This window comes from Mustela nigripes, chromosome 1, assembly GCF_022355385.1.
Source record: "Mustela nigripes isolate SB6536 chromosome 1, MUSNIG.SB6536, whole genome shotgun sequence".
Classification (NCBI taxonomy): Eukaryota; Metazoa; Chordata; class Mammalia; order Carnivora; family Mustelidae; genus Mustela; species Mustela nigripes.
This window is the reverse complement of record NC_081557.1, coordinates 46,895,404-46,967,492: the sequence shown is the minus strand read 5'-3', so window position 1 is coordinate 46,967,492 and position 72,089 is coordinate 46,895,404. Positions and strand designations below refer to the sequence as shown.

The 72,089-nt window shown below is 37.9% G+C and overlaps 6 protein-coding genes across 6 annotated transcripts; 4 read left to right on the top strand and 2 right to left on the bottom strand.

Moving 5' to 3' along the window:
• The first annotated feature begins 12,258 nt into the window (after nt 1–12,258).
• Nucleotides 12,259–13,209, top strand: LOC132011744 (olfactory receptor 51F2). The gene has a single exon (XM_059390830.1). It carries the CDS (start codon nt 12,259–12,261, stop codon nt 13,207–13,209), a length of 951 nt encoding a protein of 316 aa, XP_059246813.1.
• A 7,086-nt stretch (nt 13,210–20,295) lies between these two features.
• On the top strand, nt 20,296–21,237 carry LOC132011741 (olfactory receptor 51A7-like). The gene has a single exon (XM_059390815.1). It carries the CDS (start codon nt 20,296–20,298, stop codon nt 21,235–21,237), a length of 942 nt encoding a protein of 313 aa, XP_059246798.1.
• Nucleotides 21,238–25,420: 4,183 nt separating this feature from the next.
• LOC132011735 (olfactory receptor 51S1) lies at nt 25,421–26,389 on the bottom strand. The gene has a single exon (XM_059390802.1). The coding sequence runs from the start codon at nt 26,387–26,389 to the stop codon at nt 25,421–25,423; it is 969 nt and encodes a 322-aa protein (XP_059246785.1).
• A 21,156-nt stretch (nt 26,390–47,545) lies between these two features.
• On the top strand, nt 47,546–48,502 carry LOC132011729 (olfactory receptor 51H1-like). The gene has a single exon (XM_059390787.1). It carries the CDS (start codon nt 47,546–47,548, stop codon nt 48,500–48,502), a length of 957 nt encoding a protein of 318 aa, XP_059246770.1.
• Nucleotides 48,503–53,807: 5,305 nt separating this feature from the next.
• Nucleotides 53,808–54,761, bottom strand: LOC132011719 (olfactory receptor 51H1-like). Its single transcript, XM_059390775.1, has one exon. It carries the CDS (start codon nt 54,759–54,761, stop codon nt 53,808–53,810), a length of 954 nt encoding a protein of 317 aa, XP_059246758.1.
• A 12,964-nt stretch (nt 54,762–67,725) lies between these two features.
• Nucleotides 67,726–68,676, top strand: LOC132011714 (olfactory receptor 51H1-like). Its single transcript, XM_059390763.1, has one exon. The coding sequence runs from the start codon at nt 67,726–67,728 to the stop codon at nt 68,674–68,676; it is 951 nt and encodes a 316-aa protein (XP_059246746.1).
• The last annotated feature ends 3,413 nt before the right edge of the window (nt 68,677–72,089 follow it).

The window sequence follows — 72,089 nt, the reverse complement described above, 5'->3', positions numbered from 1 at the left end:
GCCTATTCTCACCACTCTTATTCAACATAGTATTAGAATTCCTAGCAACAGACAGACAACAAAGAGAAATAAAAGGTATCCAAATTGGCAATGAAGAAGTCCAACTCTCTCTCTTCGCAGATGACATGATTCTTTATATGGAAAACCCCAAAGACTCCACTCCCAAACTACTATAACAATTCAGCAACATGGCAGGATACAAAGTCAATGTACAGAAATCAGTTGCTTTCTTATATACTAACAATGAAAATACAGAATGGTAAATTAGAGAATCAATTCCATTTACTATGGAACCAAGAACCATAAGATACCTGGGAATAAACCTAACCAAAGAGGTAAAGGAACTGTACTCAAGGAACTACAAAACACTCATGAAAGAAATTGAAGAAGACACAAAAAGATGGAAGATCATTCCATGCTCTTGGATTGGAAGAATAAACATTGTTAAAATGTCCATACTGCCTAGAGCAATTTATACTTTTAATGTCATTCTGATCAAAATTCCACCAGTATTTTTCAAAGAGCTGGAGCAAATAATCCTAAAATTTGTATGGAATCAGAAGAAGCCTCGAATCACTAAGGAAATGTTGAAAAACAAAACTAAAACTGGGGGCATCATGTTACCTGATTTCAAGCTTTACTACAAAGCTGTGATCACCAAGACAGCATGGTACTGGCATAAAAACAGACACATAGACCAGTGGAACAGAGTAGAGAGCCCAGATATGGACCCTCAACTCTATGGTCAAAACAGGTCATCTTCGACCAAACAGGAAAAAATATAGTGGAAAAAAGACAGTCTCTTCAATAAATGTTGCTGGGAAAACTGGAGAGCTATATGTAAAAGAATGAAATTCGACCATTCTCTTACACCATACACAAAGATAAACTCAAAATGGATAAAAGACCTCAACATGAGACAGGAATCCATCAGAATCCTAGAGGAGAACATAGGCAATAATCTCTTTGATATCAGCCACAGCAACTTCTTTCAAGATATGTCTCCAAAGGCAAAGGAAACAAAAGCGAAGATGAACTTTTGGGACTTCATCAAGATCAAAAGCTTCTGCACAACAAAGGAAACAGTCAACAAAACAAAGAGGCAACCCAGGGAATGTAATTTTGGATTTATGTCTGGTTTCTTTTTCTTTTTCTTTTTCTTTGCTTCTTTTAGCTCTGGTAAGTTGAGCATTTGGTATTAAGAAAGTAGAAAAAAGTACCAAGCTCTTTTCCTCTCCCTTTTCTTTATCTGTTTCCTCCTTCTCCCCCTTCCCTCATTGTCTCCATCCTCCCTTTCTTTCTTGCCTCCCCCTTGCCTTCCTCTTCTTTCTTGTCCTCCCCCTCTCTACCTCCTCTTCCTTCTAGTCATCATCACAGTCATTTCTGTTGTCTTCTTCTTTCTCTTCTCCTTTCTTTTTCTCCTTTCCTTCTTCTTCTCTCTCCTTTATTTATCTCCTTGCTCTCGCTCTCCCTCTATTTCTCTCTCTTTCTCCTTCTTCTTCACTGGAGGGAATTTTCTTCCCAAATGTAACATTACATCTTGGGATAGGACCTGAGTTTCCTCTTCTCTTGCATCTTCCACAGTCCCAAATGCCATGGTGGCTCCAAACAGAAATGATATCCAAGCTCTTGTGAAAGTTACTTGTTAGGCCAACCACACTGTTTTTCAAGTTTAGGTGGGTATGGCTTGCTGAAATGAGTGTGTGGGAAGCAGATAAGTCCTTTCCTGATTTATCCTACTAAAATTCTCCTCATTTTTGTGTCTTCCAAAAGCTGGTCTCTCTGCTTGGAGAGCATTAAGGACTTGGGTACCCAGTTCACAGCTCTCTTCTGAACCCCAGGCTCCAGTAGCATGTTCACAGATTTGTGAGCTGTATTGAGAAGCTAGTTAAGGTTGGTTGCTATAGTCTTCTTGCTACACTAGTGTGATTTGTATTTTGTAGGTTTGTGAGGGGAGAGACAGAGAAAATGTTTGGAAAATTAGTTTTGATGGAAGAAGATGTTGTTGAGGATATTGACATGAGAATTGTGGGACACTTCAATGTAACTATGTCAAATGCTCATCCACATTCATAACCTCATAAATCCTATATACTCAACTGTTTTGGCCCTTATCTCCATTGTAGATACTCAATAAATCACACATGGACATGGCCTGAACCTTGTCACAACTCAGAGCTACTCAATCTCTGAATTCTTGAGAATCTCAATCTAACCATACCACCATATCTTTCTAGTTTTTTTTTAAATTCATTTTATGTTTTTTACATTATCAATTCCTTCAAACCCTATATAGATGTATTTTTCCAGTCCTTTCAGCCCTCTTTTCCTTTACAGTTCTTTTCTGTGAAACCTAGTCCTCATAGTTCGTTATTTCAACCATATACATGTGAATAACCTTAACAACTATCAATCCATCACAACCACTACTCTCAGTGTAATTGTCTCCTGCAAACCCCCCTTACCACTGACCAACCTCTAGAAGAGTAACACGAATGATCAGATTGGAGCCATTGGAAGTTCATGGTGACTGACTTTACCTGAGCTTTCAAAACAGCTCCAACTATTTTCACATTTCTCTGACTTTCATCATTGTGCTGAGACATGGTGTTAGGAAACTATAATAAGGACCTCCCTGACTAAGTATACTGTTCAGATGCTGTCCCCTAATTATAGTGAAAATCTTTTATTACTTTCTGCATTTCTTCAGGAAGCAGAACTTCCTGCTGTGATGCTGAAGAGGAAACTTCTTCTATTTGACTTTAGAAGGTGTAACACCAGATGGCTTTTTCCTGCCTCATTTCTTACTCACCTGAACAAGGTGCTCTCACTGCCAGTCCCTCCACCATGCAGGGTTCATTACCACATTCAAATAAGAAAATCAAATCTGTGTGAAGGGAAAATAATTAGGTCTATGCTGTGCTTCCTCAAACTTCAGGGAGAACCTTGCTGATATCAACATTGTAGTGAAGATCCTAGATACTCCAAAAAGCAAGACAATGTTTATGTGCACTGACTGGTCAATTGTTAAGAGTTGAATAGTTCTCCCCCCTCCAAAATCATATGTTGAAGTTGTAATCCTCAGTACCTCTGAATATGACCTTATTTGGAAATAGGGTCATTAAAGATGTAGTTAGTTAAGATGTAGTCATGGTGGAGTAGGGTCCTAGAGTGGATCTTACTCCAATATGACTGGTGTCTATATAAAAAGGGCAAATTTGGACATGGGGATATAAACAGAAATGGAGTACCATGAGGATATGAAGACAGAGCTCTAGATGATGTGCCTACAAGACACAGTTTCCAGTAAACCAGCAGAAGGCAGGAGAGAGGCACTGAGTAGATTCACCTTCATAGCCAAGAGAAGAAACCAACCTGGCTGATATTTCAATCCTGGCCTCCTAAGCTCCAGAACTATGATACAGTATATTTCTGTTGTTTAAGCTTTTCAGTTTGTGGTACTTTGTTATGGCAGCCTTAGCAACCTAATACAACAATAAATATATTTTTATCCCTTATTTTAAATGTTCATCTATAAATAATTGTATCCACATGAGCCATGGATTTTTAAGTATAATTTTAATAAGTTTTTTTTAATCTAGACAGGGATCCTACAGTGTCTTGCATATCTTAGGGGTGGTCTTGTATTTATGTAAGGATAGATCAATACATTATTCAAGAAATGATAATAAAGCAGAATAGCTCCAAGTACAGTAAATTTCCAATGGAGATCATTGCAGTTCAGCGACAGAAAAATGTCCTGGTGCTAAACTAATTATCTGTATAAAATAGAATGAATCTGAACTCTTACTTCCATGTGAAAAATCATTATTTTGAGCTATAATATTAGCCTAAATTTGAGCGCTGAAAGTATAAAGATTCTAAAAGAAGAAATAGAATAATATTGTCATGAACTTGAGGAATGCAAAGATTTCTTAGTCTACAAAAATCATAGGTATAAAAGAAGAAAATCAATGATGAACTTCATCAAAGTAAAAAAATCAATTTGAAAAGATAGCATTATAAATTTGAAAAGGTGAGTCAGAGGGGGAGAGAGCATTCATAATACATATAACTGAAAAATAAAGTTCCACAATCAATTAACTGAAAGACAAGTAACTCATTAAAATTTTATGCAAATGATTTAAACAAGCACTTCACAAAAGGCAGTAGATGAATGGTAATATAAACAGGAAAAGTGCTCTACATTTATTGCATGAGGAAATAAAAAATCAAATCAGAATGAGATACCAATACCAACTTATTAATATAACAAAAATCAAATACTTTAATAGCAGTAAGTAGTGTTGAAATTGGGGCACCTGGGTGACTCAGATGGTTAAACGTCTGCCTTTGGCTCAGGTCATGATCTCAGGGTCCTGGGATCAAGCCCTGTGTTGGCTTCCCTGCTCATCGGGGTCTGCTTCTCTCTCCCCACTCCTGTTCTCTCTCTCTTTCTCTCTCTCTCTCAAATACATAAATAAAGTCTTTTTTTAAAAAGTATTGGCAGAATTGTGGGTCAATTAGAACACTCAGACACTGAGTACAACCACTTCAGGAACCTTTGGCAATTTCTAAGAAAGGTGAGCATGAGCATCTCTTTGGCCGAGCAACCCCATTTCTACTTCATACCACAAATGTTTTGTTTTTATTTACACACCAAGAATGTCAGAGGGTGTAGTAGCTGTCTACATAATAGCTAAGATGTGAAAACAACTCAAATCTGTCAATTGGAGGTTAAACAAATTTGCTGCCTCTATCCATTTAAACACTACTGAGTGAAGAAGGAAAAAGAATGAACAACAAAAAGGTATATATAGACACAACATTGTAGAATTTCAAGGTACCAAGAATTAAAAAGTAGAGCTTAAAAGCATTAGAGTAGAGAAAAGATGACCTACAAAAAAGGCAAGAAAGTTCAGTTTTGGTTTACAGAGGCCTATCTGTGAATAGGTGAGATGGGTTTGTTTCTGTATGCTAAATTGTATTCTAATGGTTTTAAAACTACTGAATTACTGATTCTATACAACAACCCAATGAAATAGGTATCAACATTTTACAGGTAGAGAAAGCAAGACACTGTGGAGTTAAGTTTTTACAGTGTAGGCATACAGAACCAAAATCTTATCTCCAGTTTTATTCACTGTATTAAACTAAACCTTAAAAATGTTTAGAGAAAATTATTACAGCCTGACAATTTTACATACAACCAATCCATTAATAAAATGTAAAAGTAAAAAGTAATTTTTTTTAGAAAGGGAGGAGCAAAGAAAATTTATAATTTTCCCCTTCCTTTTTTTTTTCTTTTCTTCTTCAGAGATTTTATTTATTTGAGAGCAGCAGCAGCAGAGGGAGAGGGAAAAGCAGACTCCCCACTGAGCAGGGAGCCTAATGCAGAACTGGATCCCAGGGTCCTGGGATCATGACATGAGCAAAAGTCAGAAGCTTAACTGGCTGAGCCACCCAGGTGCCCCTGCATTCTTTTCTTTTCTTTTTTTCCTTCCTTTTTTTTTTTTTTTTTTTTAGTAAAACCAGAGTGTGTCCTTCAGCAAAATAAAGTAAATATCCAATTGCCAACCAAGTACAAGTGAAAATGATTCAGGGGTGCCGTGTAACTTAATCCAAGGAAAGCAGCAATCTGATATGCCTTTAAAAAGTGCAGAATGTATTAAAGCCTTGCAAAATGGAAGATGATTTGAATTTCAGAGAAACAGAAAGATGTCCTAGAAAACCGTGGTACAGTGTGAAGTCAAGGGAAATTTGACATAATTATGGGCAACTGAATCAGTGGAAAAGGAAAGAATTGATTTTAATGTTGATGAATATGTGCTGGTGACGTAAGATGCTACGTCATTCTTTTTTAGTCACACCCTGTAGTCTAGATTCTGTGTTGAATAATGTGTATTTAATCTTTTCAAACAGAATTTTTTTAAATTTTTTCAACTTATTTATTTTCAGAAAAACAGTATTCATTATTTTTGCACCACACCCAGTGCTCCATGCAATCCGTGCCCTCTATAATACCCACCACTGGTACCCTGACCTCCCATCCCCCGCCACTTCAAACCCCTCAGATTGTTTTTGAGAGTCCATAGTCGCTCATGATTCACCTCCCCAGAATTTATTTGTTTTAAGGTTCAAACAACTGAAATATATGTAATATTTATTCACAGCTCTAAGACTGTATAAATGTATAAATGTAAATTTATATAGCTTATCCAGGCAAGGATTATGCTGTAGGTGACTGAATTCAGGAATGGAGAAGGGATAGAAGGAGGAAGTGTGCGAGTGTATTTCTTGCCCTCAGCCTACATGGCGGTAAAAGGATCTGAAGTAATGCTTACGCTAAGTGAAATAAGTCAAGCAGAGAAAGACAAGTATCAGATGGCTTCACTCATATGTGGAAAATGAGGAATAGCGTAGAGAACCATAGGGAAGGGAGGGGAAACTGCACGGGAAGAAATCAGAGAGGGAGACAAACCGTGAGAGACTCTGGACTCTGGGAAAGGAACTGGGGGTAACAGAGGGAGGGGGTGGGGAATGGGGTCACTGGCTGATGGTGTAAGGAGGACACATGGTGTGATGAGCACTTGGTGTTATGAATTGTTGAACACTGCATCGAAAAAAGATGCCCTTCAACGGACGAATGGATAAGGAAGTTGTGGTCCACATACACTATGGAGTATTATGCCTCCATCAGAAAGGATGAATACCCAACTTCTGTAGCAACATGGACGGGACTGGAAGAGATTATGCTGAGTGAAATAAGTCAAGCAGAGAGAGTCAGTTATCATATGGTTTCACTCATTTGTGGAGCATAACAAATAGCATGGAGGACATGGGGAGTTAGAGAGGAGAAGGGAGTTGGGGTAAATTGGAAGGGGAGGTGAACCATGAGCGACTATGGGCTCTGAAAAACAGTCTGAGGGGTTTGAAGTGGGGGGGGGTGGGAGGTTGGGGTACCAGGTGGTGGGTATTATAGAGGGCACAGAATGCATGGAGCACTGGGTGTGGTGAAAAAATAATGAATACTGTTTTTCTGAAAATAAATAAATTAATTTAAAAAAAAAACTAATGATGTACTATATGTTGGCTAATTGAGCATAGTAACAAAAAATAAAATCAGGTAATGGAGAAAAAATGTTTATGTTTATTGAAAATATTATAAATATTTAGATAATTAAAAGTTAACTTAAGTAATTAAACATAACAAATAATTTTAAAAATAATTACAAGAGACAGTAAACATATTATTTCGACCTGCTTCAGTCTAGTGTGAGGAGCCTCCTAGGACAGCCTAGTCTGCACAGCTGGAATCATGCTGCTCATCTGATTACAGTATCTCAAAGCCCCAGGGGTCTCCTGGCAGCAGGGCTGGCTTACATGCTGAGCTCCTTATAGAAGCCCAGGTCCATGAGCAATCCACATGCATGCATGGCTGGGCAGTGAGGGAGAAGGGCAACTCTCCCTCTGCTGGGAGCCAGGTAAGATGCCAGGAGCAGAAAGAGCAGCCCAGAGAGAGGGAGGGACTGTTGAGAGCTAATCTGGAGAGTCACGAGGGAAAGGGGCAGTGGGAGGCATGGGCTAGGCAGGTACTGAGAAGGATAGGACTGCAAATCAGAGGCACAAGAGTACAGAAAATGGGAAGAGCAGTGTGGAGATGCAGCTGCAAGCTGAATGTTGAGGAAATTAAGTGAGATATCAGCAGCAAGTTTGCAAACAAATAGTTACTCCCTGGAGAAAAACACTCAGTTAGGTCAAGGAAATGGAGTGAATTGTGATTCTGTGTGTCCCCAATTTGACATTTATTATAAATTTTATTGTTTCAGTCAGCTTTTGCATTTGACTGATTTCTATATCCCCATTTGCTAGAAAATAAGCTTTTTGAGTTATTTTACTTAACATCATCTCCTCCCTTTTTAGGACCCTGGTAGTCTAAGGTTTCTAATGGCTGTCTTCACAGAAGCCATTTATTTTGAGAAAGAAGCACTTCAGATACAATTTGACCAATCATCACGGACAGATGGGAAATAGGCAGATCAGGGTTTAGCTTTAAATAAAGGTCAAGGTTTACAGATGAGGGATCTTAAATGGGAATGGGTCACCAAGGTCTTACCTCCCATCAATGCTGGAGTCAGGACACCTAGTTTCACATTTATGCTACTGCGCCAGAATAATACATCCTCATGTCCACCATGTCCTTCATGACCGAAACCTCTGGACACAGAAATCTACTTAATGTTATATTTGCTATTCCCAACTCTCTCACCATTGATCAAACCTGTCATCAGACAAACAACAGACACACAATCTAGTTTGATGAGCAGGCAGCAGCATTCTTTGGTTTTGGCTTTCTAATGCATGTATGATATGCCGTATTTTTCATTTTGTTCACGGGCATCTTTTGCAATCAATAGCATTAAAAACTAATGCAGTGTTCCTTGTCAATATTTTACTTAATGCTTTGATTTTTTTCTCTTATTTATTTTCATATTATTGTAAGGCTTTTGTCTTTCCTTGAAGTTCTTAATCCAAATGCAGAAATCTGTGTACAATCTTTAATATTTTTATAATTCATTAGCCAATTGACCAATCATCATGTATCACATACCAGTTCTTTTTTCCAGTGATGTAGGAGGCCCTTGTCATCATATTTTTTATCCTCATTGACACATTTTTTTTGAAATGCTATTTTTTTCTGGGGATATATATTTTTAAACCTTTGGCCATATTATGTTTTGCTATTATAATAACCTTGTAATACATTTTAGCATATCAAAGAACAAGTCATCTCTCCTTGTCATTTTCAATATTATACTGAATCTATTTGCTTATTTATTGTACCTAATACATTTAGGATGCATTTGTCACTACGTAGTAGAAACTCTTGTGTGTTACTGATTGAGAATGGTTTAATTCATGAGAATATTCATGGGAGAATTCATATCTTTTCACTACTGAACATTCCTATCTTCAAGAAAGAAACTAAGGACTTTCTGTATGTTCTTCAATAAATTTTTAGAGACCTCTTCTGTCCCTGCCAGACACAGACATTTGTTATACCAATATGGTTTATAGTTTTATGGCTATTGTAAATAAATTCTTATTTTAAAACCACTGAGCCACCCAGGCACCCCAACAAATCCTTATTTTTATAAAATTTCCTCAGTAGTAATTTTTATGAATAAGAAAAGCTATTAATTTCTGCTATTAATCTATGTAGTCACTTTGGTGAAACCTATTTTAAGAGTTTGCGGTCTGTTCTTGTAGATTTTTAAGGTAAAGAATCAATTAAAACTTAAATATAGTCTTTGAGAAATTTCTTTTCAACAATAACGCTCTACTTGTCTCACTTCATTTACTAAAACTTTTCTGTAGAATGTTGAATAGTGGTTGTGATAGTAGAAATGTTTATCTTTTACTGATTTTCATAGAAATATTTTTAATAGGTCACCAGTAAATATGTTTGCTCCAAATTTCTAGAAGGTGTCTTTTATTCAGGAATGCATTTCCTTTCTAAATATTAAGAATTTTATCTTGTATTGCCACTGAATTTTCTGGTGTGTTCCTCATTTCTTGATCAGGTTTTTCCCTGCATTAATCTTTTTTACAGCCATACCATTAATAGTTTTCTTAAGTTGAATAATTGTTTCATTCCTAAGACAAAGTCCACTGTTTCAAAGTGCAGTATTCTTTAAAAGCACAGTTACACCTGACCTGCTAAAAAGTTATTTATAATGTGTGCATGTGTCATCCTAAATAATTAGATGACTAGCTTGCCATCTGTTTATGTGTTCGAGAATAGGGCTTTTGAACCTCAGCCCTGTTAACATCCTGGGCTGGATAGTTCTTTGTCAACTTGTGTATTTTAGGATGTAAGCATCCCTGGCATCAATCCACTAGATGCCAGTGGCACTGGCTCCCCAGTGTGACAACCAAAACTGTCTGCCAGCATTGCCAAATACTCCTTGCCGGAGGACCAGAATTCCCTCTTGGGAACTGGGAAAGATGTAAATGTACAGGACAAGTCTCAGAGTTCTGATTTAGAAAATTGGTTAATTTTTATGAAAATTATAACTTTATCCAGAATAGGTAGGAGTAAGAACAGCTATAGGGGAAAATGATCAATTTGGTTTTAAAATACTGAATTTGATTTACTCATGAGAAACACGTATGGCAAAGTTTGGAAGGAAGTTCTAATCTTTAAGAACCTGGAAACCACAGCTGCCTTCAGCTATCTGTTTGAATTTTTTGATTAGATAGGTGAAAGATAAAACTGTGAAAATGGGCAAGATAAGTATTTAAATGACTCAAGAATGGGCAAAGGGCAGATGCCTGAAGGATTCCAAAGTTAAGGTTCTTTGGGTGCGGGGTGGGAAGCCAGAGAGAGAAATTGCTGAGTGGTGGGAGACGAGTAATAGAGACTAGTGCCAATACGTGAGGAGAGAAAGTTTCCAGGAAGAAGGTATCCTCAGCATAATATGTGAATGTGTCACAAAAATGAGTCAACCGAATCTGACAATTCTATTTTGCTGTTATTTTCCATAGTGGGTGTAGACTCGGCACCTGATTCTCTGGCCTTCAGCACACAGAGACGATCAGTGATAAAATTCCTTGCTCCAGAAGCCTAAGGAGATTTGTATTTACATAATTCATAAGGAATTACCCTGAAACTTAAGACTCTACTCCAGAGATGCCACACTGACCAAAATGTGTCTCTGGAAGGCACAAATCTGAAAAATGTTTGGCAGGGACATTTTGTCAGACTGATGTAGAAGTTCCTCCTATGTTTCTTCAGCATTACTGAATGAAGGCCTTGGAGTCATATATGCAGGTTCCAACTGCAGCTTTTCTGATTATTGAGGAAAATTACTTAATTCCTTTGACCATCAGTTTCCTCATAAAAATATTAGGGATAACAACGTTTTGTATTTCATTGGATGATTGTGATGATTTGATGAGGTTACTTACGCATATGAAGATGGTTGATTCTGGCACATGGCATGTGTTCAAGAAGTGATGGCTGTTAGGTATGGTTCTTTGTGTTTGAGGAACAACCTATACCATACATCAAAATGCAGTGCTTACTGCGCTACTTTAAAATAATGGTAATGTTTGCATTTCTATCTCTTTCTTCTTTCCTTTCCTCCTTCCCTCTCCTCACTGTCTCTCAACTTCTCCCCCCACCCTTCATACCTGCCTTCCTTCCTCTATCTTATCTTTCCCTCTCTCTTTTTTTTTCTTTCTGCACCTTTGTGTTATATATGGTTTCTCTCAACGATTAGGTAGTGCTTTATAAAGTTAACCTTGGGCAATTAATTTTTGGTTCTGTGTTCTCATATGCAAAATATACCACTATCTACCTCCTAGAGTTGGTGTTTGGATGAAATTACATAATGCATATAAAATGCCAAAAGGACAGAGAACTTTCAACAAATGGATGTTATAATTATTTTTGTTAGGGTGGTAGTTTGGATCACCTTGCCTTCACATTTATAAATGTGTGTGTTGGGGATGTTTTTGGCATTCTTCTGAGTGCTCAGAAAAAGCTAATAATATTCACATTTCAAATGTGACTTGATTTTTCAGAGCTTTATTTCAGGATTAATAATTTATTTTAAAAAATTGGTGAAAATCATTGTTGTTATTTGTAATCTGAAACTAATACAACACTGTAGGTTATTTATACTTTAGTAAAAAAGTACTGGAAACCAATTTTCTCATATTGTTTAAGTATTCTACTATGAACTTTTACATGCAGGGATGACTTAATTGTGATGTTTATGGTCACCAAATAGAATTACAGACTTAAGAACATCTGATCTCTGGGATGCCTGGGTGGCTCAGTGCGTTAAACCTCTGCCTTTAGCTCAGGTCATTATCTCAGGGTCCTGGGATCAAGTCCTGCATTGGGCTCTCTGCTTGGCAGGAAGTCTGCTTCCCCCTCTCTCTGCCTGTCTCTCTGTCTACTTGTGATCTCTGTCTGTCAAATAAATAAATAAAATCTTAAAAAAAAAAAAAAAAAGAACATCTGATGAGGCATCACTTGGGGAATCTTCTCTTTTCAATGCATGATGAGAGGCATGGAGAGAAGCATCCAGTACTGGAAATCTCAGAAAAAAATAAAATTCTTAGAGAATCAGCAGTAGTAATTCATTGAATGTAAGGAGGCCAGGAAGATATTCTAAATGATAGCTATGAATTTCTTACATGTTATGTTTGATTATTCAAATATCCCTGTCTTCTCAGTCCCTCAATATGTTGGCCCTCAATAAAACCAATGTTCAATCTGTGACCTTCTTCCTGACGGGCATCCCAGGCCTGAAAGCAGCCCAGGTTTGGATCTCCATCCCTTTTTGTCTCCTGTATGTCATCGCCCTCTCTGGGAACAGCATGATCCTATTTGTGGTCCTCCGTGAGCAAAACCTCCATGAACCCATGTATTATTTCCTCTCTATGCTTTCAGCCACGGACCTGAGCTTATCCCTGTGCACCCTTTCCACTACCCTTGGTGTCTTCTGGTTTGAAGCTCGAGAAATCACCTTAAATGCCTGCATTGCCCAGATGTTCTTTCTCCATGGATTTACTTTCATGGAGTCTGGGGTTCTGCTGGCCATGGCCTTTGATCGTTTTGTAGCCATCTGTAATCCACTGAGATACACCACCGTTCTCACCAATGCCAGGATTGCCCAGATTGGGATGACCATGCTGGTACGGAATGTTGCTGTCATGTTACCCGTGGTGCTCTTTGTTAAAAAGCTGTCTTTCTGCAGTGCTGTGGTCCTTTCACATTCTTACTGCTACCATGTTGATCTCATTCAGCTGTCTTGTACAGACAACAGAATCAACAGCATCCTTGGTCTGTTTGCACTTTTCTCCACAACAGGGTTTGACTGCCCTTGCATCTTGCTGTCCTATGTACTGATCATCCGATCTGTTCTCAGCATTGCCTCCTCAGAGGGGCGGCTAAAAGCCTTCAACACCTGCATATCCCACATCAGTGCTGTTGCCATCTTCTACATCCCCCTCATCAGCTTGTCTCTTGTCCATCGCTATGGCCATTCAGCACCTGCATTTGTCCACACCATCATGGCGAATGTCTTCCTTCTCATTCCTCCTGTGCTCAACCCTATCATCTACAGTGTGAAGACTAAGCAGATTCGAAAGGCTATTACCAAGGTCTTAATTCAGAAGCAGCAACAAATCTAATCACTAGTTATCTCAGAATAGAGAGAATGCCATTTATAAATGAGTGCTTCCATAGACTGGGGTAATTTTCCCTATTCTGTACCTTGATGTTCTTCTAACAACCTTAAGCTAAGTAACTTACAGAATGCATGGTATTTGCTTATGTTCCTTCTCAATAAGTCCCCATTAATATCACCTAAATTATGCTTTGTTTTCAAGGCAAAGTGAGATAATGTATGTAAACAACTCTTCATATGTGCAAATAGTATGAACCTGAATAAATATTCATTCAGACTGCATGCAATTTAAAAAGTCGAAATTTAATGTAGGAAAGTTTGTTATTAAACTGTTCTTTTCTGAATTATATCCAAAGGGCACTTTAATTAAATTTCTTTTCTTATAGTTCTTGGTTAACTCTAAAAATAGTCATTCGATAGAGTGTATCTTACTAGCATATTAATGTAGTTCTACACTGGATTGTATACAGGTAGTTATTTTGCCCTTTCTATGTGTAGGATCATACATGATGTCATACAAAATGCCATATCAAATGCTCAGGGTCAGTCCTGCTGCTGTTAGCAGAATGTTAAAAGCGGATAATAACATTACTAACAACCCAGAAATAAAGATTACACAATTTTTCCTAAAATTAACCTTGATAAATGGGAATTTATACTTTGGGCTCATATTTTATCTCCCTCTCTTCCATTTTGACTTCATCTGTGAGCCCACTGGATCAGGAATAGTATAACAAAGCCTGCTGATATTTACATGTATTCTTTCCATCTTATTATTGTTTCTCCTCTGAGGTGGGTACAGTTTTGTGGATGTTAGCATGAGATACAAGGACTTTCACCCTCTGTGTCCACTTTAGTATGTATTTTGCATACATCTTCTACAGACTTTTTTATCTCTCTTCTTTTGAGTTTGCTAGTTCCATTCACTGAGCAACTAGCCAAGCCTTTTAGCAAAGTACAGAAGTCCACGTATAATCACATACCTTAGACAACCTCTCTTTCTACACGAAGTCTACAACCACTGTCCATCATGAGAACTGTCCTTCATCACTTTTTCTTTTCTTTTTTTTCTCTTTATGGTCATTCATGTATGAGGCTGTTGTGCCACTGTATTCTACGTCTGGTACCAACGCTTAGTACCAACTTGTCCACCAATCCATCCATAAACAAAGCCTGAATATTTTCCTTCTCTTCCAGTAACTTATCAGAACCTTCAGTGAGGCCATGAATGTGAATTAATGGAGACACATCTATAAGACATTGATAAATGTCATGGAATTCTGGGACAACTGTTCACAAACTTAATTTGGGCTTACATGGACTTTGTACTTTATCTTTCCTACCGTAATGGTTTCAACTTCACTGATATGCTAACATGAAAATTTTCCCAGCACATAAGTGTGATATAACCAATTTTATACTTAGGGCTCTGCAGACTAGCCACAGGTGAAAAATCATTGTGTTCACTGTGACATAAAATTTGTCCATAATTCCATTAATCATCTTGCCCCAATAATCTCATACTTTAATCAAAAAAGAACATGATGGAAAGTTTGGTAGCCTATTATCAGTGAGAGATGATATCCCATGTCTAACAGTCCTCAAGGAATTTGGGTATTCTCCTTTCCTCAATGAAAAAGTACATTTATAAGTGGGCACATTTAATTTTGTAAGTACATTTTAAACCTGTGAATTTACTAAGGTTTTTCTTGGTGAAGCTTGCAAAACCTAGTCTATCCTCTGGGAGTGCCAAGAAAGGTGCCAAGACTCTGAGCTCTGGGTGCCAGACAAGCTTATGATCTCTGGGCACTGCTGGAACTGGGATATAGACACAGTGCCTTTTGTAGGACTATAACATATTTCCATGTGAGGCTCAGGTGGGGATAGCTCCAGGCTGCCCTTTTGAGATGCAGGTTGGGTGGCCAGTTCACTAGATAGCTAGCCCTGTGCTGCCTTGATTTGTATACACATGCCCAAGGCTAAGGAGAAGAGGTAGGAGATGTTCCCTCAGCTGGAAGCCTGTTACATACTGTCTGGGCCTCTGGTTATGTCCCTGTTGCTCCAGTGAAAAACAGAGAACTTGCCCAGTGGCTATACTGGAGGAAGTTGTGAACTGCTGGAACTGAGCACTGAAGAAACACACAGTGCCAAGCAATGGAAAAATAGCATGTTCTGTGGTAGTCTGGCCAACACAGCACACAGAAACCAAGAAGAGAAAACTCCTTCTCCCTCCAGTGTTCCTCCACTGCCTTCCACTGATGCATCTTAATACTGTGTCAGCTGACAGCTGTACAGAGTCCCAACACCATCATCATAGAACAGGTAAAAAGGAAGTTGGAGCTGAGAGATAGTAAATCAATAATGAGCCAGTCACCTTTATGGGTGACTATGGACCATACCTGCAGACCCAAGGCTGAAACCTTATCAAATACATCTCATGATAGTCCTTCCAGGAAAACAAGGAGGGAACCATTCATCCATTGGATCTCATTTACCATTGATCAGTATTTATCCTATGAGTTGTTCATTTCCCCCATACTTCCTCACATGTATGAATGCCAAGTGAATACCTGAGAATGTGTCATTCCTCAGTGTCTGCCCTGGGGCAAGAAGCAGGAGGAGCACAGTGCAGGTCTAAGGCAAGAGGTTACCATGTTCTCCCTTTGTGGAGCCAACCAATGAGTGATGCGTCTGTTTGTTGCCACCTTGACTGGACAATAAGCCCACAAGATTTGGAGTGGTACACTTCAAATGAAGTTGAATCATGACATAACTCAAACCCTGATGTTCTCATCAGGAGAGGCTATAGGTTGATAGAAGGCTGGTGCCTCCAAGTAAGGTTTGGGCCTTCTCTCCTGTTGAACTGAAAAGTCACCTTTGTTCTTTTCTGGTGCAAATGTTACTTCCCCCATTTAATTCCATAAATCAATTAGGGTGGTTTACTTACCAACTTATATTTCTTCATTTTTTTTTTTAAATGTCATAGAGGAGAAATGGTTCAGAAAAGCTTTCCATGAGCCATGTGTTTTAGAAAAGATGGAGGTAGTTCCAGGACAAGGAGAAATGTTCAATAAGCAGGTAAAGCCCATAGATGTGTTCTCAGAGAGGGCTGCTGAGAGCAACTCCTTTTATAAGGAATATTTGTCATTGTGAAATTCAGTACTTTTTACATTAAAATTATAATATTAACAATAGATTAAAAAAATTAAAAAAGTGAAGAAATGGAGGAGGAGGAGCTGGGGCAGCAATTTAAACAGGAAGAGGATAATGCATTTTATTTGATTTTTTACCTAAATTTTCTTAGGTGAATTTGCCTTTTACCTATATTTAGCCCTTCTAGAGGGAGAGTTGTCACTGCCTTGCTCCCTGAAAATACAAAACAGAACAAAACACCAGTGTGTGTGTGTGTGTGTGTAGTTGGTTGCTTTTCCTCCTGATGACATTAAAGCCATTTCTGGATTTAGGGATGAAGGAATGTTCAATTCAGAATGATGCAGATATATGTCAAGGAATGCTGGGAGGATGTAACATAGACATAATTGAGCCATATAATTCCATTATGATCCTAGACAGATGCTGGATTAAATATATCCAGATTAAGAATTTTTAATTCTTTATTTAATGCTCTGATTATAATATGTTTATATACTAGAATATGGAAAATCACTTTTCACAATCAAATTATAAGCCTCTTTTTTCCAGTTTTCTGCCTGACCAATGCTGATGACCAGCTCTCACCTCTAGCACATCTCCTTTTATATTAACCTGAGGACCAAGTGATCATTGTAGGCTTATGTAAATTGGTTCAGTTATTTCTTGTTTCTTTTTTTCATGCTGATGGTGTTTAACTAGATCTTATTTTCTATTCTGTCTTTGAAAATCATATGGAATTCTGAATGTACCACTGGAATTATACTTTTTATTTCCAATTTTCAAAGTTGAGGGCTGAATAAGAATTGGTAATTCTGACATCAACGGTCTAAGATACCATAATGTTTGTGATTCTGGCTTGCTTTCTGTTTTATGAGATGAAATGTCTTCACTGGGCAAAAAATGTGAAGGGACTAGATATAAGACAACAAAGAAGAGGAGTCAATGGTAAATCTGAAAGCTTGTGACCTACCTAAATTCACTCACATTTAAAAATAGACGTTGTGATGACAAAACAGAACCTATCATCTGTGGGGAGAATTCCACATAAGGTCTGTGATAGTCTTAGACTGAGACTATTAAGGCATACACTTATTGTTGGAGACATAGCTGGGTATAGTCCACCTTACCAGTGTCTGAGATAGGCTCTCCTCAAAGCCTGTACCTAATGTAGGAACAGAATCTCAAGAGTTAATTAAATCTATGTGAGTCAGAGCCTGCTTTCTGCATTTCTTAGGTGAGCCTGTTATTGACAGACGGTGATGAAGTTAGATAGTTGTTTTGTTTTGTTTTGTTGCCAGGGGATTAAGTGCCTGTTAATTCTCAGGAGGATATGCCTATGCTAGGAAAGAGTATGAGGGTCTATTTAAGAATATGGATTCCCAACATGGTGCTGGAGCAGAGAAGTTACCGAACCTGGCGAGTCTGAAGCCTTTTCACCCTTGTTCTTGGTTAAAGAACCCAGGAGCCTGGTAGGTGTCTTAGAGACTCAAAGTAAATTTCCCCAAGATTATTTTATGTTTCCTAGAGAAAATTCTGCAATTTATAGAGATCAACCTTATGCCTTTGAGAAAGCTAGAGGTAAAAATGCTTCATAGTTTGTTCAGCCTAAGGGACCAAACTATATTTGGGACAGCACTGAGAGCTGAAAAGTTAGGGAACATATGTGGGATGGGGTACATCTTTGTATTTGCATGATGAACACAGGTGAAAAGACAATGTTGCTAATAGTAAGTCATTCCTTTAGTACCTGAGTTAGGCTGGTAGCTTGTCAGGAAGACCTCAAACATGGAATCTTAGAAATCACCATTTTTTAAAAGATTTTATTTATTTATTTGAGAGACAGAGTGAGAGAGAGCATAAGCAGGGTGAGTGGCAGAAGGAGAAGGAGATCCTCCACTGAAAAGGAAGCCCAACATGGGGCTTGATCCCAGGACACTGGGATCATGACCTGAACCAAAGACAGACAGTTAACAAGCTGAGGCATCCAGGCTCCCCTGAAATGACCATTTTGAGGAAACTTTTGACTAAGAATGGATAAAAAGTATATTATCACTTTTCTCGCTGTGAATCCCGCTCCCCTGACAAAGACAGTGTCAGCTGCATTATGGGGGCTTTTTTGGTGTAGAGCTATTAAAAAGAAAGCTACCTGAGGTGTGAGTAATGCTGGCACCAAGAACATGAGCAGGATCAAGCCCAAAAACCAGAGATAAGAACCTGAATTGGTCACCAGTCTGAAATGCAGACATTGAACAGCCAAGAGCAATGGCAGAGGATGCAAGAACAGGGAAAGGAGGGCAAGAACCATGGCCATCCTGAGCTGGGCCAATAGCAACTGCATGGAAACAATGTATTTAAAGCACCTACAAATTGCAACTGTGGTATGTGCAACTGGGGTATGTGCTTCTTGCCAAGGAAATACTCCCTCGATGCTGCGTATGAGAGGGGAGACAAAATAGACGCACAGTACTGAAATATGTTCTCCTCATTTAGCCTCTTCACTTCTCCTTATGACACACCCTACATGCCACAAATTGTCATCGTCTCTATCTTGAGTCAATTTGAGGCAAATGTCCTTCAAAATTTTGGCAGCCGAGAGTAGAGCTAGAAACTGTTCTCCCCTTCACTGTTTTCTAGTTTCACCCTTCACCCTGTAATTTGTTCCTTCTGGATGTACTCCCTCTTTCTCCATCCTTGACAAGAAATACTTCTTAACTCCCCACAAAAGAATCAATGCTTGTGCCTGGCCATTCCCTTCTCACCACTTATTCTGAGGTACTAGGTGGCAGCTCACCACCTAGAGTATGACAGCTGGTGTCAGAAGAGTCCTTCCTCAGCTCCCTGAGGTGCTTGCTCACTCAGACTGCCTCAGGCTACAGTAATGTGCTGGTGAATAGTGTTTGGCCCTGGAGATCTCCGGGTGGTTTATGGTTCTGGGAGTGGTGTTGTGTAAGACAATTTGGAGGTGAGAAGAATTAAAAGAATATAGAAAAGTATAGAGCATTGTCCTGTGTTTTTGCAATTCTTTTGGGAATTTTGGGAAAATTTAAAATACTTGCGTATTTGCTTTATGTGTTATTGGCTTTTTCAAAAATGAAAACTAAGACATTACTCTTAAATTTGGAGTTCTCTTTGACCATTGCTCCATTCCCAGCACACTCATTCTACTGTGATTGTTTGTGTCTGTGTGCTTGTGCCTGGATGCATAATTTTCTAGCACGTGGGTCAAGAAACTATTTCCTGTAAATAGCCAGAAAGTAAATATTTTAGACTTTTCAGGCCACATACCTGTCTCTGTCATATATCCTTTTTCTTTTCCTCTTTAAAAACACTTTTTAAAAATATTTTTAAAACTCTCACAGATTGTACAAAAACAAGGCATAGGTTGAATTTGGCTCAGCATATTAGTTTGTCAAACTCTGTGGTAGATCCATTTTATATTTTCACACACATGTATCATGAACAATAATATAAGAGGTATCCTTTAACTACTATTGCTATAGCATCTGTGATTTGCTTGAGTATGTGACCAATGACCACATTCAGGATGTTATAGTTTTTCCAGATTCAATGTACCCCAACTTAGTTTACTTGATGCATAAATCTCAAAAATGATAGTTTTAATAAAAAAGGTTATCAGAACACCTCGTTGCTTCCAAGCTATCAAGTTGTTCAGAAGGATATCAAGGAATGAAGATATAGTTGAATAGTATGAAAGTCTCAAGTGAATATCATGAAGAACCCATTTAAATCTACTCTGTATTCTTCTTTATATAAAAAAAGTTATATTATATTATTGTTTGATACCTAAAGATGAGCTATATGTAATTTACCTGGCAACTGAACTTAATTGTATTCAGTAAATACAACTAAGAGAATTTCTGTTTATTGTTGATGTTATTTATCTACCAGGAGCATATAAATGAAAGACCTGTTTGTGATGTTTGCTCTCAATACCTCAGAAGTTGAAATATCCACCTTCCTGTTGATTGGGATCCCAGGGCTTGAGCATATGCACATTTGGATCTCCATCCCCATCTGTTTTATGTACCTCCTGGCCATCCTGGGCAACTGCACCATCCTCTTTGTCATCAAGACAGAGCCTTCCCTGCATGAGCCAATGTACTATTTTCTCTCCATGTTGGCCCTATCTGACCTGGGCTTGTCTTTCTCTTCTCTTCCCTCCATGCTGAAGATCTTCTTGTTCAATGCTTTGGAGATTTCTGCTGATGCATGTATTGCCCAGGAATTTTTCATCCATGGATTCACAGACATGGAATCTTCGGTGCTTCTAATCATGTCCTTTGATCGCTTTCTAGCTATTCGCACCCCCCTGAGGTATAGCTCCATTCTTACCAGCTCCAGAGTTTTGCATATCGGACTGACATTTGCTATCAAAAGCATGTTACTAGTTCTTCCTCTTCCTTTCACTTTAAAGAGACTCAGGTACTGTAATAAACGCCTGCTCTCACACTCCTATTGCCTCCACCAGGATGTCATGAAACTGGCCTGCTCTGACAATAGGGTTAACTTTTACTATGGTCTGTTTGTTGCACTCTGCATGATGTCAGACAGCATGTTCATTGCAGTTTCCTACGTCTTCATCCTGAAGACCGTATTGGGTATTGCATCCCATGGGGAGCGACTTAAAGCTCTTAATACCTGTGTGTCCCACATCTGTGCTGTGCTTATCTTCTATGTGCCCATCATCACTTTGGCTACCATGCACCGCTTCGCCAAGCATAAATCCCCGTTGGCTATGATTCTGATAGCTGATGCATTCTTGTTGGTACCACCTTTGATGAACCCCATTGTGTATTGTGTAAAAACTCGGCAGATTAGAGTAAAAGTCTTGGAAAAACTGAGTCTAAAGTCTAAATGATGGGGCAGACATGGAAGTTCCATTTTTTCTACAATACATTATCTTAGGAGCAGGGCAATATTTCTTTCAAAGAGGAGGTGTTTCCTTTTACTTCATAGTTCTAAAGTTATATTGATTAATTAGCCAAACAATCATTTAATCCCTAAAGGGGATCTAATATACCACAGCATATCTGATTTTGAGGAAGAGGAGGCCTCTGTTTCAGAGAGTAGATAAGAATCCTTTTGTTACTGTTTGGGGGATTGATGGCCTCTATGTTGAAGTGTAATGAAGAGCAAGAAACAGAAGCTTCTAAGGAAGAACTACGATAAGCAGCCCTAAACAGTGACTGGGCAAGTGCTGCAAGGTTCTGGAGCCATTTAGCATCTTTGTATTTGCTTTCCTTATTTGATCCTTTTTTGTGTGTGATTTACATTAAGCCCTTAATATATCTAAGTTGTTTTAAATATGTTCTCTTCCTTGCTACTCAAAGTGTGGTACACTGCTCAGAAGCATAAGCATCGCCTGGAACGTAACTAGAATTGCAGAATCTCATGCTCTGTTTCAAGCCCATTAAGTGATAACCTGCATTTTACCATGACCTTAGATGATTGGTATGCACATTAATGTTTGGGAAAGAAAACTTGTGGGGGGCAATGTGAAAGGGGAACCTAGAGAGTGTGTTTTTGACTGGGAGGAAATTTTAGGAGGAAATTACAGGTGACCATTGGCATTTGGCAGCATTTCTAGTAACAGCAAGGGGCTGAGTCCTTGGGGCACAATCAATGGAGACCCAGAGGCATCTTTCATATCATACATATGTCTCTCTCAGTGACTACAAAATGAATTTCCAGAGAAAAGAGTTGTGAATTATTCAACTTTGAAAGTCTTCTCACGATAAAATACCTTGGTAGATGTCTATCAGTTTGAACTAAAAGAATAGTCTGAAGTTTTGCTGGTGTAGAGATTCAGGGGTCAACCTAGACTCAACTCACCTCTGCACTCTCTGCACCTCTTACCAGAAGCTGACATTGACAGGAAATGTAAGGGCTCTTTGTGAGAGCCAGAGAATACCATTAGGTACCGATAACTGTCAAGACACAACACAGAATCTGTACCACTGTGGTGAAACAGACATCCAAACAACTTTCTTATCTGAGCCTCCCTGGACCCACCTGTCACTTCCTGACATTGTAAATGGAGCCAGATCTGAGTACTCCAAGGACACCTAATAAGAAAGTGTCAACAGAGAAGATTTAGGAGCTATGAAGCTATGATCCCTTTATTTAAAGGATCAGAGTCCAGGATTACTGGTAATCAATAGGATATAAAGTAGCTCCAGATGGGGGGATTTAGAAGTCAACTTATAAAAGAAAGACTAAAAAGGCCCTATCAGGGATAACATGTCCTCTAAACCTTTTATCTTGATAACTTAGTCCTGCCAGGGGGCTGGCCAGAGGAGTAAAAAGGCTAAAGACTCAGCCAGGAAACCAGTTTTCTGGTTTTGGCTATGCCATTTTCTGGCTATGTGTTCTTGAGAAAATTCCTTCCTTCCTTCCTTCCCTCCCTCCTTCCTTCTTTCCTGCCTTCTTTCAGATTTTTATTTATTTATTTGTCAGAGAGAAAGAGAGAGAGAACAAGCAGTGGGGAGGGACAGAGGCAAAGGGAGAAGTAGGCTCCCTGCTGAGCAAGGAGCCTGATGCAGGACTCGATCCCAGGACCCTGGGATCATTGACCTGAGCCGAAGGCAGCCACTTAACTGACTGAGCCATTCTGGTGTCCTCTCAAAATTACTTTCTCTGTGTTGTGTATTATGATAGATTTCATATATACTTTGCAATTAAAAAATAATTCCTTCTTTCCACATTGTATGGATTACTATGTTAATCTTTTTAAAAGCCATAAAATCCAAAAATGATCTTCAGACAAATGTGTTTAGACAAGATAACACTCTATCTCTAAAAATAGAGATTTACAAGTTATCTTAAAAGTAGGAAGATAGGGTAGTACGAGGTCTACATTCCCATGTGGAAACAGTAGGAACCCACTGAGAGGTCCCCACCATTATAGTCTGAAGATGGGTTTCCTCCACTTAGTGCTATTATTACCTAGTTCTTCTAGGTATTTAAGCCTATGATCCCTGTTATGAATTCTTGCTTGCTTTCTCATTCTCTTTCTTGTTCTCTTTCTTACACACACACACACACACACACACACACACACACACGTATTCTGGCTATAGGTCTGAAGTCTTTGTTTAGCTTTGTTTAGCAATGGAGCCAGCCCAGAGACCTGAATTTTGCAATGCTTTTCCTGGTTTTCAGTTTCCACCAACTGCCCTGTATCACTGTTACATTTTGTTTGTCATTGTAAACATTCCTGCTAATACATTCTTCTATTCCCCTGTGTAAGCACTTTTCCTCAAACCTGTCAGGTGATTTGCAGAAAGAACAGTGTCCCCTGACTGGCCAAGATGGTACTACCAACTACTGGACACTTGAAGACTGACATGATTAAGTGGTTGTGTCCCTGAACAGGAGACAACATGAAAAAGAAAAGTTCTATGTTGCCCTGCACTAATAAACAGATGGGTAGGTTTAGTTTGTCTCCTGCTGAATTACTAAGGTCCATGCAAAAATTCTTTCAGCTGACCCCAAGTTGTGGTTTTCCTTCAATAAAATGAGGTGGTATAAGCTGAAAGAATCTTCTAGCTGTAAAGTTCTTTTTTCACACTGAGTATGCATAGAAGGTTTAAATATGGTTATTTTTAATTTCATCCAGTCCAAACAACTACCATTTATTGAATATCTCTTATGTTCAGACACCTTGATAAAGTGACTTGACTTTGGGGCACCTGGGTGGCTCAGTCAGTTAAGCATCTGCCTCTGGCTCAGGTCATGGTCCAGGGGTCCTGGGATGGAGCTCCCACTCAGGTTCCCTGCTCACTGGGGAGCCTGCTTTTCCCTCTCCTTCTGCCTCTCCCCCTGCTTGTGCTCACACTCTCTCTCTGTTAAATAAATTAATAATAATTTTTTTTTTAAAGGGACATGATTTCATGCAGTCCTTACTATGCCTATTTTGTTAACATAAGAACAACTGCGGACAAAGTGCACAGGAAGTCATGAAGTGAGAATTCAAAACTAGGCCTGTGCGACTTCCAACCCTTTACATGACTGCACTCTCAGTAAATAAATGAGAAGCTGGAGGTGGGAAGAAAGCGTAACTTTGGGAAAAGCAGGGTTTCTCAGAGACCACATTCCTGTTAGCTCAAGACCAGGCTGGCATAAGTTGTATGAATAGTAGGGAAAAATTACCAGTCACATGTTTCTACTTATATATGCTATATACAAATACAATCCAAAAATAAAACCTATAATCCATATGCCAATTTGGTAAAGTAGACATTAAAGCAAGATAAAAATGTTATTTCTCAATCTAACATTATGTGTGTGGAAATAGAAATAGCGAAATATTTTCTTTATAAGAGCAACAGAATACATTTTAAAACTATAGAAATAAATTTAACACAAATAATTTTATTGAAAATTTTTAAAAAGTTAATAAATGAAACATCTATCATATATTCTTGGATGTGAATGTTTATCATCATAAATGTTGATTCTCTTACATTTAATCTATAAAAATAATGTAATTCTTGTTAAGATTCCAAAACTCTTGTTGTTTTACGAGAGGGAGATCAGTCAGACTAAGAGGCTACACTAATAGATCAATGATATGTGATTATATACATGACACATATATATCAAAATCCATGATAAGGTCTGTAAAATAATGTATATACGTATGAAGAGGGCATCAAATATTTCTGTCTTCTGGTTTCTCTGCTGTGTAACTGTTTAACTCCTCCAGTTTCCTCAGCTGTTGGGATATAGATGTGGTGGGGAAAATTAACAACAACAAAACAACAACAGACACACATTTGAGTGGCTGTGGCAAGACCTAGATCCTGGCCGCTTTGTGCCATGGGTCTGTAGTGTAACAGTGGGTAGACCACTGCCATTCTCTGGAGCTTGTAAGTTTTCCTTAATATACACATGTACACTTGCAAGGACAGGGAGGGCATCCATGTATATGAGCTTATGTGTGCCTGAGTGACCATTTCAGGCACAGTGAGCTGAGTTCTTGTCATGGAAACCTTTGCACTAGGTAGTCTTGAGCCACCAAATGTGGAGGGGCACCCTCCTCATTGAGCACAAGCGACCTTCTTGGGCTGTAACCTCTTGAGTATTCTCTCTCTAATCTCCTTCATCTTGACACTGTAGAGAATAGGGTTTATCAGTGGAGGAAGCAGGAAGTGGACATAGGAGAGGAGAGTATGGGCAGGCTGAGGTACTGGCACCTGGAGACGGTCAATGAGGGCCAGGAGGATCATGGGCACGTAGAAGAGGAGCACAGCAGAGAGGTGGGCTGCACAGGTTTGACCAGCCTTCCAGCGATCCTCGCTGGATCCCAAACCTTGCAACACCCTGCCAATTAGGCCATAGGAGAAGAAAATAAGCAGGGGATCTAATCCCATGGCTGACAGAACCACAAAGAGGCTGTAGACTGCACTCCAAGCTCCTGGGCAGGCCAAATGGACTATATCTGGGTGCAAGCAGTAAGAATGGGTCAGAACCTGTGGGTGGCAGTAGGGCATGTGGGCCAGGAGGAATGGCAGGGGCAGATGGAGACCCAGGCATCGGAAAGCAATAGCCAGGCCAATCTTGCTAACGACATCATTGGTGAGGAGCGTTGGATAGTGGAGAGGGCGGCAGATGGCTAGTGCTCGATCTAAGGCCATAGCGAGCAAAACAGAGGACTCCATGACAGAAAAGACATGGACAAAGAACATCTGTAGAAGGCACGCTGATGCAGGGACAGCATGGACACCAGCAAAGGCAAGACCCAGCAGGGTGGGCATCAGGGCTGTGGCCAAGCCAACGTCAGACACACTCAGCAGGAAGAGGAAGAAGTACATTGGGCGGTGCAAGGTGGAATCCAGGGCAATGACCCAGAGGATAGTACTGTTGCCCAGGGCAGAGAGAAGGTAGATGGTGATGAGTGGTATCGTCCACCAGGAGGGTACAGCTGACAGACCTGGCATGCCCACCAACAAGAAGGTGGGGGCCATTGAAGTGTTATTAGGGGCTGTCTGGTTGGGGAATGTTGACATAGTTCTGGATCCACTTTGAACTCTGGAATCTGGAAAGAGATTGGAAAGATTTAATTAATATTTTGACACATTTGCATGATACTATCTAAAACAGTCTGCCTCCTCCTTCCCCAGGCCCCAGCACACACATGCTTTCATGTTCCCTCCCTTCCCTGCATACACATATATTCTAATATCTATACCATACTCATCTCTTACCTTGGCAGTTTTTCTAAAGCTGTCCTTAAATCTGTTTCTCTTGGTAGACTGTTTCCCGACTTTCCTTTAACCCTGCCTTTTCTTGTAGCTTTTCCCTAACTCATGTTCTGTCATCAATGGCAAACACCTGCAAGGGGGTCTGTATTCCTATAAATACCTTTTTGGCTCCCCTCAACTCTAAACATTCTGACTTCTGTGTTGCCTTAACACACTCACATTTCAGTGGACTTTCATGCTCTCATTAAAGTCATCTTTAATGTTGGGAGCCATGAGGCCTGGTCAAGGGCATTGCCCCACAAAGTTAAGTTTTGAACTGTTGAAGAAGGCCTAATCCTGCCGAGGGCCAGATAGCCCCACAGATAAGCATGGTCTGACAATCTCTTGCCTTTTTCTCTGATCCCCGTGTCTCTCTCAAATTAAGAACCCCTTGCTCATCTGCTGCAAACATCTCTCAGTCTTGTGGGCCAGAGTAACTTCAAGGAGGTAAATTATTCTGTACCTAGGACCATGGAGAACTTTAGATGTGTACCGCAGTAAACAGTTTCCTCCCTAGGTTGTTGTTTGTCACAGGATTTCACAGCTGAGCCATTGATATAATACCCTGCCTCCTGCAAAGGTAACGCCTTCTCATTCCTACTTCTCTTCTATATACTTAGTTTCTCTAGATAGCTTCTCGTTTTCTATTAACCTATATCTTGTTTTCCTGCAGACCCCAGAATAAGTTACCAAAAAGCTCATATCTGTGCTACCTCCCATGGCTTTCAAGAAGCAAGACCCTGTCCCCCATCCCTGGCTCCAGTCTATATCATCATAGCTTAACTAGAATAACGTGTGCTGAAAAAAGAGAAATTGTCTGATGAGTACTTGAGTCCTTTGATGTCCTTTGCACAAATGTAACCCCCAAGTAAACTGCCTATATAAGAAGCTCTAAAATCAGAATAAAGTGGAGATGCCTGACTACTGACCAGAACTCGCTGTGTGGTTCTCTCATTCCTCTCGCCGACACGGCCCTTCCTTCAGGGACACCTGGAACTGCCGAGGCTGGACCCGCCGAGGCTGGACCCCGGTACTTTAATTACTCCTTTAGTACTAAATCAAGGGGCACTCATATTTTCTAAACTAATGTATTTCTCAATGACCTTTGGCTGTTATGAATCCAGTTTCTCCTTTTTTTTTTTTTTTTTTTAAAATTCTACCTCTCAGAAGTTAACTGCTCAGTTCACCTTGCTGTGTTCTATCCATGGTATATCTTGGCATTTTTGAGAGGTTTTTATTTGGGTCTCTTCTTTTACTTCAGTGGTCTTATCTACACTCAATGACTTTATACCTGAACTCTGTAGCCTGATGAATCACAAATATATCCCCTTAGATCATTGTATTTTCTCTTTACCCTGGAAATCTCTACCCTTATAGAGATATAAAAATAAATATATTTTTATATAAAAATATAAAAATAAATATATCCCATTTATTTTTATTTTATTTTATTTTAGAGAGAGAGCAGATCTGGGGAGGGAGAGAGGAAGAGGGATAGACAGAGGGAGAGGGAGAAGCAGACGCCCTGCTCAGCAGGGAGTCCTAAGTGGGGCTCTATCCCAGGACCCCGGGATCATGATCTGAGCCAAAGGAAGATGCTTAACCAACTGAGCTGCTCAGGTGCCCCTGTCCCATTTATTTTAAACTCAAATAACCCAAAACAGATCTTCACAAATGAATCTTAAAACCTCTTACAGTTTCCTCAGGAGACAGTGGTAAGGAAATTGCAACAATGACAAAGGAAAAAAAGAAAAAAGGGAACATATCTTGATTTTCTAAGTCAGCCTGTGATACTGCCACTCCCCAATTTCCCAAAATAAAGGCCCCACAATTAACCTCACTTCACATATAATGTCCAAATATTTTGTCTAATTTCAGCAAGAAGGACTGAACACACACAGTCTTATCTCCTTCCTTCAGTCAAATGCCCCAAAAAGTTAGGACTGAAATTCCAGACAAAGGACCACGAAATTGTGATGTGCGAAAAGAAAAACAAAAACATGCTAAGTTATGTTCTTAGGGGAATAATATGAATTAAATTAATGCAATGTATAATTATAATAATTATAAAACATAAATATAATACATAATACATAAATATAGTTACATTTATGTATTATAATCATAATTATAAATTAAATTAATAATTAAATAAAATATGTAAATCCATTAATTTTAATAATCTTAACATTTTAACATTGATTTAAAATTAATTAATTATATTAATAGTGATTCAATTGATGTCAATTTGATTAATATTAATTTAATTCAATAATTTAATATTTAATGATTAATTTAATATTATTAATAACTTAATATTAAATAATTTTAATAATTCTAATAAATTGATTAAAATTAACAAATTAATGATGTATAAATTGTATTATATAAATTATATTAATGATGTGAATTATATATTTATATATACATAATTATATAGATATAAATGATTTATAATAATATATTATATATATTAAACATGCATTATATATTATATATATAATATAATCTGAAAATACAATCTGAATACAATACAATATGAAAATAAAATTAAGAAAATTTTATTCACAATAACATCAAAAATTTTAAAATAGGAATAAATTTCACAAATAATATACTGTTGTACACAGAAAACTATGAAACAATGCTGAGAAATTAAAGAACCTCCAAAATGGAAAGACATTCTGTATTTATGGATTGGAAGACTCGATATAGTCAATATAGTTAAAATATTTATAAATATGGAATATTTAGGTATCTCTCAATTATCTCCCAAATCACCTATAGTTTCAACAATACACCTAACAAAGGGCCAGAGGTTTTTTGTAAAAACTGCTCAGCTTATCTTAAAGTTTATATGGAAATGGTATGGAATTAGAGGTTCCAAAATTATTTGGGAAGAGAAAAAACAAAGTTGGGAAAGTTATACTACCTAACTTCAAAATTTATACTCAAGACAGTGCGTAAAGACAAATATACAGACCTATGGAATAGAATAGAGAGCCTGGAAGTGAGCTCAGGTATATATGTCTACTAATCTTCAAAGATGTCAAGAATATGCAATGGAGAGGAAGATCTCCTTAAAAATTGGTGTTGGGGGACACCTGGGTGGCTCAGTTGGTTAAGCAGCTGCCTTTGGCTCAGGTCATGATCCCAGCATCCTGGGATCGAGTCCCACATCGGGCTCCTTGCTCAGCAGGGAGCCTGCTTCTCCCTCTGCCTCTGCCTGCCATTCTGTTTGCCTGTGCTGGCTCTCTCTCCCTCTCTCTCTGATAAATAAATAAAATCTTAAAAAAAAATTGGTGTTGTCAGAACTGATATCTATATGCAAAATAATTAAATCGTACTTGTATCTTATACCATACATAAAAATCAATTAAAAATAGCTTAAAGATTTAAACATAAAATCTTTAAATCTTTAAATCTTTATGTTTAAATTTAAACATAACGTCTGAAACTGTGGAAGAAAACATAAGGGAAAAGCTTTATGACATTGGAATTGGCAGGAATTTCTTTTTATTTTTTTAAGATTTGTTTGCTTATTTTAGAGAGTGAGTGCATGAGCAGAGGGAGAGGCAGAGGGAGAAGAAGTGGGAGAGAGAGAGGGTAGCAGACTCCCTGCTGAGTCGGAAGCCCACTGTGGGACTGGGTCTCAGGACCCCAAGATCATAACCTGAGCAGAAACCAAGAGTCTTACTTAACAACTGAGCCACCCAGGCACCCCTTGCAGTAATTTCTTCTATATGACACCAAAAACACAAATAGCAAAAGCAAAATTAGACAAATGAAACTACATCAAATTTAAAACTTCTGCATAGCAAAAGAAACAGTCAACAGAGTGAGAAGTCAGCCTAAATAAAAGGGAAAATGTTTGCAGACTGTATCTGATAAGGGTTTAATATCTAAAATACATAAGAAACTCCTACAACTTAATTACAAAAAACAAATCAATTTTTAAAAGACAAAAGAACTGAACAGACATTTTTCTAAAGAATACATGGAAATGGCAAACAGGTATATAGAAAGATGCTCAACATCACTAATCATCAGGGAAATGCAAATTAAAAACATAATTAGAGATCAATTCACACCTGTTAGGATGTCTGTTAGAAAAAAAAAATAATGATGATGAGTTGGTCACAATAGAGTAATTGGAACCCTTATAACTTAGTATGCCTAGTTATGTAAAACGGTGCAGCCAGTATAGAAAATGGTATGGTCCTTCCTCAAAAAAATTAAAAACAGGATTATCATATGATCCAACCCTCCTGCTTTTTATCATATGATCCAACCCTCCTGCTTTTGGTTGTATATTCAAAAGAATTGAAATCAGAATCTTAAAGAATATCTGCTCTCCTGTCTGCACTGCAGCATTCTTCACAATAGCTAATCTATGGAAATGACCTAAATGTCTATCAGTGGATGGATGAATGGATAAAGAAAAAGTGGTGTATACATACAATGGAATATTATTCTGCCTTAAAAATGCAGGAAATCCTGCCATATGCTGCAATGGGGATGGCTCTGGAGGACTTTATGCTAAGTGAAATAAGCCTTGTTGTTACAGAAGGACCAATCCTGGATGATTCACTTGTATGAAGTATAGTCAAACTTAGAGAAGAAAATGGTGGCTTCCAGAATCTGAGGTGGAGGGAGATCAGGAATGAATGTTCAATGAGTATAAAGTTTCAGTTATGTAAGATGAATAAATTCTAGAGATCTTCTTACAACACTGTGATATAGTTAACTTAAAATTTTTTCAAGAGGTTAGATCTCATGTTAAGTGTTCTAACAACAACAACAACAAAAAGAATCACAACAACAACAAAATCTCATAACAATGGTACCATATAGGGGTTGAAAAATAAGGGAAAGAATGGGACAGAGTGTCCCAGAATGGGACAACATTTGCCACTTAAATTACTAAAAAGTTTAAATTTGAAATATTTAAGGAACTACAAATAAGACAGAGATGGGCAATCTGATGTAAAAATCTAGCAAAATATGAGATGTTATTTTATATAGGAATATATATTGGGGGTGCTTGGGTGGCTCAGTTGGTTCAGTCTGCCTTCAGCTCAGGTCACCATTCCAGTGGCTCTCTGCACAGTGGGGTTCCGCTTCTCCCTCTCCCTCTGCTCCTCCCCCTCCTTGTGCTCTCCTTGTGCACTCTCTCTCTCAAATAAATTAAAAAAAAATCTTACAAAAAAATGGAATATATTTAAATATTAAAGAAATGTGTAATTCTCTTAGTGGTTACTAAGAGAATACATATTTACAAAATGATAAAACATTTTTTACCTGTCGTGTGAGATAAAATAATAAAATTTGATAAAATTATATGCTAGAAAAGATATTAAAAGACTGCTCTTAACCAAGGCTGTCAACTATAAAATTTTATACCTCTTTTGGGAGCAATTTGGTACATTTCATCAAAATAAAAAATTTACTTAACCTACAATTCTAGTTCTTGTTCTATCTGAGAGAAAGACCCATATGCATGAAGAGACAAAGTATTTTTTGTTTGCAAGAGGAGAACATAAGTAGAATAGAGTTCTTCATAATTCTCATATTCTGATAACTAATTAATCCGAGAAATGGTCATGGTGCATAGTAGTTTTAATGGTTAAGAGTGAAAATATATTGTTGAGTTAAAACATATGCATAATGATTTATCCATTATGGTATCATCTATCATTAAAAGGCCCCTAATGCTATCCCCCAGAGAGCTACATTTGTGTCTAAGTGCCTAGAAGTCCTGGACAGATTTGCATTACTTGATTTGATTAAAGAAGTAATGGGGGGAGCAAGAGGACTAATACTTAATTGAAGATAGGATTTAAAGATGACTTTGGCCTTAACCTCAACACATTAATTTTTCTTGGAAAGGTATATTCTCATACCAAATGAGTAACTATAAATTACTTAGAATAACTCCATTGTCTCATCTCAATCTTTTCTTCTGGAACCACTTTTACTCATAAACAGTGTTTTGGGTTTTGCTAAGGTTTCCTGCTGCCAGTTCTTCTGCCTTCCAAACCTTCCTCCACATAGATGTCACAGTGTTCTTTCTAATTTGCAGTCTGGTAATGTGGCTGTGGCTTCTTTCCTTTAAGCCCTCTGATTTTGTACTGCTTTAAAATAAAAACCACACCTTTTTTTTTTTTTTTTTTTTTTGTCATAGAAACCTCTTCACCATCTGGCCCCAAACAACCTTTTACTGCTTAACTCATTTCTGTTCTACTTCTACACATGCATTTTAGCCTTCCAGGGCTATTACGATTCCTCAGAGATACCGTTAATTTTCACAGGTACAAAAAAAATACATTTTGCAAGTAGAATGTCCTCCTCTCTCATATGTATCAAGTTCCAACTCAGACAACCCCTGCTGACCGCCTTTTCTCAAACAGGCTCTGGGCTAGATTATTTACCCTCTCTTATCACAGGGTAGCACATTCTCTGATACAGTCCTTAATTATTCTCAATTACTAATATTTCTTTCTATGCCTTCTTCAATGGAACAAATAAAGAGATGGTTGATTATTTCATTCATTGTTGTGAATCCAGTTCTTGGTTTGTATTAAACTACACATAAATATGCTTCATAAACCTTTTATACTTCCATTTTACACATTTGCAATTCTTTTTCTCTAAATTTTCTCGTGGATTTGATCCCTCTTTCCGAAATGCCCACTTAGTTTTATTCTTCTATAAACTGTCAACTTTCTCAAAGTCTTCCCATACACCCCTCATGTACGTACACCTCATATTAGTTTCTCCAAAATATTATTCTTTTCTTCAGTGGTGTCCTTTCTTCTCAGTGTGCTTCTAGTCCCCACCCTCTTGGAGTCTCTACCTCTGCCTGATGGAACCCCTCGATGGAGCCGCTTCAAAGTGGCTAGGCTTGCAATGCGGAGCACAGAGGTGGCTCCTGAATCCTACCCATTTCACAGAACATTCCTGCTCATGAGAAACAAGCTAGGCAAGCTAGGTAGTGGATAGACTTGATAAAGGCAAAGCAGGAAGAAGTCTGGGACAGATGTGTTTTGGAAAAAACCTCTGAGGCTTTTATGGGAATATTTAAAGCTCCGTGTGGGACCTTCATATTTGACAGGTTTACTCCTTCCCAGAATTTTGAAAGTGCTCTCATGTACACCTAACGAGCATACAAGAAGCACCTGTGCTTTCTGCCATTTACACTATTCAAACACAAAAAGGTGCTTACATTTGGTAGTTGATGTGTATTCCCACACGTAACAGACATATATGCACACACCCACACACATGCACACCCACGCAAACACACACTTAATCACTTTGATACCAGAAACACTCGTGTAAATAAGGTTTATATTCACTGACAGAAATATTTTCGAGGCCAATGCATATCAAACTAACAGGTATTCAAATAAAAATGTAACTTACACATACATTCAAGGGGGCAGAAATGTGTATATGCTCATTCCCTGAGATAGAAGCACTTCTGAATACCTCCTGATAGAAAAGCGTGTCTCAGGGAAAAGGCGTGTGGAAGCAGAAGTGCCTGTAGGTGCGTGTATGTTGTCATCTACGCACTCATCTCCACAAACTGTGGATGCCAAATGCTCTTCACCAATCTTTTGCCACCACACCCAGTCAAAGATAGGTAAATTTAAAGATTCAGTCATTCTCCAAAACAGCAAATGAGTAACCTTTCTCTCCTCACAGACACACATATTCACCAAAAGTTCACAAACGTCCCTTCAATATGCAGCCGCATGCCTCCATCATGCATATATATGGTGTGTATGTGTGTGTGTGTGTGTATATATATACATCTGTATGTATCAGAAATATATATCATACATTTCATATATATGTGATATATATAGATATATATATCTATATATATCAGAAATGCAGAGAACCGTAAACATACATCTTGAGTCCCATCTCACATCACTCAATTAGGCAACTTTATTTTACTTCATGTATCTGATATATTGCTACAAAGGTAAGTAAGCTCCCTTTTTCTCAAATGGAAATCTTGCTCTCTATAGATTTAATTCTATGACTCAAACCTTAAAGTGCAGGCATTGTCACCAAAATGTGTATAAACACCGAATGCTGTTTTGGGGGAGAGAAGAAAGGTTTTATTCATTACCAGATTCACTGCCTTCTATCTGAAAGACAGATGGAAATAGGATATTTGGTTATAGGGCAGGTTTCATGCTGGTGTCATGGAGAGATCTGAGCAGACACAGGGATAAGAGTATTATGGGCAAATTTGCTCACTTTACATATGTGTCCTACATCTAGTCCTGGCAATTGGGGCCCTCACCATAATTCTCCCGCTATTTACTAGCATTGAAGACTGTATGTCAGATAGAGTCTGTGGTTGCTGATGAATGCTGCAGTATTTGGATGGCTTCAAGAAGTGGCCAATGTGTGATGATTTAGAGCATCAGCTCTCTAGCAGTTGGCCCTTAGGGGGTAAAATAGAGTAGGAAGAAATGGCTAAGACAGTGGATTTGTCTCCAAGGCAATAATTGCCCCTCCATATCCTGAGAGGCCCCCTGGGGGCCTCTGGACTATACTGAAGGAGATCTCTTTAGTGCTGAGCACCAAGCAATCCACTGGAAACTGGTGGTATATCCCATGGATAACCACTTAACAAAGTATGAGATCAAATCAGGTACATTATTGAATACTGATATGCTAAGAGACCTATGCACATCAGGAGCACAAGAAAAACAAACATAGATGTGGGAGGGAGGAATAAAACAATCTAGGGAAGAGGAATGATTAGATAAGTTGGCCTAAATTTAGAAAATAACCTCCCATGTTCTTAGTCTCAAATCTTGGTGGATAGTTGGAATATAAGGCAATGATCAGTTCTCCTGATCCCTATAGCCAGGTGATTGCTCAGGCTGTGTCTTTACTGGACAGATAGAGCTTTGCCCTGAAGAATCTGGAAACAAAAGACCTTGGCAGGTTATTATTGGGCAAGGTAAGCAAAAAATCAGGCCATATGTGGGAGACAGCAGATACCACCACTGAATTTTTGAGGTTCCCCAAATTCCACCATCCAGAGTTTTGGCCACCAGTAAACTTAAAACTTCAATATGCAGTTTGGAAACATTCTTCCGTGATCTATTTGGTCAGCAACATCTGTTCCATGTGACCTCCTCATTCTAAAGTATGATGTTAAATACTCAGTCCCAATTCCAAATAGACCGCACGCTTGGTCATGTCCTTGACTTTGCACCGACAGTTACCGTCTCTTCTCTCCAGTTTTCCATCTCAGGAAACGACTTTTCCTTACTAGAACTCAGATGCTACCAGCTCCCACAGGCCTTCTATTGTATTGCTCCCTCCCAGTGAATCACTCTCTCTTCTATTACTCTGTGAACCCCTCTCCCATAAGCAAGTGCACTACTGGAACTCTTCCCCTGCCTTCCTACTGCTCTGTGAGCTAACTGAAGACAAGTACGATCTTTTGCATTTTCATTCCTGTAATAACATCTTTCCATTAGACATGAAATCAGTTTGTTGAATTCCATGAATGTTTTAAAGAGTCATCTTAGGTAAAAAATGTGTTTCACTGCCCAGATTCTGAGTGCCATGGTTCCCTCCCTTCTATAGAGGGCACCATGATTTTCTGATCTCTCCACCAGTTCCATCCCAATCCTTTAGCCCCCGTCTACCTACCGGCTCTTCAAAAATTGAAGAAATTTTCTGAGAATGGTCAAATTCTTTGCCCTATTTCCTTTCTATCCTTTCAGGCTCAGAAACAGAAACTGCCACACCTATTTCTCCCTCCTCCTCCCTCTTTCTTGTTTCACCTCCACTCACTGTGCACGCCTCATTTATTTTATCACTCTCACCCTGAGTCTTATTGTCCCTCCCCAAACCTGCTTCTCCCTTTTTGCAGTTCACTCACCACACTTGGTTCTCCCAGTGACCCTCACACACTTTGATGTTCTAGTAGACTGACTCAGGTGTACTCTTTCTGCAACTCTTATTGTAGCCCATCTGGGCGAGTGGGTGGGGTGTGGGTTACAAGAAAGGTGAGCCCAGGTGTCCAACCTCTTATTGCCTGAGCCCCATGGGGAGCCTCAGTGAGAATGCTGTGGTTATTAAGGGCCAGTTGTTCTGCCCAGAGGAAGTGCCATGATGACCTTTGAACTGCAGCGGGAATGGAAGAGTCCCACCATCCTTAACATCCAGTCCTGTCCTCATAGCCTGTGAAGCAGGTTCCCCTCTACCCCATACTAATCCTGAGCATCTTGTCCTTATAGGTCCTGGTGTTGTGTCTCACTCTGGCCTGTCTGCTCTTTGACCATTACCACAACCTCTCCCCAGCCTTTTTTTCAGAGAGCAGATAATGAGCCCTAGAGAGTGCCCCAGGCTCAGTCCACAGGGACACCTTCTGGTTTTGTTGCTTGTTTCTGTTTTAACTAATTGCCCTTAGCTCAGTGGGGTACCACATGGTGCTAATGGCTCTAAGGTAACAGGTTCTATCTCTGCAGAGCTCATTTAGTCATTTTGCTTTGCATCCTCAGGCTAAGCCCTAAATCAATTCAAAGACTACAGGGGTAGAGAATGGTCTCTTATCTTTGTGACAGTTCCGTCCCCATCCCTGGCCACATGCACACTGCTATCCATAAAGTCAACTCTCTCTGAAATACAACAGCTAGCTGACTGGACCCCCTCATTCCTCTGACCCAGTCATTTTGGCTCACTCTCTTTCTCTCTCTTTCCTTCTCTCTTTCTTTTCTGTACTTTGCATTTTCTCATTCTCCCTGCCATTTCTTGTTCTTTATAGATGCCGTGTTTTCTCATAGATCAGATATCACCAGGCAACCTGCTCCCCATGCCAGCTTGTAGCTTTTCCTTCACACCCTGGACATAATCAGCCCAAATCTCCATAAATGCTCATTGTGTGCCATGCTGTCCGCTGCTCCTCCCCTCCCAGAGAACTTCCAGGGTGCTTTTGTTCCTGTAATCCCTGCAGCAGACCTGGGTAACCAGATCCCAGCTCGCGGGTTTACCCAGCGCATCCCTGTTACTTCTACTCCCTTTCAGGAGATGCTGCCTTAATCTCTCTATCCCCAGGGCACAGCTACACTTCTCCTGGACTCAGGTTACCCTCCTCAGAACTCCTTCCAGCAATTCCAGCAGGTGTGATCTGTTGGACCTAAAGCTGCCCTCAAACTCTGCAGCCGAAGTTTAACCCCATGGTGAATGGATCTGAAGACATGGACAAAGTCAGTCTTAGCACCTCAAACACCTGCAACTCCATAACCAGGTCCTGTCTCAGGCTCCCTGATTGGTTCAGTGAATGATTTTATATCTTTCTGTCATCCTGGGATCCAGGGCTGCCTTTTCTCTGACCTCTAAATCATAGGAAGAGCCTCATATCTATCTGTACTCTGGTTTCCTGGATCTTCAGGATAGCCATTTATTCATGTGATAAATGAACAGATCGCTTACTAGGCTGGAGGAAGGGACAAAATTAAACCATCCTTGGGTCCCTCCTTTTCTTAGATCAACATGTGTGTCATTGGATTTTATGTTTCAGGAGCCCACAGTATGGTGCTGTGTCTTTCTGATTTAGACTGTCTTGGTAAAAATCCTCACTTTGCCGCTTTCTAGCTGTAAGGCTGTGGACAAGCTACTTCACACATCTCTGGGCTTCTGTTTCCTCATCAAGAAAAAGAATTAGGATGAAATGTGAGTGAGGTATCCAGTTAAAGATAGCTGGGATATAGTGGGAGATACTGGGAGATAGCTTAAACAAGTGCTGGAGATTAAGGAGTGCACTTGCTCTGATGAACACTGGGTGTTGTTTGTAAATGTTGAATCACTGCATTGTACACCTGAAACTAATATTACACGGTGTGTTAACTAACTGGAATTTAAATAAAACCTGAAAAAAAGATTAAGCAAATACCATTTTTGCTCACTGTCAATGTTGCCACAGAAATATAGCAATTAGAACAAGAATCCATGCTAAATTTCATGACAAATTCTCAGATTGGATATCCACCAGTACAAGCTCACTACAAGGCAACTATTTAACATTTGCTGGGAGGGAAGGAGTAAGCAAATGCTATGCTAGTGGTTGTAGGGCCCAGCAGCAGGCTGCCAAAATGTACCACAATGGCATCCTGGATATTTTGAAGTGAAACTACCTGGGTAACAGCCAGTGCAGGGACACTCAGACAGTTTTCTGTCACTCCTAAAAGCAGGAAATATATTTCCCAAATGAAGAACAGGACATCCCTGTCACCAAATATAGAAACTTTAAAGCTGAGAAAGCTTCAAAAATAAACCTTGCTACTTTTTTATTACTAATAAAGTAAATTTCACTTACTGAAAATTTCACTTCCTTAAACTCCAAAATGTCTGTTTTGTTTATTCTGCCAACTTCTCACACATTTATTTTCTCTATGTATGAAATGTATAAAAACTGCCTACCTTGGTCATTTGTTTGGATCTCAATTTCATTATTATGCCTGTGTGCTCTTACTGAAATGTAGGGGTTTTCTTCTGTCAATCTGTTTCATGTAAATTTAACTCTTAAGTCTAGCAAGAAGAACCTTGGACAAAGGAAAATTTGTTCCTCCTCTTCATAATCTATCTAGGTAACCTCATTGCTCCCAAATAAGCTAGTATTCCCAAAAATATATGTGACAATGGAATTCAACATTTTTGCTAGGAAAAGAACATATCTACAGCCCAAGTGAGTGGACTAATAGAAAAAACAAACCAGACTTAGTCTGTAGGCTCTCTAACTCGTTGGCTGTTGACTGGCTATCACTTTCCTGTATTAGAAGCTGCTCTTATGTGTGTGGTCTACTCCTCTTTCAAAGCCCATAATGGCATGTTGAATCCAACACATTTTCATGGGCAAAACTCTCAGTATATTGAAAATACAAGGTGAATTTCCATACTCTCATAAAGGACATCTATAACTAACATTATAATTAATGATGAAAGACTTAATATTTTCTCCCCAAGATTGGGGGAAAAGGTAGGAGCATATGCTGTCATCATTCTTGTACAACATTTTGCTGGAAGTCCTATTCAGTACAATGAGGGTATATAGAATGCATACAGAAACATAGATTGGAAGGGATAAATACATAACTGTGTATTCACAGATAGCATGACAGTCTATATTTAAAACCCCCCAAGAAATCTGTGAGAAGGTCCTAGAAACTTAAAGGCAAGTTTAGCAAGATGACAGGATATAAGGTCAATATAAACAAATCAGTGATATTTCTACATGCTAGCAATGAGTAATGAAAGGTGGATTTTGTTAAAGTACCATTTATAATAGCACCAAAACGACACACAAGGGTATGTAGCTAATGAAATTTGTGCAGGGTTGTTAGCTGAAAACTATAAAACATTGCTATTAAAAAAAAAATGAGATGACCTAAATAAATGGTGAAAATGAACACTTTTTAAGGTACCATTTCTATCCAGATTGTTCTAAAGATTTAATGTAATGCCAATCTAAATCCCAGCCATGTTTTTGTAGACCTGTGTAAGCTGATTCTAATTTGTTTACCTTGGGTACCTGGGTGGTTCTTTATTTCTGCTCAAGTCATGACCTCAGGGTTGTGGGATTGAGCCCCACGCTCCACACTCAATACAGAGTCTGTTGGAGATTCTCTCCCCCTTCTTCTCCTTGTCCCTCCCCCTGCTCACACACACTCTCTCTCAATAAATAAATAATCTTATAAATAAATAAATAATGAATAATAAATGTACATACAAAATCAAAGGAACTAATATAAACAAAACAATTTTGAAAAAGATGAGAAAGTTTGAAGACTCTTAATACCTGACTTCTAGACTTCCTGTAAATCTACAATAATTGGAAGGATTTGGTTTTGGCAAAGGGATAGACACATAAATCAGTGAAACAGTATAGAGAATATACAAGACCTACAGAAATAAATCAATTTACTTTTGAACAAAATAATCATAAACCTAAGTGTAAATCATAATACTATAAAACTTTTAGAAGAGGAAGTATGAGAAAATCTTTGAGACTTTTTGGTATGCCAATAATTCCTAAACTAGACCCAAAAAGCACAACTCAAAGCAAAAAACATATATAGATATTTCATCAAAATATTTTTATAAGATATCTTTTTATAAAAATGTTTCATGAAAGACACTGCTAAGAGAATTAAAAAATAAGAAAGACTAGGGAGACAAGTCACAAATCACATAAACAACATTTTTTTAATCAAATTATATATTTTTTAAAAACTATAAATTCAAAAAAATAGTAACCAAATCAGAAATAATAGGCCAAATATTTGAACAGATATTTCACCAGAGAAGATATATATATGGCAATAAACACATAAAAAGAGGCTCAACATTATTAATCATTAAGAAAATATAAATTAAAACCACCATAATGAGATGTCAATATATACCTGTAAGAATGACAAAAAAATTGATAATTGAAGTTGCTGGTTGGAACAAAAGCAACTAGGATTTTCATACACTGGTGATGGGAATACAAAACTGTACAACCACTTTGAAAAGCAATATGGTAATTTTTAGAAAGCTAGACACATACTTAAGATATACCTGGGGTATTGTATTGCATGGAAGACCGGGTGATATATGCAAACAGTGAGTCTTGGAACACCACATCAAAGACTAATGATGTACTGTATGGTGATTAACATAATAAAAATAACAAAAATTAAAACATCTATAAAAAATGAGATATGCCTGGGATATCCACTTCTAGGTATTTAAACCAGAGAAATAAAAACTTACATACATATAAAAACCTATGTGTTAATGCTTATAAGAGCTTTATTTATAAACAAATGTCTTTCAACCACCAAGTGGATAAACAGAATATCACCTATACCCATTCAATGAAACACTGTTTAGCAATAACATGGATAAATCTCAATGCTTATGTTAAATGTAAAAAGTCAGGTTTGAAAGATTATTACTATTTAATGAACCAAAGTTATAGGGTCAGACAACAGATTAGTAGTTATCAAAGGCTTGGGGTATCAACTATAAGGGATATCAACTATAAGGGATCAAATATAAGGTGTAACATAAGGGTCTGTTTTGGGTTGATGGAACTTTTCAGTATTTGGATTAAAGAGGTGGTTACATGACTCTATGCATTTAACAAAATTAATAGAATTGCACAAAAAGAAGTAAATTTCATTGGATATAAATTTTAAAACCATTGAAAAATGGAAACTCTCGTAAGAGTAGTTGTCAGTTTCTTTGAAATTTACCTTTCAAGGCTTATCCATCATTTTTATGTCCTTCCTCTCTCCCATTTTCTCATTGTATTATCTTCTCTTGGTTTCCTCTTTTTTTCCCTTTCTTCCTTTCTTCTGTCCTTCTCAACTTCCATTTTTTTAATACAACAAATATGTTTTTTTTTAAAGGCTTTATTTATTTATTTGACAGAGAGACAGAGACAGAGACAGAAACCACAAGTAGGCAGAGAGGCAGGCGGCAGGGGGGTGGGAAAGCAGACTTCCTGCTGAGCCAAGACCCAATGTGGGGCTCGATCCTAGGACACTGGGATCATGACCTGAGCCAAAGGCTGAGGCTTAACCCACTGAGCCAACCAGATGCCCCCACCACAAATATGTTTTGATCACCTTTGCCATACAATAAATAGCCATGGATCATGAACTGAAGCATTTGTTTTTGACAAATTCTAGTAATTCAGTTTTTTAAATGCTTCAGAAATGTATTAAGAATGAGTCAATAAGAAAGAATATGTTTTGGAGAAAATTTAGACTTGCATGAATGTTAAAAATTATCTTGATGTTGTGAAAACTGCTTAAGGAAAAACAAGATACATAGACTTACAAATTATTTATAAATGTATTTTCAGCTTCTCATGGTTTTTCATAAGACTTTCATAAAAAATCAAATTTACGTGGCAATGAAATAATTTAACTACATGTAATAAGACATCTGTCCAGTTCGAATTTGGTTAGTGCCAAATATTAGAATAATATTTTCTAAAGAAATTGACAATAAGAGAAACCTCATTTCCTCATGCATAACTAAAAGAAAGAAGGAACAGGGAAGAACAAGAATAAGCAAAGCAGTTTATTTTTATGTGAATAAAAAAAAAAAAACCTTAGAATGTAATTGAAGAAGTCTATGTGGGAGAAATAGAGGGTGTGGGATTGTAAACATTGTTCAATATAGAAAGAAAGGAACAATACTAGAAACATTTACGGTATTTAATATATAATATTATATTTAATATATGTGTCAGGACTCTCTATTTATTGAATGACTTACAGTTTTGTATTTACATGACTAGATGGATTGAACTATCAACTGAGATAAAAAAGTAAAGAAATAGGGGCTCCTGGGTAATTCAGTTGGTTGAGTGTTTGCCTTCAGCTCAGGTCATGATCTCAGGGTTCCGGGATAGAGCCCTGCATCAGGCTCCCTGCTCAGTGGAGAAACTGCTTCTCCCTCTCCCTCCTCCTGCTGGTGCTCGCTCTCTCTCTCTCTCTGTGTCAAATAAATCAATAAAATATTAAAAAAAAAAAAAGGTAAAGAAATAGCCAGTTAAAGTATGGAGGAGAAAGCATAAAGTTGCTTTTAAAAATTATCGATTTCTACCGTTACATTGTTATGTATAGGAAAGCAACTGATTTCTGTGCATTGATTTTATATTCTGCCACATTACTGAGTTGCTATATGAGCTCTAATAATTTAGTGGTGGAGTCTTTGGGTTTTCCTTAAGTATCATGTCATCTGTGAAGAGAGAAAGTTGGAATATTACTCAGACATCAGAAAGGATGAATACTCAACTTTTGCATCAGCATGGATGGAACTGGAGGGGATTATGCTAAATGAAATAAGTCAAGAAGAGAAAGTCAATTATCATATGGTTTCACTTATTTGTGGAACATAAGGAATAGCATGGAAGACATTGGGAGAAGGAAGGGAAAAAATGAAGAGGGGGAAATCAGAGTGGGAGACAAACCATGAGAGACTATGGACTCTGGGAAACAAACTGAGGGTTTGGGGGGGGTCAGTTAGCATGGTGTTGAGTAGTAAGGAGGGCGCATATTGCATGGAGCACTGGGTGTTATATACAAACAATGAACCATGGAACACTACTGCAGAAACTAATGATGTATTGTATGGTGACTAACATAACATAATAAAAAAATAGTTTTGGATTTGTTCATTTTGATGAATATGAGTGATGTTTAGGTAAAGATGATGATCATCAGACAGATACATGTAAGTGTCTGAAACTCAACACAAAGATGAGGATCGGAGATACAGATTTGGAAGGAATCTGCTAATACATACAATTGAATGAGAAAAGCAAGAATTAAAGTAGGAAATGGAGTCAAAGACTCTAGCACTGAGGTAGGGTTAATATTGAACCTGGAAAGAGGCAATTTACTTGAACTCTGGGAAGAAAAGGATGGGTGTGGATATATTTCAAGAAGTAGCTAAGAGAGGTAAGGTACTGAGAAAGACTAGATTAAATCATCACAATTCTTTTGAATGAGTAGGGGAACGGTTTTGCTATAGAATGTGCTGAGAGAAAGACTGAGTCAGAGGGGGGTTGGAAATGTGAATATTTGAAACTGCTTTTGATAGGAATGGTATTAATATCCAATTAAAGTGAATTGAAATAATTAATGGAAGATAGATTCTCTAAATCTATAAGACCATATAGTCTTATAGACTATTGCATAGTCAGTGTCCTCCATCTTTGATGAGGTTGAAATTTAAAAGGAGAGATAGTAATTGTTTAGTTTTATATTTGTTCTGACGAATAGACAGAAAGTGAAAAGAAATCAGAGTCCAGGGACGCTTGGGTGGCTCAGTAGTTTAAGTGTCTAACTTGATCTTGGCTCAGGTCATGAGATCGAACCCTGTGTAGGGCTCCGCACTGAGAGTAGAGCCTGGTTGAGATTCTCTTAAAACATTTTGGTTGAGAGATTGGAATAAAATTATAGTGATCCAATTACACAAAACTCCTATTTGTCAGCATAGATGAAAAATAGGAGCAAGAGTGGATTAAGTTGCAAAATGCACCTTTGTAACGAGCAGTGAAATATAGAGGTTAAATTATTTTAAGTAGAGCAATTCCACAGCTTAATTACTCCAATTAAAAGAATGATCATATGATGTAGAAATGAATTTTATTTTATTAAGGAACTGAACACTTTAAGAGTCTGTGGTATTGAAGAGTAATCTGTATTAATGTTAAATTACTGTGGGACTATTGTATAGATAATGGCAATTGATTAAGAAAGCTTAGTCTATGAAGCTCTTTCTATATGAGCATTTCTTCCTTATCTAGTCAGGTTTTGCACAGTGCATAGCTAGATTTATCAGGTTGATACTGAAAACTGAAAAATGCAGATAAAACATCAGGAAAAATTCATTCACTGGGGGAGTCATTTCGACTGTAGATTTCATGGGAAAATCTTGGAGTCACTTTTCTTAGAGATATTTTTGTTTGTTATTTTTGCTATGTTTTGAGAAAAATAAAGGCAACTATCATCAGTTTAGAGTGTGGAAAGAGCGAGGTGGCTAAGATGGCCTTGAGAGACCATGACTAAGCAATAAGCAGTCTCTTGAAACTGAACCCCTCCACACATATACACAAAAACAAACACCTTTTTCTATTAGGCTCCTTAATACTATCTCATATCCCAGACATGAATATCTAGGAGGTAATTTTATTGCCCTGGGGAGACTTCCTCAATCTCAGAAGCTCCAGGGAATAACCCTGCTCATTGACCCATGAAACTCTCCATGGTGTAGTAGTAGGAGAAGTTTTGGAGCAGTGCAAGAAATAAAAGTCCTCATGTGGGTAGTGGCAATGGTTTTGCCAGGCGAGTCTTAGACTGCTCAAGATCTCTTCCAGTTAGGGACATTCTCAGCAACGAGGTAAGTTTTAGAGAAAAAGCAAAGGATAAAGTTGGCCTATCAACAGACTATTTTAAGATACCATCACGGAAGTTTCTAATTGTTTCCCAACCTCTTCTCTCCTGTCCCTTTATCTTTCCTTTGTCCTCTTTTCTCCAACCCAAGCACTCCATAACCTATGTTCTGGCCCTCTTTCTCATTCACACCTTTAAGGGAAAGATGTGAAGATAACTTCTTTAACTTCATTGTAATAGGTCACCTTTTTCTATGAGGTGGATAGATAGCTGATTCTCTTATAAATGCCATTGCCTTAAAGTGTAGGGAACTCCCAGTTGATGGAACTAATGTAGGCAGAAGATACACATCACCTGTAGAATACTGGATACTGTTTCTATATTGGTTAGACACTGGACTTTTAAAATTACTTCCATTTAGAACCCTAGAATGATTGCAGTTTTGAAATTTCCCCCTTGATAAGAGAGTTTGTGGCTCTACTGTCAAGTGAGGTGTGCTTATAATTAATTTCTACATCAGGAGGGTTTTTTTGTTTCCCTGTTTCCTCAGATTCTCTGTAGCTATCATTCATCCTGGTATAATGAAGAGTCAGCCTTTCCTTTGAAGGCCAGTCCTAATCTTATTCTATCATCTACAAATATCCTGCATTGCCTAGATAACTTGGAAGTTTCCCTAGACTGGTGGAAGTGTGTTTTTTGTTTGCTTGCTGTTACTCACGTAAGAGAGAATTTTTTTTAGTTTTATTTTATCGTTCACCTGCTCCTACAATTTAGGATCTATGACAAGACCGTTAGCTTATGGTAGCCTGGGGGCAGATACAGAACACTTAGTCTGTTTTCCCATATATGTGGCAGTATGAACCGTGGAGGGTCAGGCTTAGATTAACTTTCAAAGGAAGAACTTGGGATCTAAAAGACTAATCTTTAGGAGATAAGCTTGAACTCCTGTTTTCTAGATCTTGGGCAACATAGGTAAAGAACAAAATCTAAGGACCAATATTAGGGAGTAAGCACCTTGGCCAAGAGATCTAACTTTGACTTGGTCTTCTCTACTTGAACACTCAAACTCCCATGGCACTTAACTGTAATATTCCTCAGCAAGGCTGTGCCTTTCCCTCTCTCTTATCCGCTTTGCTACTAACTAGGTATTTGACTGAGGGTAAGCTGCTTCTTTAGGCTTCAGTTTTTTTATTAGTAAAATGTGAAATAGATAAACTTTTACTTCTGATGCTCTTTGCATCTCTGTTTTCTCTATTCTTTTTCTCTTCTCTCCTTCCCTCCCTCTACCTTATTTTATTTTCCCCTCTATTTGTCTACCTCTTAAACGTTTCTCTCCTTTCCAATTTTTATTCCAGTTATTTGAGAAATATAACATTTTATTTCTCAAAAATCACAAAAACAGACAAAAACTAAAATAACAGTTTTTGGAAAGAAATGTATACTGACAATCTAATAGGCCAGATTTTTGAACCAACAGCTAGCCCTTTTTCATAAGAGCAGTGTGGATAAATGGATGTTTGATAGAAAAAGAGAAAATGTCCTGGCTAAGGCTGGAAATATGAATCAGAAATCTTTCAAAAGGGATCTTGTAGGAGACTTCAGTACAATGTGATTTTTGATTCACCATGAGCATGGGTCAGCCAGAGTTAAAAACAGCCTGGATGTAAAATATTCACGAATTGAGGAGCAGAAGACAAATTATTCAAAAATGATAAGAGATGTGAAAGTAAATGTGAATGTGACTTATTTGTAGTTGGGTGAGTCTTTTTCCCCTCAGCCAGTAGAATTTTCCTCAACAGGATACACCGTGGAATAGTAATTTTGGGATTCAGTCCTCTCTTATACCCTCCCCACCCGTGTGAAAATAAAATTGTTTGACTCCCAGGAGTCAGATTCTAACATATTGTTATATCACTGTATTTTTAGGAAGTCACCCATCAGGACCCCACAAGCACCCTCCTCATGCCTGTGTCACACTGGCTTCATGGCAGATAATAACCACTCTTACTTCCAACACCCTTACTTTGTCTTAACTGGAATTCCAGGGCTTGAACAAAAGTATTATTGGATGGCATTCCCATTGGGTGCTATATATGTCATTGCTCTCTTTGGCAATGGTGTCATCATCTCTACCATCAAGTCTGAATCATCCCTGCATATCCCCATGTACTATTTTCTGTGCATGCTAGCATTGGCAGACATGGGGCTTGCCCTTTGTACTTTGCCCTCTATGCTAGGCATATTCTGGTTTAACCACAAGTCCATTGCCTTTGATGCCTGCCTTGTTCAGATGTACTTCATTCACACCTTCTCCGCCATTGAATCTGGAGTCCTGGTGGCCATGGCCCTTGATCGGGTTGTTGCCATCTGGAACCCGCTCAGGTATGGTACCATCCTAACCAATGGTGTGGTCTGCAGAACAGGGACAGTCATCTTGACAAGGGCAGTGTGTGTGGTCTTTCCTGTGCCTTTCCTCATCAAACGACTTCCCTTCTATCGCTCCAATATTCTCTCCCACTCCTTCTGCCTCCACCAAGATGTCATGCGCCTTGCCTGTGCCAGCACCCGGGTCAACAGTCTCTATGGCCTCATTGCTGTCGTCTTCACCAAGGGTTCTGACTCCCTCTCCATCCTCCTCTCCTATGTGTTCATACTCCGAACAGTAATGGCCATTGCCTCAGGGGAGGGCCGGCTGAAGGCACTCAACACCTGTGTTTCACACATCTGTGCTGTACTCATCTTCTATGTTCCACTTATTGGGGTGTCTGTCATTCATCGTTTTGGAAAGCACCTTTCACCACTGACTCATGCCCTTATGGCTAATGCCTACCTTCTTGTACCCCCTGTGCTGAACCCTATAGTCTATACTGTGAAGACCAAGGAGATACGAAAGAAAATCATCCAAATATTTGTTCAAAGCAAGATTACTGCAGAGGGTTAAGTTCTGCCAGTTTGAGAGAGAAGGAAATCTATTCTGTAAAGGTTCAATTATGAGTATGAGAAATAAAGGTTATCTTTTTCATGTTTTCTGTGTGATTTGAATTAGACAAAAAGAGATTTCTCTGCTGGGGTGCCTGGGAGGCTCAGTGGGTTAAGACTGTGCCTTTGGCTCAGGTCATGATCTCAGGGTCCTGAGATAGAGCCTCGTATCAGGCTCTCTGCTCAGTGGGGAGTCTGCTCCCCGCCCCCCACCCACCTACTTGTGATCTCTCTCTCTGTCAAATAAATAAATAAAATCTTAAAAAAAGAGACATTTCCCTGCTTTCAGAGCATATTTTCCTTTTCCTGTGCCAAGTTGTTCTTTGCTTAGTATAGGAAGAGTGACATTTATAGGAACTGTTCAGTGTACTGTCCTATAGCCCTGCATTTTTGGCATATAACACCTGAAGGCAGGGAATATTATTAATTCAATTTTTAAATAACTCTCCTGAACTCAAATAGGCCATGAGTTCAACACCTTTTAAATTAAAGCTCACTAAATTAATTTAACATTCTCACTCAAGAATTAGGAATGACCTCCATTTGCTTAAAAGGGGAGAAATGAACTATACTCATTAAATAATAAGAGAACACCTGGGGATGATACTTTATTAAGACATGAATCAGAAAAATGATCAAATTTTAGGATTACGAATATTAATGTGTACAATGGAGCAGGGGCCAACTATGTTGTATAACTTGAGATCAAAAGATTAAGGGTAAAGTTTAGCTTTTCTGTGTGTGACACTAGGTATTCTCTTACCTGGAAATCCAGTGTGGTTATGAAATTAAGTTTAATCATATGAGTACAACTACTGGTAAACATGAGGTTCTGTTCAATTATAAAGAGTGTCTAAGAATATTGAAGATAAGGGAATAAGAGAACTTATAGTTGTAGACTGCCCACTAAGCAAAAAGACACACTGCCGGAGCCTTTTACATGTTATTTTATTTGGTATTACAGCATCCCTTTGAGGAAAAGTGTCATGTCCAGTCTGTTACTTGCCTGTGATGGGCAAGTAAGGAAAGGCAGAAAATTTGAAAATTTTTATAACAATTTGACTTTGCAGTGTCACCAAAGCATATGGTTTTGTATACAATACAATAAAATTGTATGGGTGCAATTTCTTTTTCCTGATCTGAGTGGGTAGAATTTGGGGTTTCCCAGGAAGGCAAACAGGGTGTACTTGGAGTGTGATTGTGGCTTCTGGTGTGACAAGGGGAGGAAGAGCAGGACCAGTTAGAGGGGCAGGGAGAGAATGGGCTGGCTTGAACTGAATTAAGAAAAAAAAAGCTCAAAATTAATTTACCACATACAATTTGCAAAATACTGATTTAGTAGAAAAAAATAAGATTCATCTTTTATTCTTAAGTAAAACATCTATTCTATGTGTTTGAATTAGACATAGGGCTACATGATAATTCAAATTAAATTTTTCTATGGCAGCTTATTTTAAGATGTAGTTAAACATGTAGTTTGACACATTGTCTTCTGTGCTATTTTCTTCCTCCTTAGAAAGGCTCTCTCCTCATTCTACTCCTTAATTTGACCAAAAAACTGCATCCTACTTTTGCAAGAGGACCAAACCAGATTGATTATTGTGGGCGTTGATGACACATGCAAATCAAAGAAAGAATCAAGTACTGAGTTTCTGAATATGTGTCTGTAATTTTTGAATGTAATATAAACAGAGCATGTTTATACCTTTAAAGAAAGAACTAGGACGTGATTACTGTAGGAAAGAGCAAGTGTTAAAGAACTAGGACGTGATTACTGTAGGAAAGAGCAAGTGTTAAAGATTCTACGGTTAAAAAAAAAAAAGATTCTAAGGTAATTGAGGTATATAAAAAAACTCCACAAGAGCAGGGACACCTGGATGGTTCAGTTGGTTAAATGTCCAACTCTTGATTTCAGGTCAGGTCATGATCTCAGGGTTGTGAGATGGAGTCCTACACTGAGCTCCATGTTCTGCTTGAGATCTCTTTCTCCTTCTGCCCCTCCCCCTCTATGTGCTGTCTCTCTCTCTCTCTCTCTCTCTGAAATAAATAAATAAATCTTTAAAAAAGGACTCCACATAGAGATTATGCAAGGGCAATTAATAATGAACAATTAGGGGCATCTGGGTGGCTCAGTGGGTTGAAGCCTCTGCCTTCAGCTTGGGTCATGATCCCAGGATCCTGGGATCAAACCCCACATCAGGCTCTCTGCTCACCTGGGAGCCTGCTTCCTTCTCTCTCTCTGCCTGCCTCTCTGCCTGCTTGTGACCTTTGTCAAATAAATAAATAAAATTAAAAAAAGAATGAGCAATTAGATCATGAGGGAGAGAAGAGAGAGAGAGAGAGATCCATTGGGTTGTATTTTAAAGCCATTAACGTGAATGTCATCTTAGCAGAAGAGATTTACTGAGGTAGTAGAGTGACATGGGGGAAACTGAGAAATACCCACATCCTGTTGGAGACAAAGAAGTGAAAGCAGGTGAAGAAACAGGAGGTAGCAGTAGGACATGTGAGATGTCATGAAATCAGCGAAGAGATTAAAAAGCAGGGGATGGTAAATATTTGTAATTTGCCCAAATAATTTAAACTGAGGGAGGGTTGAGGTGGAAAGTACTTGATTTGTTAGAAAGAGATTGGAGCCATGGAAAACATACCTTCCATATATTAATGGGCACAAAAGCCAGACTCTAGGAATCAGAGGTGGGATTGCACAGTGAACGTGTGGAGTATGTGAGTCGATTGCTGGTAAAGAATTTAGACTTTTGATCTTGCCACTTCATGGTCCCACCAAAGAATCAAAGAATCATGGTATTCAAAGGGCACTTTCAGCTACTTCCCTCTTAAATCACAGTATGTGAACTTTGTAAAGACCTCTTATGGTAGTTCTCTTTTATCCTTAGTCTGGAGTGGTAGTTTTCAAGTTTTTGGTTGTATATCTGTATAAGGAAAAAAGAAAAAAGGACACTCTCTAACATATTTATCTTTTATATTTATTTATTGAATAATTATATATGGTAACACATTAATAAAAATAAACGTTTTTGAAGACTGAGATAAATTTACATACAAATCAAAGTTATATATTTTTTTTCTCCTTGTAGGCTAACTGATTATAAAGTGTCCTTTATGGGATTCATGTTTTTCATTTAGATGGTATCGATACTGAAGCCTTGGCTGATATTTGCCTTCTATACCAACCAACCATTTTGAAGTAATTCCCATTGTTTACTTCCGTCTTGGCAAGATGAACTTCTTCCATAAGGTTTTGACAATATTGATTAATAGTTTATCTCTCATGCAGCTGTGTCTTAGAATCACTCCTTCATTCCCTCTTCATGGAATTTGCTTGCAAGCCTAGGAAACCCTGAGACATGGATTAAGTTTCACTTTACAGGCTTTAAAATCAACAGATCCAAATTTAAATCTAGTTCTGACACTTAAAAAAACTATTTAACTTGAGCAAGTTACTTTACTCTAAAACTTATTTCCCCGTGTGTAAAATGTTGCTAACACCTACTCTCAAAGATTGTTGCAAGGATATTAAGATATATAAAGGCAGGGGCACCTAGGTAGCTCAGTTAGCTCAGTGTCCAGCTCTTGATTTTGGCTCAGGTCATGATCTCAGTGTTGAGAGCTTGAACCTTGTGTGGGGATCCTCAGTGTGGAGTCTTCCTTGGGATTCTTTCTCTCACTCTTTCCCCCTGCCCCATCCCCCTGCTTGCTCTTGCTCTCTTAATAAATAAAATCTTTTTTTAAAAAAGGTATTTAAAGGAAAATAGCATTATCCATTACTATTAATAAATGTGATACTGAAGTGTAATACCTACTTGACTTGTATATATATTTCTTTTCCGAGAACTGTGCCAAGGATTAAGCAGTAAATTAGTACATTTTCCTCTGTATTTCCAGGTCTAGCATCATGACTGGTTATGATTTCATTAGGTTTAAATGCATATTCATTGAAGGAACAAGTAATTCTCCCAGCAAATTCATTGTTTCATGATTAATAAAATACTTAAAACAGGAACCAGCATCAATGCAAAGACACATTGCATTTGACATACTCATCCTCAACACATGTGTTTACTGCTTTCTTTTCTTTTCTTTTTTTTTTTTAAGATTTTATTTATTTATTTGACAGAGAGAGATTACAAGTAGGCAAAGAGGCAGGCAGAGAGAGAGGAGGAAGCAGGCTCCCCGCTGAGCAGAGAGCCCGATGCGGGACTCGATCCCAGGACCCTGAGATCATGACCTGAGCCGAAGGCAGCGGCTTAATCCATTGAGCCACCCAGGCGCCCCTACTGCTTTCTTTAAAAAAAAAAAAAAAATTATTTAAATTTAATTTAATTAACATAGAGTATACTATTAATTTCAGGGGTAACATTTACATATTCATCACTAGCATAAAACACCCAGTGCTCATTACATCCAGTACCCTCCTTAATGTCTATCACCCAGTTACCCCATCTCCTTACCCGCCACCCTCACTGTTTTCTTAAACTTTTTCTCAGTGCTGAAAGTTTTTACTAGTCCTCATAAAATGCCCAGGAGTAATTTTACTTGGTCAAGTTTTGTTGGATCCTCTAGTACACAGCAAAATATACCTTACTCATACTGGGTCAAAAGAGTAAAGACAAAACACCCATTATTCTACTAAGCATGTGGCAGAAAACTAGGACTACTACAAATCTGTAAAGAAGTGATATTCCTTAAAAGAAAAGGAGTAAATTAAATAATCACAGACGTGTCTGTTTTAATTTTGTTATTTACTTTACTCCATAAATACCAAAACTTAAATGCTATTTGATTTTGTAACAGTTTCCTTTGCTCTATTTTAAAGAAAAAACAAAACAAAACAATATCTGAGAGACCCAACCCTTCAGTAGTGCTATTGGGCTTCCAGAATCCTTCTCTATGTAAATATTATTTAACTGATAATTAAAGAAAGAATATTACTTCATGTTATATGAGTAAATACCCATAAGTGTTATCTAGATAAGCAGGTGATAATTTATCATTACTGATGCTCATCTCTAGTTTAAAAGAAGAAAATTATAGTTTAATTAAATTAGATTTTGTATGTGATACCAGATATCGAAATGTGTACATTTCAAAATGGAGTATATACAGAACAAGAATGACTAGTGTTGTATCATCACCCACAAGCCTTTTACTAGCCTTTTACCCACCCTTGCATTTTACTAGATGTACATAATTTGGCTGCATTGAAACTGCTGAAACTGTTGCACCTTATACTTGACTCCATTTTTCTAGGTCCTGTTCATTTTCCTCTGGAACATGTTTATGATCCGCCTTTGTATCTGCTTGGTCTTCACACTATAGACAATGGGATTGAGTACAGGGGGGAGTAACAGATAGATATTGGCCATGAGTGTGTGGACTACTGGTGACAAATGCTTCCCAAATCTGTGGATCATGGTGACACCAATGAGAGGAATATAGAAGAGGAGCACAGCACAGATGTGAGAGAGGCAGGTGTTGAGGGCTTTGAGCCTTTCATCTCTGGAAGCAATGCCCAGCACAGTCTTTAAGATGAGCGCATAAGAAAAGAGAATGATGAGGGCATCCAGCCCCAATGTGAAGATGACTATGATGAGTCCATAGAGACTGTTAATGCGGGTGCTGGCACAGGCTAGCCGCATTGCATCTTGGTGGAGACAGTATGAATGAGACAAGACATTGGAACGGCAAAACGGTAGCCGCTTTATAAGGAAGGGAACAGGGAAGACTACACAGATTGCCCGGATGAGGACAGTTATTCCAATCTTTCCAATGATGCCATGGGTGAGGACAGAAGCATAGCGTAATGGGTCTCGGATGGCCACAAATCTGTCAAAGGCCATGGACACTAAAACTCCTGATTCTACCACTCCAAATCCATGGATGAAAAACATCTGTGTAATGCACGCATCAAAGGGAATTTCAGGGGCATTAAACCAGAAGATGCTGAGCATGGAGGGCAAGGTGGACATGGAGAGACTAATATCAGTGAGAGCCAAGATGGAGAGGAAGTAGTACATAGGCTCATGGAGACTCTCATCTACCTTGATGACAACCAAAATGGTACCATTTCCCAGGAGAGTTAGTGTGTAGAGAAATCCCAAGGGAAAGGCCATCCATGCATTTTTATCTGGCATCCCAGGGATACCTGTTAAAATGAAACTGTGATGGTTGGCCTGTGATGCATTTGAGTTCATTGTCATGTTGTCGCTGTTGGGGGAAGCTGGACTCTCCCACTTGGCTTGTAGCTCCTAAATTGAAAATATATTTTCATAGAAGATAGGTAAATGGTTTTATGAATATAGAAGAGAAACAGCCGGGGGAGGCAGTTATGTTGAAAACAGAGTCTAGGAGGTTTTTTTTAATCACTTTGTCCCTTTGCTTCCTAGATAATCACATAAGATGAAGCAGCGGGACCCAAGGGCTTAATAGTGTAAAGCATTTTGCTAAATAATCAAAAAATCCACTAAACTCACATCACTACTACCACACAAATACCTACACACAATTCCACTGCCATCACAAACCCATATTCAGACAAATCTATGTGTGTATATTCACACACATATAGTCTTACATGCTCACATATATATAGTATACATATATGTGTGTGTATTTTTCCACATGCCTTTGCATCTGTGTCACTGTATTTATAATGGCCAACATTTTTAAATAACACATTAGTGACAAAACTCTTCAAATTAATATTTAATCTTCATAAATTTTAATAATTTATAATTTTCCATAACCTCATTTTATTATTTTTTATTTTTTTAAATTTTATTTTTTCAGTGTTCCAAGATTCATTGCATAACTTCATTTTAAAGTAGCAAGGAACCCGTAATAAAGGTGGCCCAGAAAGAACCACACATAGGTTATGAGAGTAGCCCCTTACAGGATTTTTAATTTGAGAGTCACCTAATGTACTGGAAACTTGAGGTCATTCTTAAAACCTCTTCCTTCATCAAACCAACGTTTAACCAATTTCACACTTGCCTCCAAAACATACAAAATAAGTATCCCCTCTCTGTCTTTGGTACAGTCAATACATAGTATAACCCGTTTCTCCCAGGCTCCCTGATTATCCTCCATCTTGTAGTGCCCATGCCAGTAATTCTTCATTCTGAAGCCTGAATAAACTCTTTAGATTTGGAGTATGATTTATTCATCACAAGCAAAGTGTCATTTAAGGGTTTATATTGTACCTAGAACAGAGTCTCAAATCCTTACCTTAGCCCTCAAGATAACAGCACAATTCAGCTCCTACTCCTATCTACTGCTCCTGCACCAACTCACATCCTATCTCTCCCCTTTGGTCTCTTCAGTCCAGCCAGAGTTGCAGTGTTTAAGTGCCTGGATCCCACTGAGATACTTTCTGAAACAGGATTTCCACATATTTTTTTTATACCTTTCTTCACCGCTCAAACAATTCCTCTTTGCCTATCAAAGCCTTTCTGTCCTTCCCAAGTGACCCTTTTCCAAGTTCTCAGAGTGATTTAAGAGTCCTTAAGTCATAACTATGTTGTTTTCACATTCTGGGCTTTTCCTTCTCCTAAGTAGAAATAGTTAAATATTGCATGAGTATTTGTTTAATTACCCACTTGCCTGCTAGAAGTTAAACTCCCCAAAAGAAAGGAAGAGTTGTATGCTCATCACTTAATAGACCACATATTAGGCATATATTAGTATCTGCTTAAATGAAGGAATAAAATAGTATGTGTTGTTGTGTTAATATGTTAAATGAGGGAATGAAAAAAAATTAATTAATGAGAGTGATTGAATATCATTTTGTTTTTTAGAAGTCTTACAAATCCTCAAACTCCTCCCTGATTTTTTGCATGTGGGTTGGGAATTATTAACCAAGAGAAAAATATCTTTTTCTAAAATAGCACAGATTTAAAAAAAAAAAAAAAAACCTTAAATGAGGAGCCTTTGAAAGATATCATGGTGTCTTTATTCTCTCCTAGGTGCCTCTTATGGGAAAGGAGAAAGAAAAATCTCAAGAACTTGCCATATACACATGACCAGGTAGTCTTCTCTGCTCCTTTCTCCTGTGTTGCTGTGAGTTGAGGAATTGCTGTTTGGGAGACAGCACTATGAAAAAGTTTTTTTTTTTTTTTTTTTTTTTTTTTTTTTTTCAGATTCTGATCTCTTGGACATCAAGGAATCCTTGAGAGATAGTATCGTCCACTTACAAAGGTTGTGTTATGTGCTGCAAACAAACTCCACGTCTCTCTCACAATATATTAGAATGCTCAAATCTAAACAAAGCACATTGTGTTGTCTGTCTAACCCTTCAGCTGCTCCTTGAGCAAGGGGCTTTTTAAATTCTTTCTGTGTTAAGGGAGAGTCCTTCACATGTTTGGGTCTGCTGACCCCTCATCTCAGGCAATTCTGATGGTTTTCACTTGGGAAGAACTGGTTCACTCATTCCACATGGATGTTTTTCTGGGAAAGACTTGAAAAATCTTTGATATTGTTGAAGTCCCCAGGGCCTGTAGAAGTACAGTTGTTCTATGGACATAATGATTCTTGTTTTCCCGATTCTTGTTTCCAGTGATTTTGACTGTTTTTCTTAATCCAAATGTGTTTTACCTCATCTTCTTTTTTTCTCATTCCTATCTCTTCTCCCCTTTCTCTTTTTCATTGTCTCTAACATTCAGCACCCTCTTTTTCTAGCCCCCAGTTCCTGTACTTCCATCCGATCTTCTTTTTATTCTTTCCATGCACTAGGTCCTCCCCTGTGATATATGTCTTCTTCTGTCCCTAATAACAACATGTATACTTATTTTTTCCACCTATTTCCACTTATTTTTTCTTACCTAGACTCTTGTCATCTGCTATTATTATTTCCCTCACTAGAATTTCAATGATGATCTAATGAAATAATGTACATAAATAATTCCACACAGTGCTTGCCATGTAGAAGGCATGTAAAAATATTTTAAGATTAATTTATTACCGGTATCAACCTCTGTGCTTCAGTTCAGAATTAATCTGGCTTCCTTCCTTTTACTGAGGTTAGCAAACAGAGCACTTATGAAGACTTCTCAAACCTCTGGGGGTGTCTGGAACTATCACAACTCTATAACAATTTCACAACTCCTCTGAAAACATCCCTCAGGGGTGTTGTTAGCCTCTGGGCTATTCTGTCATGATTTCCTGAAGGAGTCTAAACCCTTCCTTCATCTGTCAAACTGTCCTTTCTTTTGCCAACAAATCTCAAAAATTTTTTTCATTTTATTTGCATTCTGTCAGCCAAGTTTGAAGAAGAAGCTTCTTCTCTCTTACACACACATGCATACATATTATATAAAAAAAAACCCTATTATGTAATAAATACATATTAAATATGTAAATAAATATAAATATATAAAAAACAATTTGTCTCATGTTGAACCACTAAATAAGTTCTAGGCTTCCAGCCGGATGTTGATCCAGGTCTTCTAACTCCAAAACCAGTCTCAGTTTCAATGATGACTTAGTGTTGTGATTTACCCTGAAATAGGGCTGGAGTCTACTGTTGTTCTGGAATGGAGAGAAGGGTTGCCTGACTCTCCATCAGAAACATAGAGAACAAAGTTCTCTGAATTTGTTGTACTCTTTGATTTCCTGAGCTGTTATTTAAATCTATTAAATATAACTTCTTTAATTTGTTTTAATGAATTTTTCTGTAATGAAGTTTTTCGTCATTGAGGTAATTCTCAAAATTATAGAAACAGCTAGTTATTCCATCAACGTGTGCTTTTGTGTGTTGGGTCCTTAAATTATCCACAGACCCTATCCATCACCTCTTCATGCCCCTTTTGATCTCATTTATTTTCCTTCATAGGCATATTTACATATAACAACAGAAAGCAAAAGCCAGATATAAATAATTCTTATGATGATGCTTTTTTCCCAGGCACATTAGAGAATGTATTAGAGAAGTTTGTTTTATTGTATTTTTTATTTTATTGCATTTTTGATTTCTAAACCCATTTCTTTCCCAATATGTTTTATAACCTATAGGAGACCACCTATTCAAAAAACAGAACCAGTACTTTATGATAAGTGTTTCTGTATATTATTACATAAGAGTTTGTGACTATGTTTAGAAATCTATGATGTATATATATTTATTAGTTTTACATGATCCTACATGTGATATGTGTGTATGTATAATTTCTATAGATGAGTTTTTATTCTTTTTAAACTATCTTTAAACATCCCAAACCATTAAGGATAAGGAGTTAAAAGACAAAGTAAGTCTTTGCCCTTAAGCATTTTCAAGTTTGTGAGAGTGCTAATGCTTTCCAGTCTCTTACAAGTACTTTTATAAACAGAAATACACACACACAAAGTGCTTGTTGCAAACTTTCTGAGTCTTTTAACTGGTGGCCTAACTCCTCTGAGGACATTATGATTTGCCTCATTCATATCTATAGAAACTGATGCTGCTTGTAGCCTAACCTCTTCCAGATGGACTTCCAGATTATCCTAACAATCAGAATTTCCTCTTATCTGGAACTCTACATTATCAAGGATCTGCCTTTCCAGATACAAAATGGAAAATTTTAGCAGAAAGAGTAGAAACTTTGAAGTCTGATATACCTTGCTTAAAACCAGGTTTAATTTTCAGCTGTTTGATCTTAGAGAAAGTCATGAAACTTCCTATTCATTCGACATTCCCTTGTCATCTGTTATAAAGGACTTCTGGTTAAGTCCAGCTAGTCCTTAATGTCACCATCTGAGTTTACACAGCCCAGTGTGCTAGAGGAAATCACGCAACCATGTTGACTCATACCAAATAGCTCACATAACTCCTTCTGTGCTTTCGATTATACTTAATGAATGACTCTTCTCCTACTCCCTTACATTTTACCCAAATCCTTATTCTTTGTTGCTGACTTCACTTCCTACTTCATTAAGAAAATTAAAACAATCAGAAAAAAATATCCCGTGCCCTAAATTACATTTACTCTTCTAACCAGGAGAGTCAAATGTATGCTAATTTCTCGGTTACCTTATATAAGTTAGATAAAATATTCATGCTCTTTCCTAAAGCCGTTCCTTCCAGTTTTGCACTATATTTTTCCCGTATCTCCTCAAGAACAACATTGCAACAATTTTTTTTTTTTTATCACTCTTCCTTACCATAAAGTTTTTACCCTCTACTTGGCTATTTATATCAGCATCAAACATAATATCGTGTTTTCCATCAGAAAAAGGTGTTTCTGCCATAGCTGCAGGTAAGGACACTATTCTCTCACTCCTGCCTTTTATTTTTATTTTTTTTTTTTGCTGAGTAGTTTTACCAGGTTGGAGTCTGCTAAAAACCAACAGTGGTATTGCCAGTGCACAGCCTCAACTTGAGGTGGAGAGAAAAGGTAAAAAAAAAAGAGCCTTTGTAGCTAAAACAGGCAAACTTCTTAGGAATTAAACACAACTTCGGTAGTTTCAGTTTGCAGTTAGGGCTCCAGAGAGAAATTCAACAGCAAGAACCTGGAAATTGTCACGGAAGGGCTCAGTAGCTTTGTATGCACCACTGGCTTTCTAAGAAACTACAAACATGTTGGTGAAACCTAAGAAAACCTGTTAGAAAGTAAAAGTAATTGGGTATTTGAGAATTAATTGAATAAGCATGCTTCCCAAATAACATGCAGATCAATCACCAAAGTGTTTCTGGCTTAAGGTTCATTGGGATGTCACCAAGATGGGCAGACACATGGGCAACTCCTAGAAGTCAGGCTGATAAATGAAATAAACATAATCTGAGAAGACATATCAGTGGCTGTACTTAGCAAGAGAGATTTCTTGTGGGAATGTGAATGCCACAGTTTAAATTGACAAGTTACTAAAAGTTAACACAAAGAAAAGAATAACAAAACACAGCAACCCTTTAAAAAACAATTAAGAACCTAGGGTGGCTATGCTATAATATTTAAGACATTTAACTTTCAAAAACAAAACAAAACAAAACAAAAAACCTCTGAGACTTTCAAAGAAATAGGAAAGCTTGGACCAAAATAAAGAAAAACAGTAATTAATAGAATCTGGCTCTTAAAGGACCCACATGTTTATTTTAGCAGATAAATGATTCAAATGATTCAAAAATTCAAATGCCTTCAAAGAATTAAAGAAAACTGTGTTCAAGTAATTAAAGAAAATACAAATGGTAAATTATTGAATGAATAAGGGAACTCCATATAGGAAAGGAAACCACAGGAAAGAAAGAAAAAAAATTTTTAAATTCTTTATAATAAACTGAAGTGAACCATGAGAGATTGAAAAACAATCTGAGGGTTTTGAAGGGGCGGGGGGGTGGGAGGTTGGGGATCCATGTGGTGGGTATTGGAGAGGGCACAGATTGCACAGATTGCATGGAGCACTGGGTGTGGTACAAAAATAATGAATACTGTTATGCTGAAAAAATGAAAAATTTTAAAAAAAGAAAAGAAAAAAATAAACTGAAGTTAAAAAAAATCAATACATGAATTCAGCAGAGTTGAGGAAGGGGAAGGAAGAATCTGTGAACTTGAAGACAAATAGAGAAGTCTCAAGTTCAGATAATATAGAGAAAAAATACTGAAGCAAAACAGAGTCTCAGATATTTGTGGGGCAACATTGACAATCCAACCTATGTATATTGGTAGGTCCAGAAAAAGAGAGCAAAGTAACAGAATCAATATTTGAAGATACACAATGTTAAAAAGCTCAAGAAACCTTAATTAGAATAAGTATAAAGATATTAACACATAGAAACATCATAATCTAACTGCCAAAAACCCAAGACTGATAATGGCTGAAGAAAATGGCTAATCAAGTTACAGGCTAAAAAGCTTGAAATAATTCCTGACTTTTTATCAGGAAAAAAAAGAAAAAGGAAGCTGGAAAGCAGTCAAATGGCATATTCAAAGTTCTGGGAGAAAAAAAAAAAAAAGGCAGTCAACCCTTAAAACAGTACAATAAAAATCTTTAACATGATAGAAGACAATAAAGGAAAAAAGAACCAAAAAAGACCGAATCATACAAAAAACAAATATCAATATGACAGATGTAAATCTAACCAAATCAATAGTTACATTAAACTGGAATCCTAATACAATGGTGATGTGAGTTTAAAATGATTCAGCCACAAGCAGCTGGGCATTTTCTTCCAAATTAGAGAAACACCTACCATACTACCCAGTAATTCCTTTTCTAGGTATCTGCCCAAACATGTCCATACAAAGACTATATGCTAATGTTTGTAACAACATTTTTCATAATAGTCAAAAGTGATAAACAACCCGAATGTATTTCAACTACCAAATGAGTAAATAAATATATTTTACTTATATAATGACATACTACTCAGGAAGAAAAAGGAGCAAGCTATGAATATATTTAGCAATGTATAAAACTCAAAACATTATATTAACTGGGAGAAGCCAGACACAAAAGACAATATAGTTTATGATTCCAATTATATGAAATTTCTAGTAAAGGCAAACTATAAAAATAGAGAGCATATCTCTGATTTCTTGGAGCTGGAGACAGACCCTGGGCTGACCTCAAACCACCATCAAGGAGTCATTTTATGTAATGGAAGTTTTAGGACTGTTTTGGGATAATAGTTTCACAATTATATAAATTTACTAAAATTCATCAAATTGTATCCTTAAAATGGATCAATTCTATGATTTATAAATCATACTATAACAAAGTAAAGCAAATAAAAGAGCAAATTTTAAAAAATCATAAGGAAACTACTGCTCTATTCTACAAGAGGTCATGGTAACCTTGCTGGCATGATAGAAGTGAAGATGAAGGGAATTTGAAGTATGTGAAATATATTTTGGTTTGGACTCAATAGTCCTTGGTAAGGGATTAAATATAAAGAAGGGAAGAAAAGATCTGGAATTTTTGTTTGGGCAACTGGGTGGATTGTGGTATGGTTAGTGTGATTTATTAAAATTAACTATGAGCACATAGAAAGAAGTTTTGTTTTTGTTTTACAGTATTCACTATGCTGAATACTTTCCTTAAGAGAAAAGTATTTCCTTTTCCTTCCTTAAAAGGAAAATTTAAGTTTCCTATTTGATATCCACATGGAATGATCAAGTAGGAATTGTTCTGGAGCTCAAGACAGAATTCAGGCCTGAAGATATGCTTTTGAGGGTAATCGATACATAGAGAGATTAAATCAATAGGATTTGATAATATCATTCAGTGAGAGTGGGATTAAAGTATAGGGCAAAAAAACAAATTAGAGACACAGTAACATTTAGTGATGTAGGAGGAAGATAAGCCATCAAAGTAAAGGATACTAAAGAGTGGAAATTAAAACAGGAGGAAAACCTGGTGTCACCCCCCCCCCCCCAAAAAAAATCAGTAATAAAAGTAACTTAATAGAGTCAGTTTTCCACTGTTCTGAATCCTGCTGAAAGGAGAGTAGGGTGAGGAATATTCTCTGGGTTTAGCAATAAGCAGGCCGTTGATGATGCCCGCAAAGATGCTTTCAGTGGTATGGGAAAACACTCTCACTAGAGTGAACTGCAAATAGAATGGGAAGTACATGGAAACAGAGACTACAGACCACAGCACTGAAAGGCTTTACTGGGAAGCTGAGGAAGCAATGAGAGAATCCCAACTAGAACGTGTATTCTTTAATGAACTATTTTTTTACATTTTATCTTTTTTTTCTTTCTTGATGGCTTTCTTTTTTTTTTTCTTTGTTCCTTCCTTCCTCTATTCCTCTCTCTCTTTAACATTCCTCTCTTTCTTTAACATTAGAGATAATGTTAAAGATTAGTCACTAACGTATATTTGCATTTTGGTATAGCTAGTGAGGTACCACCTTTCACAAAGGACTGAGGCGAAGTCTGTATTTGGATGGTTGCCATCCCAGGTTTGAATTAGAAAAAACTAGGTCCTCTCTGATCAAGACAAAGAAGAGCAAAATGCCCAGAAGGCTTAGTCATTATAGCTGTTGGCCCTGGGGACATCTCCAGGTACTGATTCTTTGCCTCTAGAGGATCACTTCAGAGGGAATTCTGGATTAGGATGTTGCTGGTTTTAAATCTCTGGCTGTACTGCTTTGGGGCCAGCATCAAAAGCGACTCTCATCTCCCAGACTAGGCTTTGGTTGAGTTGGGAGACAGACTGAGGCCCAGGTAGTGCTTTCTCTGAGGACGCTTTCACAGAATGGAGGGGACTGTAGTTATGGAGAAATAATTTTTATCTTTATCTTCACAGAGAAATATTTAGAGTTTAGGACAGAATGGTGGGCATGGAGGAGGTCAGGTCTGTTAAGCCCAGTGTACTGTTTGGTCCGGGCTTTGAATTTGATGACAAAAGTTGTCCCTGTGGCTAAAAGCTTATCATCTCCTATAGGACTAAATAGAACCTCATAGGATAATGTTTGGAGCACCTGGATTTAAGTTTTATTTTGGGGATTTTAGTCAAGTTAATTAACTTCTCTGACTCTTGTTTTACTCATGCATACTGGCAACAGTTCTTTTCTCATAAGAAATTTCTTTTTTAGTCATTAGAAGAGATAGTATATGTAAGGAGCTAAAAACAGAGGCTGGAACATAAATAAGCATTTAATAAATATTAGATTTTTTATTATTAAAGGAGTAAGATCATTTAAAATGCCTGCCTATTATCTTTTGCATTCTCTACATCATCATATAAAATGATTTCTGTATATCTATAAAGAGCCTAGAATCCTCATTTGCAGAAAGAATTTTTTCAGCAAGAATTATTTTTCCATTTCCTTTACATTTTTTTCATTAAAAGAGAAATAACAATTTGAACTGTACATATGAAAAATTCATTGGTGAGTTTGTTATTCTACCAAAGGCTAATTAGAGAAACAGAAGCCTGCAAATTTTTGTACTTCCCTCAGTCCTAGCTCAAGGCAAATAGCAAATATATTCCTTCCCCAAGTGAAAGACTAGTGCATGGCTCCTGCAAAGGACAAATCCAAGGGCCAGAACTGTGCTTCAGCCTGCAGCTCAGACACTTTAATAAGGAGTATATTATGCCCAGTCCTATCCTTCAGAGAATAGCTCTTCCACTTGGCTGCCTGGGTGGGAAAGAGCATTGAACTGTAGTTCCACAGTGATAGAAAAGAAAGACTTCTGTTGTCTATCTTCTTCTCCACCTCTAGCCCCACATATGCTTCATGAGCTGCAGAAGCTCCTGACCTTTTGCTGTGAGGAAAGTTTAGGTTTGATTCTGTCCCTGGTCTGTCACTGGTATTGACAGAGACAGAGTTAGACTGAGTCCAGCTGGGGATACAAGCTGGACATATTGACCCTTTTGTAAAACATGTTGTCATTCAACCCCGGGCACACATTCCACTCCTGTTTCTGCTCTTGTTTTTCATATGTTCTTTGATAAGGAAAGAAGTTGCTCCTTTGGTCCTTTGATTACCATGGTGTGCCTAGTACATAATAGGCATTTGACAAATATGAAGCCATTAATCAATAAATTAATTAAACCTGAAAAGCTCTTTTTGAGTTCTTTAGATCTTAAGGAATCAAGAGCCTAGTTTGGGGGTGCTTGTGTAATTCAGTTGGTTAAAGGTCTGAGGTCCTGATCTCAGGGTTGTGAGATCAAGCCTTATGTGGGGTTCCCCTCTGGGTGTGGAACCTGTTTAAGATTCTCTCTCTCCCTCTGACTCTCCCTCTCCATCCCCTGTTCTCTAGTTAAAAAAGAAAAGAAAAGAAAAGAAAAAGAACAAATAAAAGAGCCTAGTTTGTAATCCTCCTCTTGAATTCTGGAAGGACTGTGCTGGTCTTTGGGATTGACCTCCTCAGATCGTCAGTATGGTGTTGGTTTGGGGGTTCTGGTGCTTCAGAATCAATTATCTTTATTATTTTCTTCCTCTTACTGATAGTCAGTACTCATGACTCCTACTAGCATATCACTCTTTCATCTCTGGTTTATCCAGCACCTGCTTCCAATATATCCTTTATAGTAAGCATTCACAGTTAAGTGCAGAATCCCTGAGCACAGATCCATAGAATTTCCCATCTTGAGCACTGCAACAGTCACTATCTGCAAGCCACAGATTTTCAGTGTTGGGCTAAACTGGCTGAGGAATAGAGAGATTTAGGTAATATAGAATTTGATCAAAATATATAACTAATATATGGGTAGGTAGATAAACTTATCAGCATATTAATAGATTCCATGGCTTATAAACACCTTGAGGGATAGTTTTCTCAGTTAACCAAACATTACAAAATTTATAGATAGCAGATGAATACTGATTACAGCTACCCTTTATTGAGTGTTGATTCTCTGCCTGGTGCTCATCTAAATGCCCTATTGAACTTCTCAGTGATCTTTAACTATCCCATGGTAGATACTATTATTTTCATTTTAATTTTAAAGAGGTGAGGAATAAAGCAGAGATTATTAAGTAATTTGTTCAAGGTCACAGAGTCAGGATTTAAACCTAGGTGATCCATTTCCAGATTCTTTAATTTTAAAGCTATTTTCTTCTTCAAGTTTCCAGAAAAGAGGCAAAGACAGAGAAAGTATGTAAGGGACACATGTTATACAGTATATAGGTAAGAGGCCCACAAATCCAATTGGATCTAAGATTTGTCAAGAGGTCACCTAGAATGTTGGTATTCTTTAAATCTGTAGTCTGCAGGACCAATTTTTCAAATTTCAGTAGAACTTTCTACAATGATGGAAACTTTCCATATTTGTACTACACAATTCAAGAGTCATTAACCATATGAAGTTACTGAACACCTGAAAACTGGCTAGTGCAACTAAGGTACTGATGTTAATTTAATTTAATTTAAATGTAAATAGGCACAGATATCTAGCGGCTACAATATTGGACAGTGTAGAACTAGACCACTGACTTACACGAAACTTGGAGTAACTCTGCCTGGTCTCTATTCATGCCCAAGCATCCAGAGCTCTCTGCCCCTTGCGTTTTGTCCAGTGACTTTTCTCCTTGTTGTGACCCAGGCTCCTATTCCATTTTCTCTAACATGGGTCCTGAGATGCTTTTCAATAATATACAAATTCACTTAATTTTTATGCAGAACTGTGTGTGTGTGTGTGTGTGTGTGTGTGTGTGTGTGTGTGTGAACATTCTTATTTGGGTGACTATCAGATTCTCCTAAGAGTCATAACTCAAACAATGTTAAGAGCCATGATAGTCCTTTTCCTTTCCTTTAATCCAACCCCTTATCAATTGTGGCTAGAAAGGCGCAAAAAGTGATTAGCTCAGATGCACATTTGGCTATATCTTCTTGAAGATAATAGCAAATAATTGAAATAGAAGAGATCTGTGTGGCACCAAGATTTTAATATTGATCTTTGTCACTGCAAGTGTTAGGTGTTAATATCTAGAATGGCCCACAGGTCTATCTAGGCTTTACTCAGAGTAGGAAATGCAGATTCTATTGGCTCAAGATGGAGTTTACTAGAACAGCCTCATAGCAGTATGGAATGCAGAGAAGGAGAAGTCTCTATGAAGGGACAGGGAAACCACCTGCTGTAAGTTCAGGTCATTTTAGTACCTACACATTCCCAGGAATGCAAAAGGTTAGAACTTTATAGTCCTTAAAGAGTATTTTTCTTCCTCTGTCCCACATCCTGCAGGTGGAAAAACTGAGTCCTACTGAGCATAATGTCTATATCACCACAATTTAAGATCACAGTCAAGATACAGACACATATACACATCTGCCTATCTGTGTTTATGAAAAGCCCTTGGTCACATTTGTGCTGCTAACATTTCCTTTCTGGTTATTGGCATCAGTGTTAATTACCCACATAAATGTATAATATAAATTCTTCCTTAGCAAGGAGCAAGTCAGCTAACTCTTTAATGTTTCTGGATGAAACGTCTGGGTGTCGGTGTTGATTGAACTTTTTTTCTTTTTTTTTCTTTTATACTGTTTTTTCTTTTCCTCTTTTTTTTTTCTCTTTTTTCTTTTCAAAAAAGAAAAGTATATTTTAGCACATGATGATCACTGATTTATTGCCTAATGGGGTAGAACAGTAAGTCTTTGTATCAGATTGTTAACATAAAGGAATTAAAATAATATTGAAGTCACTCCTTCTTATGGCTACTGTCTCAAAACATATTGCCACTGATTCTAACTGCAGCTGTTTGACTTAACAAATTATTCTCTTTCTTCCCAGTCGGACTTTCATTCCACTATGTCACCGTTCAACCAAACTACTGATAACCACCAGACCTTCACTTTGACTGGCATTCCGGGAATGCCAGAGAAAGACTTCTGGATGGCCTTGCCCCTCTGCCTTCTTTACAGTACCACATTCTTAGGTAATGTCATCATCCTTGTTGTCATCAAGGTTGAGCGAAGTCTCCATGAACCTATGTATTATTTTCTAGCTATGCTAGCTGCCACTGACCTCAGCCTTTCACTATCTTCCATGCCCACCATGATTAGTGTTCACTGGTTCAACTGGCATTCAGTAACTCTTGATGCCTGTGTCACTCAGATGTTCTTTATCCATACCTTTGGGGGAGTTGAATCAGGTGTTCTGGTTGCCATGGCCTTTGATCGCTTTGTGGCTATCCACTTCCCTTTGCACTATGCTACCATTCTCACTCATGGAGTCATCAGCAAGATTGGAGCAATAGTCCTGCTACGAAGTGTGGGTGCAGTGCTCCCTGTGCCTTTTTTCATCAAAAGGCTACCTTTCTGCCACTCCAATATCCTTTCCCATGCATACTGCCTCCATCAGGATGCCATGAGGCTTGCCTGCGCTGACACCCGTGTCAATAGCATCTATGGCCTGCTGGCTGTGATCTTCATCATTGTACTAGATGCCTTGATCCTTTTGATTTCTTACTTTCTAATTCTCCAGGCAGTACTGGGCATTGCTTCCCGAGAAGAGAGACTCAAGGCTCTCAACACCTGCTTCTCTCATATCTGTGCAGTATTGCTCTTCTACGTGCCTCTCATTGGTATGACTCTGATTCACCGCTTTGGAAAGCATTTGTCACCAATAGTGCACACTCTCATGGCCAATGTCTATCTGCTGCTCCCTCCTGTGCTCAATCCTGTTGTATACAGTGTTAGGACCAAGCAGATCCGGCAGCGGATTGTCCGGGTGTTCTGTGGGGACAGGATTGGTCCTTAATGGCATCTATGAGTTCCATGTGGATGCAATCAAGACAGGGAAGAGTATCAAATGTAGCACTGTCCAATAGAGTTTCCTGCAGTGAAGGAAATATTCTAAATCACTGTTGTTTAATGTGGTAACCACTAGCCACACATAACTATTGAACACTTTAAACTTTGATAGTACAACCAAGGAACTGAACATTTAAATTTTACTTTAACTAATTGAAATATAAATTTAAATATTCACATGTAGCTAGAAGATACTGTATTGAATAGTATAAATCTAATGGGTTATAATATACCTTTGCATAATGGTTTTGATGAAAACAATAATTTATCTTAGGTAGCTTGATAGATATGAATTCTCCTTAAAATGGTATATAACAGTTTATCAACATTTTTTTAAGTTTTATTTCTTTAAGTTTTCTCTACTCCCTTGTGGGCTTAAACTCATGACCCCAAGATCAAGAGTCACACGTGCTTGCAACTGAGCCAGCTAGGAGCCCCACAGCTTATCAACATTTATATACAATAAAATTCACTGTTTCTGGTATATGGCTCTAATCAACTTTTGACAAATGCATAAAACCAGGTAACAACGAGTGACATCAAAATATAGAAAAACTACATCAAAATTCCTTCTTGTTACCCCTTTGTATCCATACCCAGTCCCTGGCAAGCACTCACTTGTTCTCCATGTCTGTAATTCTCTTTTTTGAGTGTCATGGACCCTGCAGTACGTAGTCTCCCATGTCTGTCTTCTTAGTATAATGCATGTGAGATTCATTCATTTTATGGTATGTACTGGTAGTTTATTCCTTTTTACTACTCAGCACTATTCCATTGTAGGTCATTAACATTTTTTTTTTCCAAGAAAAATCCACGGATTGTTTTTGCTCCATTATAGTCATTCTGGGATTCAATGCTGAACATAGGCCATTTCTGTTCTTTTGCCTTTTGTGTTTATTTATATGTTCTTTGAGTGTTTATTTAATAAAAATAAAGTGTATATGTGCAATAGGCTGGAAGCAAGAGAGAAAAAGAATAAAAATAAAACGGCAGGTAAATTATGAGAGCATAGTGAACTTAATGAGCTGGAATAGGAACTCCTATATATACGTTAGATTTTAATTTCAACTTCATTTTTGCCCAGAAAGCTTTACTGACATGCCTTTCTTTACTTATGTTGCAGTTTCTCATACGGTACCCTAATTTACCAATAGTATATCTCCCCTGCTAGTCTATATACTTGAAGAACAGGAATCCTTTTAACTTTATTTTAGTCTTTCCCAAGTACTTAATGTAGTTCAGAACTTATAATGGATGTTCAATATATAATTTTTTTTGAATTCATGAATGAGTGAAAACTGTACTTTATCAAGATTGATTTCATGCTTCCAAACTTCTTTGTTTCATTTAATATTAGTAAGTCTCATTTAAATTTACCAGCATCATTAATTTTTGCCAGTGGGAACCAGTGGAAAGGGGTAGTATTTACATATAAATATGAACATTACTTACTATGTAACTTTATGGAATTAATTAATCTCTCCAGATACTTGTTGGGATAAATATCTTCACGAGTGTGCCCAATAAAGTATGAGTATGGACCAGAAAATGTTTCAAGGAGGATTAAAAAGTCAGGGATTATTATATATGGTCAGAATTATTAATTCACAGCCTACTATGCAGAGGTGAATTCTGGTCAGAATAAGGCTTAAACCAGATGGAGACATGCAGCTGGGAAGCAAGCAATATGTAGAATGGATAGATTGAGGACCATGTATTACAACTACATTTTTTGAAGATAGAGTGGAAGCAGTTGACTAGAGGAGGCAGTATAGCATAGAGTAAGGGCTTAAGAGTAAGCTAGACAAGGACTTGAATGCCAACTCTAACTTGCTAACTTTTAGTTGGGTAATATTCAGAAGCTCTCTGAGTTTCCATTTCCTCATTTGTGAAACAATGGAGAATACTTAACCTATAAACTTGGTAATGAATAAAAACAACAACGCACTTGAAGGGTAGAGTGCACTTTTTAGCATATATTGTGACTTCATCAAGTGCTAGCTTAATTATGCTTAAAAGGGTGGGTGGGCTGCGAATGTGACTCAGTGACTAGGTTGGCTACTTAGGAGGGGCTACTGGGTAAGAGGAGAGACATGGGAATGGCCAGGGTACAATGAGGCCTGTTGGAAAGAGTACATCTTGGAGCAGAGAACAGAGGGAGAACTTATCTGCACTCTTGGGATCTTGCTCTGACATTCAGGGAGCCTCCCTGGCTGAAACTCTGTAGCCTAAGGCAGGGTAAAGAGGAATGGTTGTAGTTTTAGAAGATACCCATTACTGTCAGCCCCCAGGGCCATCACTATGCTTACAGCTCCTGAAAAATGGAGCTTGCTTAGGCCTGGGAGCAGGGTTTGAAGCTGTCAGGGAGAGGTATCTGAGCTATTATAGAGGAACATATTCTTATGGGTACCATAATTCTTGTTCTACCCAGTATACTCACCAATAAAGACAGCCTCTGCTGCTTGATGACTCCACTAATTTTCCTATAAAGCCTCCACTCTTGGGAGCTGGTTTAGTCCTTGCTAGGTGATGGGACTGAAGAGAAGTTGGTCGTGTTTCCTCCTAATGTGAACAGGTAAGAAGAGTGCGTAAATGGAAAGGGATGGGAGGCAAAGTGATTACGGAGTGAGAAATCCTAGGAAAAATAGGGAACTGAGAAGAACAATAAATGATGGCAGCTATATTTCAGCTCGGGTAAAGAAATGGAGGGGTGTGATGGAGCCTCGATAAAACTGAGATAAGAGACAGAGGACAGGAGGAAACAGAAGGATAAAGAGAAAAGGAGATATGACCAGAACTCTCTTCTGGTGGACAAGATTGTTCAGGCGTCAGTTAACCTTACTAATTGAAGCTTATTGTTATTCTAGATCCTACTTTAGTAGCTAGCATTGAGAAAAAAAACAAGAATGCCCAAACTTTTGAGGAACTCACCTTCCAGGCAGATAAAGAAGATTAAATCTGTTTATATAAATTACTAGTATCAGCCATACCTCAATATTAAGAATTAAATGAAAGGTCCAAGCATGAAGTTATGCGGAGAAGCAGAAGTAAAGTTTCTGGTTAATACAGACTCAAGCTGTCAGGGCAGGTTCCAGATTGTGAGGAGAATAGATTTCAGTGTTGAGAAATTACCAGGAAGTTTGGGATTGGTAGACAACATGGATTGGTTTTTATCATTATTGATGCCAGAAAGCAGGGATGTTGACCTGTCAATCACTAAATGATTGAGTTGGATGGATCTTATCCAAGTCATTTAATCTAAGCTTTTGTATATGAATTGGTAGACATTACTTTCTGGCCAATCAGTTGGAGAAGTGAAAATAAAAAGCACTAGCCTTTTCTTCTGGTTAGTAGGCAGTG

Coding starts and splice junctions, on each gene's coding strand:
- LOC132011744 (XM_059390830.1), top strand. CDS start 12,259: ATGTTGGCCCTCAATAAAACCAATGTTCAATCTGTGACCTTCTTCCTG.
- LOC132011741 (XM_059390815.1), top strand. CDS start 20,296: ATGTTTGCTCTCAATACCTCAGAAGTTGAAATATCCACCTTCCTGTTG.
- LOC132011735 (XM_059390802.1), bottom strand. CDS start 26,389: ATGTCAACATTCCCCAACCAGACAGCCCCTAATAACACTTCAATGGCC.
- LOC132011729 (XM_059390787.1), top strand. CDS start 47,546: ATGGCAGATAATAACCACTCTTACTTCCAACACCCTTACTTTGTCTTA.
- LOC132011719 (XM_059390775.1), bottom strand. CDS start 54,761: ATGACAATGAACTCAAATGCATCACAGGCCAACCATCACAGTTTCATT.
- LOC132011714 (XM_059390763.1), top strand. CDS start 67,726: ATGTCACCGTTCAACCAAACTACTGATAACCACCAGACCTTCACTTTG.